This window comes from Narcine bancroftii, chromosome 11 (assembly GCF_036971445.1).
Source record: "Narcine bancroftii isolate sNarBan1 chromosome 11, sNarBan1.hap1, whole genome shotgun sequence".
Taxonomy (NCBI): domain Eukaryota; kingdom Metazoa; phylum Chordata; class Chondrichthyes; order Torpediniformes; family Narcinidae; genus Narcine; species Narcine bancroftii.
This window is the reverse complement of record NC_091479.1, coordinates 28,716,335-28,779,171: the sequence shown is the minus strand read 5'-3', so window position 1 is coordinate 28,779,171 and position 62,837 is coordinate 28,716,335. Positions and strand designations below refer to the sequence as shown.

The 62,837-nt window shown below is 44.9% G+C and overlaps 1 long non-coding RNA gene across 1 annotated transcript; it reads left to right on the top strand.

The window, feature by feature from the left end:
* Positions 1-18,992: 18,992 nt before the first annotated feature.
* On the top strand, positions 18,993-62,420 carry LOC138746349 (uncharacterized). The gene is made up of 3 exons (XR_011346888.1): positions 18,993-19,085; positions 54,958-55,099; positions 62,139-62,420. It is a non-coding gene; the product is annotated as an uncharacterized lncRNA (long non-coding RNA).
* Positions 62,421-62,837: the final 417 nt, after the last annotated feature.

The window sequence follows — 62,837 nt, the reverse complement described above, 5'->3', positions numbered from 1 at the left end:
TTTGGTGAACGTTTATCTCTATAGAGAAAGTATTTTTTTCATCTTTTTTTTCTCATGCTACAATTTTTTTTAAAGAATTGATTATTGTTTAAGAATTTTTGATAGACAATGTTACTAATTTTACTAAATGTTTATATTAAGTTTGAGTTAATTATATGTTTCATCTTAACTCTGTTAAATATAAGCATTTAAGTTTGATTTAAATATGTTTTTTAAGTCTGATATCTTAGTATTAATTACTTTTCTTTTTGTTAGTATTTTAATCGGTTATGTTTTTGTTTTTTTTTGTACGTGGGTTTTTTTCTCACATATATTATTAGCTTTATTAATTTTTCACTCTTTATTTTGGGGGGGAAGGGGGGGTTGGACTAATTTGAGTTGGGTTATTAATGTGTAATAATTATTGGGGAGGGTATAGTTTATTTAGATTACTGATACTGTATTGTAATTTTATTATTTTGTTCATAATTTTTTTTAATGTAATTCTATATGTTATTCATGTTATAAAATCTTAAATCAAGTTTAAAAATAAAAAAATAATGTCGGCCACTACCGGTATGAATCGGTGATAAAAATTAATCGTACCAGTGAATTCTTGCAGCCCCTTCATTATGTGGGGTTTGAGGAAGCACTTAACAAACTCTACCTTTTCAAGCAGGGTTTAGTTCCGTGCCTGTTGATTTGACCCCCAAGGAAGGCGAACGTTTCCAACCTGAACTAGCACTTAGCAAGGTTTATATAGTAAGTCCAAATTCCCGCAGGCAGGCGCACAGTCACATTAGATGGTCTCTGTTTAGCTTCATTGCCACCACTTTGACATCTTGTGGTTACTGCCACCCTCTGCTGTTGGAGAATATCCTCCTTGGTCTCAGCCCCTCAATGTAACTAAGAACCCCTAAAATGCCCCTAATGTTTTGGCCTTCATCACTACTCCTGGCAAGGCATTCCTGACACCCACAACTCTGGGTAAAAGAAAATACCCCTGATATCTCCCCTAAATCTTCCTCCCTTTGCTTTGGACAGATGTCTTCTAGTGTTTGCTACTCCCATCTGGGTTTCAGGCAAACTGAAGGGCATCTTTCACCGAGTTTCTGGTTTTCCAGCAGTTCTGGATGTCTATCTCTGGATGCTCTGCTCCGTGGACCACCCCGCAGTATCCCATCTAGTCCTAGAGTCTCTGTGTCAGACATTCTCTGCTGACCACTGCCTGATGGCTTTGTGGTCAAATGTGTTTGTCTATGAAACCATTCCCAGGAAGGTGAAGGGGCAAAGTCCTGCTGACTGGAACATTGTGCAGCACCAGGGCCAGGCCAATCTTTCGCAACACCTGAGCCAGGTAGAACCTCAGCACAGAGCAGCATTTGGTGCCCTTGCACTTTGGTTGCAAGCACAGCCACACACAATTATGGCCATGCTGGTTACACCCTTGTCCCCATTGATTGACGACGTACACGGTCCTTCTCCAGACTCTATCCAGTTTGGACACCCACATAAATAGGAAATTTGTTTTGGGAATTGACAGGGTGGTGTGTGGGGATGGGCCAAACCTGGCCCACGTGCAACAGGACCGAAAGCTCCTTGCACATTGCACCTGATAATCAGGTTTTACCCGAATGACAGAGATGGGCATCTCTGTGGTTCTCCCTGTCTCCTGGACCTAGGGGTCTTTGTACTGCTCCCCATCTCCTTAAGTTGGTGCTTTGTTCTCCACCACCCCCACAAGAAATACAAGACCCCTGGATGGAGGGCAGAGGCGCAGAGAGATCAGTGAGAACACGGGTAGTTTCAACAGGGTGGGGTCCATCCAGGCGCCTGATAACAGGAGGAACCAAGTGGGAAGGAGGATGCAGGGCATTCGATAGCAGGACATTGCGAGAGAGTGGATTCCTCGAACTCTTGAGGGAAGAAGGCGCTGGTCGATCCATCGGTTTAGGTGGGGCAGGGTATAGACATGGCAGCTGACTGGAATTGTCAGCGGGTTACTGAGACCTGGGAAAGGAGGGGAAGGAGGGTGCAGTAGTGTTCTGAGAGTGCTGAGGGAGAGGCAACATGGGTGCCACCTCAAGGCAACGGTCCCCTGATTGTTTGCAGGGATGGGCTCTGTAAATAGACTCATAGATATCCAGCACGGAGCATCTTTGTCCCCCTGCCATCAGGAAGGAGATATGGAGGAATAAAAGCAGAGCAGCCAGGGAGGGAAATAGCTTCTTCCCACAGGCTGTGCGATTGACAAGGCAACATGAACTGGATGGCAGCTAAGAATGAAAAGAGTGAGAGGAATATGGACTGATTACAACAGCTCAGCTAGCAGGGGAGAGGGGCTGAAGGGACTGTTTCTGTTTTGTCTATCTGGACCAGCCTTTTGAGTTCAAGCTTTAAAAAACGCAATCATTTTTAAATTTAATATCAACGGTACAGAATGAATCAAGAGACAAGATGTCTGTCCAGCAGCAAGCGTCAAAGGCACTTCCTGAAACGGAGGCTCTGAAACCACAGGGAGGTTCTGGACGGAAAGAGGCCCAGCTTCTTCTGGAAGGAGGAGAGGAGAGGCACGGGAAATGCGGGGGAAGGGAAGGGGAGGGGAGGGGCTAGGGATGCCGTCCACCATTCACCTCCCCTTTCCTCTACCCCGTTCCCCTCCCCTTACCACTGCCCGTTCCCCTCCCACATCCCCTCCCCCTTCCCTTCCCCAGTTCCCGTCCCCCGCTCGCCTCCCCCATTCCCCTCCCCCTTCCCTTCCTCCTACTCCTAACCCTAACCCCTAACAAAATCCTAAAACTAACCTTAACACTACCGATACCCCCTACCACCACTCCACGTCCCCTAACTCTACCCCCACCCCGTCCACTAACCCTAACTTTATCCCTACGCCTATGCCGCCCCCTAACCCCAACCCTAATGCTACCCACAATCCCCTAACCCCAAACCTCACTCCTCCTCTACCCCCCTGCTCCTACCCCCTTCCTATATACCTAACACAAGCCCACTTCCCCGAACTATAAACCTAACCATAAACCAAGATATAGCCCTACCCCATGTCTCCTAACCCTAATGCTACCTCTACAATGCTCCTAACCCTAACCCTAACTCTACCCAACTTCCCCAACCCAAAACTAAACCCTACCCCTATCCCTTACAACCTACCCCCTTTCCCTAACCCTACCTCCTACCCCTTCCCCATACCCGCACACCCTACAACTACCCCCTTCCCCTAACCCTACCTCCTACCCCTTCCCCATACCCACACCCACTACAACTAGCCCCTACCCTATCCCTTACAACCTACCCACTTCCCCTAACCCTACCTCCTACCCCTTCCCCATATCTGCACCCCATACCACTATCCCTACCCTATCCCTTACAACCTACCCACTTCCCCTAACCCTACCTCCTACCCCTTCCCCATCCCCGCAACCCCTACCACTACCCCCTACCCTACCCCTTACCACAACCCCTACCCTTACCCCCTTCCACTACCCCCTTTCTCCTACCCCCTTCCCCTCCCCCTCCTTCCCCTAGGTTAGGGGTAGGAAGGGGTAAGGGAAGGGGGAGGGGAAGGGGAGGAGGAGAAGGGGAGGGGAAGGGGGAGGGTTAGGGTAGGGGAAGGGGGAGGGGAAGGGGAGGGGGTAAGGGGAAGGGAAGGGGAGAGGGGAAGGGGGAGGTGAAGGGTGGAGGGCTGGGGTTAGGGCATAGGTGTGAGGGCAGGAGAAGGGGAAGGTGAGCGGGAGGGGGTTGGGATGGAGGAGGGGTAGAGGAGAAGAGGGGAAGTGGGTGAAAGGACATGGAAGAGGCAGGGAATGGGGTTGGCAGGGCCAGAGGGAGAAGAAGGGGAGGGGTTCAGGCCATGATGATGTTGTCCGTCCTCTGTTCAACTGGGATGTGAGGTTCTTCTGGACTTGTGTCTTGTCTCTGAGATCACTCCTTCTCCTGGGAAGAGAAATATGACTGATAGAGATACTGTCTCTGAGGCCTGATCACAATGACTTTGGAGGGTCCCAACTCTTCCCCCATCATCCCCCCTACCCCTGAACACTGGAGCCTTTCCCCTTCCTCTGCTTTACCTGAGGAAGTCTGTTTTTGTGAAAACCACAGTCTCTCTCTGCAGAGCTCAGAGCAACGTGTCTCCATCAGGCAACACCCTGGTTCTCCACGATATGGCAGCAAGATGCTAGACAAATCATGGATGGATCGGTCGAGACCGTTCAGCTGATCCATCTGAACCTACCCCACAACAATGTTACCCTCCGCTCCCTCACACCAGTACCCTCCATTTTTCTTTAATTCCTGTCCATATTGAAATCCTTTTCATGCCTTTTTTGGACCAGCCTCCGCTACTACCCCAGCAATGCATTCCAGCCACCCACTACATTCTGTGTGAATAAAATGTACCCCTCACGTCTTGCCTAAAGTTCCCTCAGCTCACCTTATTTAGACGTCCTCTGGTATTCTCGCCCTAGGAATGCACACAATATTCCAAGTGTGGTCTGACTAGAATTTTATACATCTGCAATGTTACTTCTCAGTTCTTGAACTCAATACCCTGACTCCTGAAGGCCAGCACACAATACACCATCTTCAACTCCCTCTCAATTTGCACAGCAACCTTGAGTGATTTATGGAGCAGGATCGAAATATTTCTCTGTCCTGCACACTGTTCATTATCCTGCCATTAACCAAGTGCTCTGCCCACAAATTCTTGTAATCCATATTCAATAAAGATATTGGTCTATAAGAAGCTAATTTTAATGGGTCTCTAACCTTCTTTGGAATAACTGTTATTCGTGCCCTTGAAAATGGCTCTGGAAATAAACCTGGACCAGTTGCTTATTTAAGTACATCTGTATTTACAGGATTGAACTCCATCTGTCATTTCTCTGCAAACTGGATGACCTATGACAACCTTCTGCACTGTCTACAACATCTCTACCTCTGTGTCATCCACTGACGTACCCACCCTTCCACTCCCATCATCATTAATAAAAATCACAAAGAGCAGGGGTCCCAGAGCAGATCCCTTTGGAGATCCACTAGTCATTAATCCATCTACTACTACCGACTGTTTTCTGCAGACAAGCCAATTCTGAATCCACACAGCCAAGGCGCCATGGATCCCATGCCTCCGGACATTCTGAATGAGGCCACTGTGGGGACCTTGTCAAGCATCTTACTAAAATCCTCGTGCAGCACATACAGTCCTTGACCTTCATCTATTTCCTTTGACACCTCCTCGAAAAACTCAATTTGACTCGTGAAGCAGGACCTGGTCCTCACTAAACTATCCATGAGTTTCCCCAGCATGTTTGGGCATTGCCCTCGGCCCCAGCATCTGCAGACTTCCTTACCAGTGCCTCCGTTACCCCTTCCCAGAGCTTCCACATCCATTACAACATCAAGCATTGCTGCCCAGTACAGGCCCTTTGGCCCATAAAGGCTATACTGACCTTTGTCAATGTTCTCCATACCTTTACCTATACCACACCCATAGGAACATAGGAAGTGGGAACAGGAGTAGGACAAAAATGGCCCATCGAGCCTGCTCCACCATTCAATACGATCATGGCTGATCTAATTTATGACCTAACTCCACCTACCTGCCTTCTCGCCATATCCCCAAATTCCTCTATCATGTAAAAATTCTGTTCCCTTACATCCACATGCCCATCTCAGAGACTTTTAAATGTACCTATTCTACCAGCCACTACCACTTTCTCCGGTGACGCATTCAAACCACTCACAACTCTCTGCATAAAAAAAAATCTCCCCTCACCTGAAGCGGATGCTCTCTGGGATTTGCACCTGATACTTTCGGAAAATTTGCTGGCTGTTCATTCCATCTAAGCCCCCCACAATCTTATTTAGAATAAGTTATTAAGCTGTGGAAGGGGCAAGTTGGGAGAGGGAGGAGGGGAGAGAACTGGTGTGGGAGGGGTGAGAGCTGGTGCGGAGGGGACAAGGCCGTGTTGGGGAGAGGGATCAGGACCGCGTTGAGGTGGTGAACGGGCAGACACTACCTGCCGAAATAAAGGAGCAATAAGAAGGCTATCTCGGGATCTGCCAGCATCTTCTGGGGCTTGATGTCTTAATGGCAAACCCCCTGAGGATGGATGTAGGCCAGGCTCTGCTACAGCTGGTACATGAACATCTGGCAACACAACGATATAACATGACCCTCTCTGCCTCCACACTGGCCGGGTCTGGATCCTAAGGGTAAGGGGAGGTGGGTGAAGGGCCCCTCCCTGCCAATCAACATCCATCCTCATCATCCTCTCCACCCCTCTCCCCTCACTACGCTTTCTTTCCTCACCAATACCCATTGAGACCCTCATGCACCCTTCATCGATATCCAGTCCCCAGTGAGACTCAGCCAGTAAACTCCTTCATATCCTCCAACCCCACCATCCAAGCTTGCCCCAGTGGACAACTTGACCACCCAGACCCACAACCACCTTGATGTAGATCATGGGAATGGGCTGCTTGGCCTTGTTGAAGTGCTGGGCCATGCAGTGAACCGTCTCAGGAACATAGTCCAGACCCAGATTCAAATAAACCTCCTCTTTCTCTTGGACACAATACAAACATGTCAGCTGGATTTACCCTCCAACACCCAGCGCCTCTCCCAACAGGAGTGCCAGCCCCTCCTGCTCTCTGTAGGCCTGATGCCCCCAGTGCTCAACATAACGTGGCATGAATCCAAGGGCTCAGCGAGCAGAGCGTCAACAGGCCGTAGTGGACCCGTCCGCTGCCCCATCATTCGGCTTCTGGTGAGACTGCAGAAAATGGGCAGCTCTGACCGCCCTCCCTCGTGAAGCAAGGATTCGCCGGGAGAGAAAAACCATTGACGTTTCGAGATGAGAAATGTTTGCAGCCGGGTGTTGGCTGGGGTCGAACATGTGGAGGCTGAGTTGTTGGGAAAATTCAGAGCAGGCGTTGATTTGGAAGGGCACCAAAAGGTTCTGGGGAAGTGAGTTATGGGGGAAAATACATTCGTGAAATGATTTGTGGAAACAGACTGGAGGGGCTAAGTGGCCGAATTTGGCGACCTTGTCTTGTGGTCTTGGCTGCTGCTGTCTGGAGTTGAAATGGCAAGAGGTCATGAGTTAATGGGTGAGGAGCAGGGCAGCCAGCGTCAAAGAGTCGGCACTGGTCAGAGGGGCAGGATGGAGGCAACAGAGAGGCTGCAGCAAGACAGATTGATTGAAGGAATGGGGAAGGTAGCAGCAAATGATATGCATCAGAGTGGGGGTAGGGTGGGTGCAGGTGGATCTTACCTTGACTACAGTGGAGTAGAAGTTGAGAAGAGGGACGATGATGGTGTGATCCAACTTTCGCACGATATGCAGTTTGCGGTTCTATGGCGAGAGAGGAACATCAGCAAGGCTGGGCGATGGGTCGGGGCCCTGAGGGGCGACTTGTCCAAGTTGAGGGGGGAGGCGGGGAGGAGATTCGTCAAGAGGTCAGAGGTGGGGAACTCCTAGGGAGGCCGAAGTGGGGGACTTTTCGAGAGTCAGTGGGGGGGACTTTTCGTGTCGCTGGAGTGGGGACTCGTCAGGGGGTTCAATGAAGTATCATTTCAGTTTTTATGATTGTTTTCCCAGCTTCTACTAAACAATGAATTTGCAGAAAATCTCTGATATTTGCCAGGTGTGTGTGTGTGTGTGTGTGTGTGCGTGTGTGTGGGGGGGGGGGGGGTGGGGGGTTGTGTGAGGGGATGGGGGGACTGTTGTTGGTTTGTGTGACTTTCTCTGTTTCCAAACCCCATGGCTGCCTTGGTCTCTGTCAGATGCTCCTCTTTCCACCCACCCTTCAAAAATGTGTTTGGGGTGTTGTTTGTCAATTGGGTGTAATTGTGTGAAACGGGCTCATGTGTCGCAAGGGCCTGTGAACGTGATGTAGGCCTAAAGTTAAATATCAGGGTGTTCAATTTCCACACAACTGCTCCTCCCCCTCACCTTGAATCTCTTATCCTGCAAGATCTTCTTGATGGCAGTCAGCTCTCCGGAGTCCACCAGCCTTGCCTGGTACACCACACCGAAAGATCCATTGTCGATGATTTTAACATCTGTGCAGGACACCACCTTGGGGACGTTGGGTCCATGACCCGGTGTGGCCACCTCTGTTGTGACCTTATTGCCATGTCCTCTGGGGCAGAAGCAGCAGCATTTACACACCCAGAGGGTACACAACAGGTCATTTATCCCAACCCAGCCTTGCTGTACAAGTTAGTCTCTACCCCTCCCTCTAACTCCCTTCTAAGGGTCACCTAAATGTCAGAATTGATCCTCTGGTGGTTCGTTCCAGCCTCTAAGTAGAAATATTGCCATCCCAGGTCCCTCTTTGATCACTCTCCTCAGACTGAGGCCAGTTCCGCAGACGTTCACTTTGTCTACAACCCTCCCTCCATGAGAGGATCGGGACATCCTTGACCTTCAGCACATCCCGGGGAGATGAACCACTCTGAACCCCACCACGGGTTTAGCAGAAGCCCTCCACATTCCCAGAAGCTCAGCAACACCGTGATCTTCCATGATGCAAGCGAGATCTCATCGCCTGAGGGAGCAGGTGGTGCGGAGAGAGCCTCACTCTTCACCGGTCAACTCTGCTAGGTCCGCCGCAGCAGAAACACTTTCTAGCACCTTGATCCAGGTCCACTGGGGGAAAGAATCCTATCCCGGTTGGGGGGGTGTGGGGGTGTATGCAAGGGTGGAAGGGATCTTATAACCCGGGGGGGGGGGGGGGGGGGGCGCGGGTAGAGGTGTGGTCCTGTCTCTCAGTGGACAGATCCCATTCCAGGTGGAGGGGGAGCTCTGTCCCATTTCTGTTGAAAGGTCTACCTTCCATCCCCCTCGCAACTTTTATTCTCAGACACCTCACACTCTCCCCTTCCCCAATTCCTCTACCACACTCTCATCCCCCACCCAACACCACCCCCATGGTTTCCCCAGTGCCTTCCATCCCCTCGCACCCCATCCCCCCAGCTCAACCCTATGTCCCCTACCTCTGATCCAATCTCCCTTGACATTAGCCTGTGGTGCAACCCCGTTCCTTCGTTCTCCCCTCCACTCCTACAGACCCCATCCCTGTATCCCCTCACATGCCATTGTTCTCCCCTCCCCAGTCCCCTCCAGCTGCCTCATAAAGTGCCCTGCACTCAGGATGGGGAGAGGGGATTAAATGCAGCCTCCATTCTCTCCGCCCACTCTGGGTGAAGGATGGTGCCAGAGGAGGGTCTGTCCCAGTAGGGGAGCCTGTAACAGGCTCTTTATCTCACCCATGGGCGCAGGGTGCTTCCAAACACAACCCTGTTGATCAGAGGGTCTCTGAGATGAGACAGTGTCCTACTCCGACATGCAGGCCAGAATCCCCTTCCAGGAGAGTCATCTTTCTCGTGTTGCTGTGCCATGGCACGACTCAGCTATGGCTGCCCCATGCAGTGACATCATCACCCCCTCTGTGTCATCATCTCCCCCCTCTGTGACACCTCCCCTCTCTGTGACACCACTAGTGTAATGGGCAGGGACATCCAACCATTTAAATCCTCCTCAATTTCCCCAAGCAAGGGGAGAATAATTCATCTGGTCTAAATTACTCGTTGTTATCTATTCTAACTCCTAGATATTTGATTCCATTTTGCCTCCACATTTGTTGACTATTTTCTTGACATTGGCTCTAATCCCCCTTCCTAAGTGACATGATTTTGCACATATCCCAAAAGAACTTATACCCAGAGATCTCCCCATAGTCCTCCAGGGTGGAGCACAACTTGGGCAATGAGTGTGTCAGGTCTGTCAGATTTATCAGAACAACTTCTGCAAATAAATTGATTTCATGCTCTTCCTGGCCTATACTGAAACCTTTAATGTCTGGATCCTGGCAAATGGCCGCGGCTAATCGCTCCATGGCCAGTACAAACTCACTCACTGGGGGTGTGGGGGAGGGGGTGTCTCACCTTGATTGGCATGCCTGTTGACTACCTCTGTCCCTCTCATCTCGACATCAGTGGCTCAGGTTGGGGGAGTCTGCGCTGCCTCCTGCAGTGCACAGCAGCACTGCTGGACCACCTTTATCTCCTTATTTTCCTGGGCCCTCTCTAAATCTTTCCTTTCTATGATCTCACATTGGTTTCTCAGGAGAAATACTGGCAGCCAAAAGGCACCCTCTGGTTCCCCTTAGATTTTGGGAACCCCGACTTCTTGAAGTGGGACAACACGTGGTGACCTATTTTCTAAAGATGTGGATCCAGGAGCTTGGACCAGTCTACCAGTTTGCCGTGGTCCGCCAGCATGCTTGCCAAGCTCCCCAACCCTGCACTCTCGTCAGTAGACACGCAGATCTTGTTCTCCCTGCCTGCACTTGATTTCCTGCCCCGATCCAAAGCATCTCCACTGCAGCTGTGTTCAGTCGGAGCTCGAAGGACCCTGCTCACTGCACCAATTATTATGTGTGTGAAACTGATTCAAGGAGTCCCAAGGGTGACGAATTTGAACACAGTTGTCTTTTATTGACACATGTAGTGCAGTCGCATGAGGAGTTAAAGACACACACAGAGAGAAACTCGCCGGGTTAATCGATACACTTGCAACCACTCGTGGATAGAAGACTTGACAATCAACTTGTCACATCTTTCTCTCTCTTTGGCTTGGCTTCACAGACGAAGATTTATGGAGGGGTAAATGTCCATGTCAGCTGCAGGCTCGTTTGTGGCTGACAAGTCCGATGCGGGACAGGCAGACACGGTTGCAGTGGTTGCAGGGGAAAATTGGTTGGTTGGGGTTGGGTGTTGGGTTTTTCCTCCTTTGTCTTTTGTCAGTGAGGTGGGCTCTGGTCTTCTTCAAAGGAGGTTGCTGCCCGCCGAACTGTGAGGCACCAAGATGCACGGTTTGAGGCGATATCAGCCCACTGGCGGTGGTCAATATGGCAGGCACCAAGAGATTTCTTTAGGCAGTCCTTGTACCTCTTCTTTGGTGCACCTCTGTAACGGTGGCCAGTGGAGAGCTCACCATATAACATGATCTTGGGAAGGCGATGGTCCTCCATTCTGGAGACGTGACCTACCCAGCGCAGTTGGATCTTCAGCAGAATGGATTCGATGCTGTCGGCCTCTGCCATCTCGAGTACTTCGATGTTAAGGATGAAGTCACTCCAATGAATGTTGAGGATGGAGCGGAGACAACACTGGTGAAAGCGTCCTAGGAGCCGTAGGTGATGCCGGTAGAGGACCCATGATTCAGAGCCGAACAGGAGTGTGGGTATGACAACGGCTCTCTATACGCTAATCTTTGTGAGGTTTTTCAGTTTGTTGTTTTTCCAGACTCTTTTGTGTAGTCTTCCAAAGGTGTTATTTGCCTTGGCGAGTCTGTTGTCTATCTCGTTGTCGATCCTTGCATCCGATGAAATGGTGCAGCCAAGATAGGTAAACTGGTTGACCGTTTTGAGTTTTGTGTGCCCGATGGAGATGTGGTAGTCATGGTGGGGAGCTGGCTGATGGAGGACCTCAGTTTTCTTCAGGCTGACTTCCAGGCCAAACATTTTGGCAGTTTCCGCAAAACAGGACATCAAGCGCTGAAGAGCTGGCTCTGAATGGGCAACTAAAGCGGCATCATTCCTCAACATGGTTATCCAACTGCACGAAAACCAACAAGGTCGGGTCAGAATCAGCAATGAGCTCTCTGAACACTTCTCCGTTAACAATGGCGTGAAGCAAGGCTGCGTTCTCGCACTAACCCTCTTTTCAATCTTCTTCAGCATGATGCTAAACCAAGCCATGAAAGACCTCAACAATGAAGACGCTGTTTACATCCGGTACTGCACGGACGGCAGTCTCTTCAATCTGAGACGCCTGCAAGCTCACAGCAAGACACAAGAGCAACTTGTCCATGAACTACTCTTTCCAGACGATGCCGAACTTGTCACATACGATACCTTGAACAGGTCATTCATTCACTCATTCATCTTGGATGCCTGTGGGTGGTAGGGGATATGCAGGTGGCCGCAAATACTTGGTACTACCTATCGGACGTTACCCGTTAGGGTATTCCACATATGGAGCACGCTTAAATGGTGCTTGGTCGGCCCGCTGGCAGGACATCCGAGTATGTGCTGAACATCATGAGAACATATCACTTTTTTTGGCAGGGGAGAGGCCTGATATAGTCAATTTATCAGACTTGGCCAGCACCCGAACCCCGGCGAATGCGGCCCTTGGTTTTACTTGCTGACAAATAGGGCATTTGGCCATCACAGTTCTTGCAACATCATGAGACCCCCAGATCCTCTGTCCATCATAGTGCCCCCATATGCCCACATTTATGATGCACCAATGCTGCCAAGGCTCCGGGGTCACTCTTCTTGGGGAAAATAGTGGCAGAGCATATTTGAGCAGCTCAGTCCACAGAGGCATCACGTCAGCTTCAGCGGTTTTCCTGGAGGTGTGTCCATCCACGTGGTGGACCCTGACTATTCTTTTGTTGTTCCACCTCTCAGAAGATCTGCCAGTGCTGTTGTCCTCAGAGCAGGCAGCCATGGATCTTCCTCCCTGTCTCCTGCCGCCGACCCAGCCCAGAAATCCTGTGGCACTGATTGGAAAAGAGGCTCCTGGGCCCGCCTGGTTGTCCCTTTTCAGATCAGTGCCACAGCTGCTACTTGGACAGTTGGCTCTCCCCTCCATTACATCCTCTTGTGTCAGTACTTTATCTGTGGTGGGCTGGAGCGCTGCCACCATACACCGCTGTTTTCCGCACCTCCACCAGCCGGAGCCGTCAGTAAACCAAGCTTTTTCCTGGTGTCCAGCATCGAGGGTGTTGAATGGTTTGTCCCAGGCCATGGTGCCAGGCTCTTCTCTGGGTCATTCAGGTGGGAGGCTGTCACTTTCGGGCAGGAATGATCTGTTCTTGCAAGTGGCTCAGCCCTTTGCCCCGGCCTCTGTGCGGTCTGCCTTGTACCACTTCTTCAGTCTGCTGTGAGTGGCATTCGCAGATTTAACCCATCATATGATGGTGAGGTGTGCCTGGAGTGTGACTGTCTCTGCTGCCATCTGGTTCTCTGTGGTGAGCAGGCGAGCATCTGACACTCAAATGGGGAGTCGTGGGAGGCAGCTTCCAGAAAGCAATTGAACCAGAAGCTATGTGGGACTCGGCGACCTTGCCTCTTTTGCTCGAGTCTCCACTAGGCCATTGTCTTCATGGCAGAGACGTCATTCAAAGGGTCTTCCAGTCTTGAGGGGTTGGGGGGTGCTTGTGGTCAGTGGCAGTGGTGTTCAACCGTGTTTTGCCATTAAGCCGTTTGTTGTTCAGGTCATCAATGAAACGTAGAGTTGTTTTTTCTGGGCCACAGATGGAGGGGCAGGGTGAGATGGGGAATATGTTGGCACCAGTAACCCAAAACACCCACAAAACTTTGTGCCTCAACTTGTTGGTGGGCACCGCAATGAGGATTTTGCTTTGAGCAACCATTGATATTTCTCTGCTGCCTGGATTCTCAGGAAAAGGACTGTTGGACTAGGACTCTGGACCTTTTCCAGGTGGTGCCTCCCTGGTGCCAGTGTCTAGGGTGTTGCTGCTGGTGTCCAAGACATCCTAAAGTGGGCCAGAGGTTGTGGTACATGGAGATAGCAATGAAATAGATAGGAAGAGGGAAGGGTTCCTGAAAAGTGGGTCCAGGGCGTTTGGTGAGAGCTGAAAAGAAATGCACAAAGGGAGTCATGTTGGGATGACTGTCTGGACCATGCGACAGTGAGAGCAGGAACAGAATGAGGTGGAGGATGAAGGTGTGGCCTGAAGGTGCGGGTTAAGAGCTCCTTGAGGGCATCCTATTTGCCTTGCTCGGGAGGCTGATGTCGGAAGTCGATGAGCCTTGCTGCCATGTCCTGATGAGCAAGATCATCATGGAGGAGTAATGGGTGTCATCAGCGGTGATCTCTTGGAGGTGAACTGGTCCTCGGCCTGTTTTCTGAAACCCACGTGTGGCTGCGACATCCAGAATGTTGACAGCTTCAACCAAACCATCTGAAGAGCCGCCTTGACCGTGATCTTCACGTCCAACTGAAGGGCTGGGTCCTGCTGAGGTCACCACTCTAGTAGGCGCGCTCCCGCAAACTCTGGAAAGAATGACATGCACCCAAGAAGTGGAAATGGAAGATAAGTTGCTTGAACAGGCAACTCCAGCCTCGGGTTGGAAGGCGATCCTCCCGTTGCTCATTGTTTCCCACCATGTGGGTTATCCCCTGGGATGAAGGGCATTGGCCCCAACGGGGTCTGCGCTGTCAGTGTGTTTGTCAGCTCTCTAGTGTAGTGGCTCGTGTCTCGGTTAACAGGCCACTCCAACTTGATATGTCAGAATAAAATGGAGCCCATATTTACCAAGGGTGGGTGTGGAAATTTACATGAAACCCTGACACTCCCTTTCACCTGAAGGCATCCGTTTATTCAATTTACTTTAAAGTAACAGACACTTCTGTTGAGGAGAGAAGGGGGAGGGGGTAGGATATTGGGGAAGGGGGTGGGGGGTGGTTTCTTTATTCTTTCTTTTATAGATGCCACACATTAGAAGAGCATTATTATTAATTGTGTGAATTTGTTGTGGTTTTAAGTTTATAAATATTTTTTTAAAATATTTTTTTGTGGGTGGCAGATAGGATCATGGGGACTCTCTCCCCCCCAACCCACCCACCCCAAATATCAATGGGATAAACCGGGTTCATTGTCAACGTCGTCGAGGATCCCTTCCACCTGCCCACAGCATCTGGCAGCTCTTCTCGTCAGGAAAGAGGTCGAGGAATATCGGAGCCAGTAGCACCAGGCCCAGAAACAGATTTTTCCTGCGAGCAGTGAGGATGGAGAATGATGGATGACCGGCTCAAAGACTCCATGACTCTGCTATTGATTAAACAGAATTTATTTCTTTTTTGGGAGGGACTGCACGTGTATCATTTGTCTCTCTGTGCGTAGGTCCGGTTGTGTGTTTGCAGAGGTTTCCACCATGAACACAGTTTCCTCGGGTTAAATTTGAACGGGTACAGAGGAGCTTTCCTGGATTGGAGAATGTATCTCATGAAACAAAGTTGACTGAGTTCGGGCTTTTCTCTTTTTCACCCCAAAATTAATTTTATTCTAAAATTATTGACCAAGAGGACAACTGTTCCATGTCTTTTCTCATCCTCGTGTTGCATGCCTATACTCCCTTCACTGCACACGTTCTCTCTTTAGCATCATTCCACCACTTTGACACCTTGTGGTTACTCCCTGCACTCTGTGGTTGAAGGGGTTCCCCTTAGTCTCCGCCCCTCAAGACCCGGAGGATTAGAGTCCTTCCCGACAGTGCCCTCGTGTTGGCTGCACAAAGCCTCAGTGCATCTCTCAGCAACCTGGAATAGGCCGGTGGGCAGCGTTCCCTCACCCACATCTCCATGTGCTAAAAGACCAGCAGGTTAATGTCGAACAGTTATGCCCTTTGGACCTCGATGTTGTGCTGACCTATCAATTCCAAGCAAAATAAAAACTGGACCCGTCCTCCTTCATATCCCTCCATTCTTGCAATGGAGGGAGTGCAGAGGCGATTCACCAGGCTGATACCTGGAATGGCAGGAATGACTTATGAGGAAAGATTGTGCAAATTGGGATTGTACTCCCTGGAGTTTAGAAGATTGAGAGTGGATCTCATAGAGACATATAAAATTCTGGCAGGACTGAACAGAATGGATGCAGATGGGATGTTTCCAAGGATGGGAAAATCCAGAACCCGGGGCCATGGTTTGAGGATAATAGGCAAACCATTTAGGACCGAGATGAGGAGGAATTTCTTTACACATCACCCATTCCCTCTTGTTCATGTGCCCAACCAAATGCCTCTTAAATCGTGGCGATTTCACCACTATCCTGGCAGCGTGGGCCAGACCCCCACCACACTGTGCAAAAACCTGCCTCACTTCTCTCCTTTTCCCCTCTCATGTTCAATATAGGCATCAAAGTATTTTTACATCTCCCACGGGGGTGGGGGGGGGTGTGGAAATAAGAAATCTACCTTCTCCAGGACTACAATAATTGGATAAATTTCAACCAGGTCATCACTCAGCTTCCAATGCTCCAGAGAAAACTATCCAAACTATCCTCTCCTCAGAGCCAATGCTCTAACCCAAGCAACCCCCGATAAACTCCTTTTGTCATGCAGCAACTAGAATTGCAGAAAACACTCGAAATGTGGCCAAAATAACACCAAAGTCCCTATATTTTTCAAGGCATTTGGACAAGTAACTGAGAAAAATTACATTTTAGACACATGGTTTGTCAAGATCAGAAGGATTGGAGCATTATTGTTCAAGTGACACAACTTTAAAAAATAACATCTAACTTTATGAAGAATGTGATACAACAACAGGAAAAACGGATGGAATCAGACACATTCTATGAGCATTGGGAAGCAAAGAAAAACGAATTGGTTTTCCATCTCTTCCAAAGCGACCCAATGACCCCGACAGGTCCTCACCGACCTGCGACCGTAGTACCACAATGGTCGCGTCCTGGGAGGGTGCCCACGATGGTCGCAAGTCGGGGTTCTGACCGCGTGTGAGGACCCCTGAAGTCTTAGAGCCTATTTTTAAAATCAAATGATTTGACAAACGAGAACAGAGACACAGGGCACAAAAGACCCAAAATGTACGGATTGACTTTGTGACTCAGGGTCCATTGGCTGGGTCAGCCATCTTAATTTCTGTACGCATGCGCCAGACGTCAGTTGGCCCTTGCGCAAACAGTTCGCTTCGTGGCCCTCAATCGGCACATGCGTATCTGCAAGATATGCGCGAACTCACCACGCATGCGCCAACTAGACTTGCCAATCACGTTCCCGCGCCCCCTCCCGCTGCAAGTAACCCCGCGGCCTCCAGCCTCGCCCAGCCGACGCCATTAGGCCTCGCACCGACGCCTCGGCTTCACCCAAACACCCCGCCGGTACCGGCCGCTCCCGGGTATGGCCCAGCGGGCTGCTGGTAGCCCGTTTTCCCTGGACCATGCGGCTGTGGATCCCGGCGCCGCCGCCAACTTTTCCCGTTGGGCCAGCGGGGACGCGACGGACCCTGAGCAGACGATGCCGCCGCAAACGTCCCGCCTCCCCACAGCACGAGCCAATCAGCCCGCGAATCCGCCCATCAATCCACCCCGACTTCAGCGTCCAATCAAATAGCGGTCTCACCGAATCAGCCCATTGGCTCGCAAAACTGAATCAACCAATCAGCGAGCGATCGAGCGAACACACAGGTGAACCCAATCTGCATCGCAAGACAGAAAACAAAGGCAGTGGAAGGAGCAGGAGACCTTTCGGCCCTTCCACTTTCAACTACCCCAACAACTCAATCAAATCTTTGGGAAACACAGGATCACTTTGTCTTGGCTCCAGGATTCCTCTGATCTTAAGAAATACATTGTACCCCAACTGCAAGGGAGACTATTTATTATCAAACTTTCCTTTATATTTATTACTGCTTCCAATTTAATGGAGGACACAAGTGGTTGTGTCAACCAGCTGGACGGCCTCGGGGAACCTCATGGAGCAGGTAATTATGCTGAGAAGGTAACTCATCCCTTGGGAGGCCGGTAGTGACCCTACAATGTCATTGTAGATGTGGCTGAACCTATGTGGTGCTGGCTCGAATGTCTGGGGTGGTGCCTTCATGTATGTCTGCATTTTGGTCATCTGGCAAAGTGTACAGGCCTTGGCCCACTGACAACCTGTTTCTGAAGGCTCAGCAAGACAAACCTATTGACCACCATTTTGACAGTACTGATGGCCGGGTGCGTCAGGTTGTGCACCTCATCATAAAACTGCCATCTCCATGCTGTCGGCAGGATGAGGTGGGGTTTGCCATTGGAATGTCTCAGAGGAGCGTCTACTTACCAGGGTCGATGTTAACATCCTCCAGCCTGAGCCTGGACACTGCTGTCTTGCTTGCAAGGATCTCAGGGTCGTACTGCTGTCCCCTGCCGAGGGCTAAGTAGTCTATTCACTGGGACAGGGCCTGGTCAGACTTGATTGCGGGGGTGGGGCAGTGCGTCACCCACGATGTGTTGAATGTCTGTAGTGAACTCAGACTCATATGAGAGGAGTCGCTGCTGCTTGGCCAACCACAGGTCCAACACTTTATGGAAGGCAAAAGTTAATGGCTTCTAGTCCATGAAGACACTGAATTGTTTACCTTCCAAAAATACTTTAAGTGCCTGACTGCCAGGTACAGCACCAATTGCTCTCAGTCAAAGGCACTGTATTTGAGTTCAGGTGGCCAGAGGTGTCTGCTAAAGAAGGACAGAGGCTGCCATTCCCCTTCGATGAATTGCTCCAGTGCACCCCCTACTGCTGTGCTGGAAGCATCTACTGTGAGAGTGGTGGGTGTCTCTGGCCTGGCGTGTACCACAAGGGTTGTGTTGGCCAGTGCGTCCTTGGCCTTCTGGAACGCCTCCAAATCCTCATTGTCCCAGGTAATGTCTTTACCTTTCTCCGAATGATCTGGGCCACTACCGGTATGAATCGGTGATAAAAATTAATGGTACCAGTGAATTCTTGCAGCCCCTTCATTATGCGGGGTTTGGGGAAGCACTGAACATCCTCTACCTTTTCAAGCAGGATTTAGTTCCGTGCCTGTTGATTTGACCCCCAAGGAAGTCGAACGTTTCCAACCTGCACTGGCACTTAGCAAGGTTTATATAGTATGTCCAAATACCTCCAGCCAGGTGCACAGTCACATTCAATAGGGTAGAGAATTCCAAGGATATTTAATTTTCATTGAAGACATTTCTTAAAGTCTAAGCAGCCGATCGGTTATTGGGAAATTGTGACACTTGGTGAGCCTTTTAAATGCCCCTAAGATTTCAGCCTTCACCACCACTCCAGTTCTTGGGCTCGTCCCATGTCCCTGACCTGGTACGCATACATTGCATCCCCTCCCCTTGTCACCCTCCTGTTGTTCCACCCCGAGCCAGTGGTGAAAGTGGTTTCTGTCCCAACAGGTGTTGGGGACCTCAACCAGGGAGCAGACCCGGGAGATGAACCTCAACTGCATCTAATTCACATTCCCGCAGATCAACGCACGACCGTGGGCCAAGGTGAGTGACCCATTGGTGAACCGGAGCTCCGGGGGTGGTCTCCATCCTCTGGGTTCATCCCCAATACTGTCCCCTGTCACCTACCAGGCCCATCTCCAAACCCCCATCTCCCACCAGGCCCATCTCACACACCTCTGCCCTGGCTGGAGCAGTTTCCCTCTTCATGTGGGGGTCCAAAATGGATGGAGTGGGAAGGAAGTCCATGTACGTCGTCAGACTATCATGTTATGATCCCAAAGGACCCCAAAACCCAGCAGCAATGGACATTCACCAGGACAAGTATTTGAGCGAGTCAAGGGTTGATTCGGTGAGGCCGCTATTGGAGGAGACGCTGGGGTCGGGTTGGATTGATGGGTGGGTTCGCGGGCTGATTGGCTCTTGCTGTGAGGAGGCGGGACGTTGGCGGCGACGTCGTCTGCTCGGGGTCCGTCGCGTCGCCGCGGGCGCGAATGGGAGGAAGTTGGCGGAGGCGCCGGAACCTTCCTCAGCCGCGCGGTCCAGGGAAAACGGGCGACGAGCAGCCAGCTGGGCCCCACCCGGGAGTGGCCGGTACCGGCGGGATGTTTGGGTGGAGCCGAGGCGTCGGTGCGAGGCCTGATGGCGCCGACAGGGCGAGGCCGGAGGCCGTGGGGTAACTGGCAGCGGGAAGGGGCGGGGGAGGGGCAAGAAGAAGTTTTGGAAGTCTGGTTGGCGCATGCGCGGTGGATTCGCGACTTGGAGTTGGGTTTGCGCATGTGCGGCTGATACGCACGTGCCGACTGACGGGCCACTCAGCAAAGCCACAAGTCGCGCATGCGCACTGAAATTAAGATGGCTTCCCCCAGCCGATGGACCCTGAGAAACTGAATCACAAAGTCAATCCGCACATTTTGGGTTTTACGTGTCCTGTGTCTCTGTTCACCTTTGAAAATCATTTGATTTTAAAAATAGGCTCTAAGACTTCAGGGTTCCTCGCACGGGGGCAAAACTCCGACTTGCGTCCATTGTGGTATCTGACTGAACTTTTGAGTTCCATTGCGGTCGCAAGTCGGGAAGGACTTGGGGTCATTGGGTCGCTTAGGAAGGGATGGAAAACCAATCCATTTTTTTTTGCTTCCAAATGTTCATAGAATGTGTCTGATTCCATCCGTTGTTCCTGTTGTAGTATCACATTCTTCATAAAGTTAGATGATATTATTTTAAAAGTTGTGTCTTTTGAACAATAATGCTCCAATCCTTCTGATCCTGGCATACCATGTGTTTAAAATGTAATGTTTCTCAGTTACCTGTCCGAATAGCTTAAAAATATAGGTACTTTGGTGTTAAAAATACAGGGTAAAGATTTCACCAATCCTTTTGAATTTATGATCTCTGGGATTTCTGGACATGTTTTCTATTTAGGTTAGTGTATCATGCAGACCTGTTTGGTTGCAGCAAGTTGCATCCGCTGTGGCAGCGCTACCAAATAAAGAGACATCCACCCAAGGTGAGAGTAAACCAAAGACTGGCTTTACTGTTTTAAATTCCCCATGTGTGCTCGCTGGCCCACCCACTTCTGGTGACGTACTCCCTGACTTCCAGCTTTACATCATTGTGTCATGGCGTCACTCTCCAGCTGTCTGCCTCTACGTGGAAGTGTAGGGCTCCTCAGCCCATACATGGTGCTAGGTGCGGGCTCCTTCTTGGCAGTGAAGGGGAGTCCGTGCCATCTTGGACTATCCGAGTGTTGCAGAGATTTGGCCTCTTTTTGCTCACCTGGTCTCTTGGCATGCTACAATCTCAGTGTTTATAAGCGGGAAATTCTTTCAATGTTTCATTCAACTTTATTACAAAATTCTTCCTAGATTATCTGTGTACCATTGAAGGTTATGGGTTTTCTTGAACAGGGATCATGATTTTACTCATAATTTGGTGAGCCAATGGATGGGACATTTTTTGCTCATGCCCCATGAGAATCGAAATAAAAATGTAGTGACAAAATTAGGAAGGTTTGTTGACCCTTCTTTTTAAGCAGGATGTCATGATGATGTTCATCTTGCATATGATGTGTCAGTTCTTAATGGCAGCTGCCATATTGGCATTGTAAGGAGAGATGGGAAATGGGTCAGGTCCTTGGTGGTCCCAGTAATGCAACGTAGAAAGATGTCATGGGGCTGAATGTGGTTTAGGGAGGGAGAGGGTAGAGTATTAATTTTTAAGAAACGTATGTTGCCAGCCACCTATCAATATTTTTTGTCAAATAGAAACTCCTGCTGGTAGAACCCATTTCCTACTTTGAACATTCCCAATGTCATTATCCAAGCAGATATTGTTCAATCTCACTTCTCCTTCTTCCAAGTTATCTGGATGCAGGCAATTCTTCTGCTGTGCACAGAATTGAACGTTTCTAAATTTCACCAGGTTTTGGTGCTCAAAAGGTAAATGTTTCCCGCTCAGAAGGTTCTTGTAGGGTTTTTAAAGATTTGTTGTTCCAGGATTTCCACAACTGAGGTACCTTCATTAGTCATCTCAATATCTGGATGATGAAACTTGCCCCATCAGGATTTTCCAGATGGTAACTTATTTTTGCAAGCTACTACATAGTTCTATTCCTCTTATTCCAAACAACAGGAGTTCTTTCTTCTGCTCAAGCTGTTGTTAGATAAACAAAACCCACGTGTGACTTTCCTCTAAGCACCCTGCAGAAAAGTACTTGTAGCCATCCTGGCTCCATTTCCAAACAATGGTCATTCATTTTATGACATCAGTTCGACTAACACCAACTTGTGAATGTGAATAACTTTCTCCAGAGATCTTCAATATTTCTTCAGTCTTTCAAATAAAATGTTTTATAATGTATGTTTGTGTATGTATGTAACCTACTCTAAATCTTACCAAAATCCCAAATATTACCAAATTCTCCAAATATATTTATCCATTACAATATCGCGTAAGGTGCATTTAAGAGACTCTAAGACAGGTTTACATGGGTGAAAGAAAAACAGGGTTGTAGCGGACGCAATGCCACCGTCAGTTCACAGACTTACCTGACACGTCACAGGCTAACAGTGCTGGGCACCAAACTACAGTGAGTGGATCAGATGAAGCCCCTGCCTAAAGGCACGGGGAACAAATGGCTGGTAGCTTTAACCTGCTGGTCCTCTGGACCAGGTGTTCACTAATGTTCTCTTTGAGAGGCAGGGAATAAAAGGTCTGTATGTCTGCAATAAACCACTCTTGAGTTGACTACCTTTGTATGTGTTTTCCTTTATTTAGTAGCATCTACCGCAGTAGCTGCTACAGGGTTTTTTTTTGTTAATAATATCAAGATCAACAAAACATCGTGGGCCAAAGGGCTTGTACTGGGCTGTAATATTCTGTTATTTCTGTTATTGCTTGATTTGAATATCTGTTGTAAACACTGTGAGACTTCAATAATGTAGCAAATTTGGACAGCAACATTGCAGTCAGAAATTTGTATCTCCTGGTTGACTTGAATTTTTTACCTTTTTACACAATGCTTTATAGTTCTGGTCAGTAAGAAAATAAATATTGTGCATGTTGAATATGTCATTATGTCTGAAAGTAACACTGGAAAAGAGTCATTAACACCAAGGTAAATAGCACCCTGTAGTGGGTGGTGCAGTTTCCTGATGGGCACAAGTTATCCCTCAGTGGCTACAGTGATGTGAAACTGTGGGTAAATTATTTTGATTTATACATGGCAAAATTAGCTGTTGTTTGTTCCAATTTCAGGTAGATGAGGCTGCAAAGAGGGTAAGGATAGAAAATAGTTGGGGAACAAAACTGGGGCTTGCATTTGATGGTGTGAAAGTCAAAATGGAAACTCAGAATAAGGCTAATCTGATTAAGCAATCCACTGGCTCTTATACTTCCACCAGAAGTGAATTGAATTTTGAGGCATTTACGGTGGGTAATTTCAAAGTCTGTTGATTGTAAGAATAAATTAAGAGACCTTTTGCCCCTGGCTGTGCTGAAAGATTGTTTTGTTTATTAACTAAATCTTTCTGAGAGGGAGAATAGACTGAAGCTACTTTACTACTCGTTGTTGATGAATCTTGCAGTAGGATCTTTCAACTAATTACAGACTCCTAATTCCTCCCCCTCCTCGGTCATTTTCTCCTGCAATCTACATCATTTACCACCATCGAGGGATTCTCATGCAGGGTAAAGTTTCAAAATCACCTCCTCCAACCATGTCTGTTCTCTCTGTGGCAGGAAACCCAATGCAGAGTAAATGACAGATTGGCTGAGCACCTCCAATTTGATCACAATGGCCATCTTGGCTCATGGTCACAAGCTGTTTTAAGTTCCATTCCATTCCCACACTGACCTTTGTCTTCTGCCTCCTCCATTGTCAGGGTTAGATCAAATCCAGAGGAACCATCTCTTATTGCATTTGTGACTCGATAGTATGCATATGGAATTTTCCAAAATCATGTAACCTGTCCACCACCTCCCCCCTCCACAGGTTTCACTCTCTCTCCTGCTGATTCGCCCACTTCCCCTCGTATTCTCCATTCCAAACCGATAACTTTTAAATGTGGGCAGAGAAATGGCAGATGGAGTTTAATCTGGACAAGTGCCTTGCTCTTCGAGAGGACTTGTCATACTGTTGCAAAGAGGGATCTTGGGGTACAAGCGTGAGCTCCTTGAAAGTGGCAACACAAGTGTAGGGTGTTAAAGAAAGTATTCTTCATTGAGCAGGGCATTAAGTATTAAATGTGATTACGCCACATTTTGAATGTTTTCTGCAATTCTAGTTGCTGCAGCTCAGACGGCAAAGTCCTCCTCAGCGACAAGATCTCCATCCTCAACCGATGGTCAGAACACTTCCAATCTCTTTTCAGTGCCAACCGCTCAGTCCAAGATTCCGCCCTGCTCCAGCTCCCTCAACAGCCCCTAAGGCTAGAGCTGGAAGAGGTCCTCACCCTGGATAAGACATATAAGGCAATCGAACAACTGAAAAGTGGCAAAGCAGCAGGTATGGATGGAATCCCCCCAGAGGTCTGGAAGGCTGGCGGCAAAACTCTGCATGCCAAACTGCATGAGTTTTTCAAGCTTTGTTGGGACCAAGGAAAACTGCCTCAGGATCTTCGTGATGCCACCATCATCACCCTGTACAAAAACAAAGGCGAGAAATCAGACTGCTCAAACTACAGGGGAATCACGTTGCTCTCCATTGCAGGCAAAATCTTCGCTAGGATTCTACTAAATAGAATAATACCTAGTGTCGCCGAGAATATTCTCCCAGAATCACAGTGCGGCTTTCGCACAAACAGAGGAACTACTGACATGGTCTTTGCCCTCAGACAGCTCCAAGAAAAGTGCAGAGAACAAAACAAAGGACTCTACATCACCTTTGTTGACCTCACCAAAGCCTTCGACACCGTGAGCAGGAAAGGGCTTTGGCAAATACTAGAGCGCAACGGATGTCCCCCAAAGTTCCTCAACATGATTATCCAACTGCACGAAAACCAACAAGGTCGGGTCAGATACAGCAATGAGCTCTCTGAACCCTTCTCCATTAACAATGGCGTGAAGCAAGGCTGTGTTCTCGCACCAACCCTCTTTTCAATCTTCTTCAGCATGATGCTGAATCAAGCAATGAAAGACCTCAACAATGAAGACGCTGTTTACATCCGGTACCGCACGGATGGCAGTCTCTTCAATCTGAGGCGCCTGCAAGCTCACACCAAGTCACAAGAGAAACTTGTCCGTGAACTACTCTTTGCAGACGATGCCGCTTTAGTTGCCCATTCAGAGCCAGCTCTTCAGCGCTTGACGTCCTGCTTTGCGGAAACTGCCAAAATGTTTGGCCTGGAAGTCAGCCTAAAGAAAACTGAGGTCCTCCATCAGCCAGCTCCCCACCATGACTACCAGCCCCCCCACATCCCCATCGGGCACACAAAACTCAAAACGGTCAACCAGTTTACCTATCTCGGCTGCACCATTTCATCAGATGCAAGGATCGACAATGAGATAGACAACAGACTCGCCAAGGCAAATAGCGCCTTTGGAAGACTACACAAAAGAGTCTGGAAAAACAACCAACTGAAAAACCTCACAAAGATAAGCGTATACAGAGCCGTTGTCATACCCACACTCCTGTTCGGCTCCGAATCATGGGTCCTCTACCGGCATCACCTACGGCTCCTAGAACGCTTCCACCAGCGTTGTCTCCGCACAATCCTCAACATCCATTGGAGCGCTTTCATCCCTAACGTCGAAGTACTCATGATGGCAGAGGTCGACAGCATCGAGTCCACGCTGCTGAAGATCCAGCTGCGCTGGATGGGTCGCGTCTCCAGAATGGAGGACCATCGCCTTCCCAAGATCGTGTTATATGGCGAGCTCTCCACTGGCCACTGTGACAGAGATGCACCAAAGAAAAGGTACAAGGACTGCCTAAAGAAATCTCTTGGTGCCTGCCACATTGACCACCGCCAGTGGGCTGATATCGCCTCAAACCGTGCATCTTGGCGCCTCACAGTTTGGCGGGCAGCAACCTCCTTTGAAGAAGACTGCAGAGCCCACCTCACTGACAAAAGGCAAAGGAGGAAAAACCCAACACCCAACCCCAACCAACCAATTTTCCCCTTCAGCCGCTGCAACCGTGTCTGGTTGTCCTGCATCGGATTTGTCAGCCACAAACGAGCCTGCAGCTGACCTGGACTTTTACCCCCTCCATAAATCTTCGTCCGCGAAGCCAAGCCAAAGAAAGAAGAAGTTGCTGCATGACAAAAGGAATTCATCTGGGGTTTGCTTGGGATAGAGCATTGGGTCTGAGGAGAAGTTGGACAAATTTGGATACTTTTCTTTGGAGCATTGGAGGCTGAGAGATGACCTGGTTGAAATTTATCCAATTATTGTAGTCCTGAAGAAGATAGATTTCTTTTTTCCCGGCCCCCGAGGGAGATGTAAAAATACTACGATCCCTATATTGAACATGAGAGGGGAAAAGGAGACAAGTAAGGCAGGGTTTTGCACAATGCGGTGGGGGTCTGGCCCACATGGCCAGGATAGTGGTGAAATCACCACGATTTAAGAGGCATGTAGTTGGGCACATGAACAAGAGGGAATGGATGATGTGTATGGACCATGTGCTGACACATGGGATTAATTTCAATGAGCATCATGGTCACCACAGACATTGTTCACCAAATGGCCTATTCCTGGGCTGCTCTGTTGGGTGATGATTCATCTCTTTTCAAGGATTGTTGCCGATGGGCAATATACTTTTCACAGAGGTCTATCTCCAATTCATGTATTTAGAACGTTTCCATGAGTTAATTCCCTGGAGAAACACCAGTTTGTCATTCAAGCCACAGCAAAAATGCAAAGTTTGAAGGCCATCATTACTGAATCCATTTTAATCAGCCTTCACCTTGTACAATGTTCAGTTGAGACAACAAAATCAAAATGCAACTTTTAACCTTTAGGAAAGATGAGTAATCCTCTGTACCACAGAATTATTGCTGAAAAAATATTTGGAAAATTTTGTGAATTCAGCTTCCAAAGAGGTGATGAAAAGGAACCACAACATGATTTAAAAAATTTAAACCCAGAATATTTATTAGAAGATGTTTATCACAATAAACATGTTCATGTTCAGTAATGATCGATTCTGGAATGGCATGTGGCAGTGATAAAAGGAATGCAGGATAGATATATTCCAAGGAAAAAGAAATTAATGATTTGGATTGTGGTTTAAATGGTTTTGTGGCCAAATTTGTGGAGGTCACCAAGATAGGGGACAGAGTAGGAAGTGTAGAAACCGTAAAGTTGCAGAAGAATATAAACAGATTAGGAAACTGGGCAAAATGATGGCAGATAAGATTTAACACCAAGAAATTTACTGTTGTACATTTTGGCAGTGAAAATAAACAGGAAGCATACTGTTTGGATGGGATGAAAATTCAGACCTTGGATGTGCAAAGGGACCTGGGTGTCCTTGTGCAAGGAAACCTAAAAGTTAATGACCAGGTGAAATTGGTCATGAAGAAAGCGAATGCTATGTTGGCATTCATTTCAAGAGAAATAGTGTACAAGAGTAAAGAGGTGTTGATGAGGCTCTATGGGGCACTGGTGAGACCTCATTTCGAGTAGTGTGTGTAGTTTTGGGCCCCCTATCTGAGAAAGGATGTGATGTTGTTGGAGAGGGTGCAGAGGAGAATGACTAGGATGATTCCCAAAATGCAAAGGATAACGTACAAGGAGTGTTCGACAGCTCTTGGGTTGTATTCATTGGAGTAGAGGAAGTTAAAGAAGAAATCTCATGGAGGGATTTTGTGCATTGAAAGGTTTAGATAGGGTGGATGCGGGTAAGATGGTTCCCTTGGTGGGTGAATCGAGGACAAGAAAATTAGAGGTTATCCTTTAAAACAGAGATTAGGAAGAACTTGTTTCGCCAGAAATTCGTGGATCTGTGGAACCGCTGCTACATACAGTAGTGGAAGCCAGATCACTGAGTATTAAAACAAGAAATAGTTTTGTGTCAGTTTACGGAGCAGATTCGATGGGCCTGGTGGCCTGGTTCTGTTCCTTTGTCTGTGATCTTGTTCTCATTTGGGAGAGATTATTGAAGGCAACGGAGAAAAATGGAACAATTCAGGCAGTTGTTAGAATAGGTTATTAGTTTGGCATCTCTGTGTAAAACTCCAAAACTATCTGTGACTCTGGAGCGGTGCCTGTCCCTCCAACACCTGAGGAACATAGATTTGCTAATATGTCATGTGTTCATTCAGCTACAAATGATTCTCTTATTCAAATATGCCCAGAGGTCACTCGCATTTCATTTCAGCTTCACATCGTTTTGGGTGGGTTTTCTGTTGTAAATGTGGCCAGTTCCACTTTGGGAGAGAATTTCTTGTCACATTTTTCAGTGATGTATTTGACAAAATGCCGTTGTGTGGACTGCAGCTCTTGAATGCAAGTGAGCTACATTTATTGTCCTTCCAATGCCATCTGCTGCCTGACAAGCCTTCAACCTGGCTCCTGCCCTTTCCAAGCCTTCCTCAAGTCTTTTCCTCGCCTCGTGTCCCCATCATAATGGTGTGCAGACATGCAATAAGCCACCATATAAAGGCAGGGTCTATGAGACGCAGGCTTATAATACCCCGGATTATCTTAAAATCTCAAAATTGGAATGGCAAGAATTGTGCCTAGCCCACAGATCTGACAGCTGCTGGGCTTCACGATTGTATGTGGTTCTGAACAAACTAGAGATTGGCAGCCTTGCAGAGATGATCGTCCCCTGAACAATTCCACCATGCCTGACTGATACAATATTCCAAATTTACAAGACTTCTCAGCAAACCTCCATGGCAAATCTGCATTTGCCAAAATAGATCTAGAACGTGCTTACTATTAGATTCCATTTGAGTCTTTGGATGTCACAAAGACAAAGATGCTCCCGTTCGGCATGTTTGTGTTTCTGAGAAAACCATTCGGTCTATGGAATGCAGCTCAGAAATTCCAGTGGTTCATGGACCACGAACTCACTGTCCATGGGTTTGTTTGGTGCTTGTGTTGATTGAGGAGATTCTGGTTGTAAGTGTGGATGAAGTGGAGCACAAGAGCCACCTTATCTCATTGTTTCTAAGGCTTGAGGAATGTGGTACCGTGATCAATCCCTGGAAAATGTTTCTGGTGTTTCTGATCTTGTATGTTTGGGAGCTAGAGTTATGCAACATGGTATTTTGCCTGATGAATGGAAAGTGCGTGAAATTTGAGAATTTCCTCCCTCTGTTACGTTTGGCCAGTTGTGATGGTTTTGAGGTATGAGGAATTTTTATTGCTGTTTCCTGCTGAATGCCACTACACCTCTTGCTGAACGACTCAAAGGATCTGATCTCTGCTTCAAAAAGACATTATCTTTGGGAGACCATCCTATTTATGCTTTCCATGATGTGAACACTGTTCTGACAAATGTCACTAAGGTTGTACATCAAATGCCCAAGATCTTGCTCTCTTACCACAGATGCATCTGTCAGTGCTGTGGGAGCAGTGTTCGAACAACGAGTCTGTGGGAAATTGGAACCTCCGGTGTTTTTTTTCAGCCAAGCGGTCACCGGCTCAGGCAAAGTATAGTACATTTGGGCAAGAACTCTTAGCTATCTATCGCGCAGTGAAACATTTCAGTTTTTTTTTAAATTTATAGTTTTGTATACAGTACAATATAATACCAGAATCGTATCCAAATGATACATTGATCAAAATAGAATAACAAATAAATGGTTGTACTGTCCATAAAAGTGAGAAGAGAAGAAAAGTATAATGAAAAAAAAAACAGATCTAGGTTCAAAGCTCCTGTGATAACTATTCCCTCCCAAAAGGAAAGGCAGGATATTTATAAAATATTAGAATTAAACCAACATGATAAGGTTCAACCATTAAGATTAATGAAAAGTGGTGGTGGGGTGGAGAAGTAAATACATTAGATATCCAAACCCATATCTATATATGGTTTCCATATTTTGAATAATGTATCATACCCAGTTAATATTATACGTCACCTTTGCTAAGGGAATACAATTTTGCATTTCCTCCCCACAATCAATTTTAAGATGGGATTCAGATTTCCATGGAATTGCTATACATCTCCTGGCCACTGTCAATGCAACTTATAAAAATAATTAATTTTTCTTTGAGAAATTGAATTAGGCTTCCAAATCATATACATTTCCCAAAAGTAAATGCTCAGGTGTTGATGGTAAACATTATTATAATTTGTTCCAAAAACTTGCCCACATCTTTCCAAAATGATGTCACCTTGAGACATGACCAGAAAGAATGTATAAACGTACCAATTTCTGTGCCACATCTAAGACATAAATTTGAAAAAATTGCAATAAATTAATTGATATGGCATTAAATATAATTGAGGAATAAATTTGTAATTAACTAATCTATTAAAAACATTAATTACTGTCTCAACAAATGTCAGACAAGCAAAAAGGGTCAATTTCAGTTCCCAAATGCAATTCCCATCTTTCTTTTGATTTATTCAAGTCTGGGTTTGGAGTTTCCTCTTGAAATATTAGATACAATTTTGAAACAAATTTATTTGTAATTCTCTCATGAATCCAAATTTCCAATTCAGTATTTCAGCTTTTTATTGGAAGGTCATTCTTACACAATTTGTACAGACCACCAGCCTCTTCTGCATACTGAAAGTAGAAGCACACATCTCTATTTGCGCAGAGAGATTTGGCACTTGGAGTTCATCCTACAATTTTCATCGGACACACAGCATATCTGAGGAAAAGCGAATGCTGTGGCTGGTGCCCTATCCAGGCGCGACATTACATCCAACAATTGCCATCGATTTTAGTGCCATGGCTCATGCACGGCACACTGATGCTGATTTCATCAGGTGAAACCAGATCAACTCTGGTCTCCATCTTCAAGATGTGACCCTGGATGAATCGGGTGAAAAGTTGGCCTGTGATTTTTTTTCCCCCAACAGGAAGGACTCTGCCGTTTGTGTGGCAGGTATGAGGCAGGAGATTTTCTCTTCACAATCTATCTCTTCCTGGTCGAAGAGCATCAATCAAACTGGTTAAGGAAGATTTTATCTGGTTTCATGTTGAACAGAATGTTGGATTATGGGCAAGGACTCGCTTGCTGGTTCAACGCCCTAAAGTCTCCAGGCACATGAAATTCAACCTGGGGGATTTTGTTGTTTTGGATTCCCATTTCCAGCACGTGCACCTTGTGCTTGGAAGGTCCACTTCCGCCATCTCGACAATGTACTTATCTGCTCACGGGTTAGGACTGGACGACCAGGTGGAAGGATGAAATTCCTAACATCGGCATCTCTGCAGAGACAATTGCTTGGGCTTTTGTGGATCATTGGATTCCATCTTTAGATGTTCTGGGCACTATTACAACAGATCAAAGGTTTCAGTTCGAGTCAGCATTGGTCCGAACTCTCATTGATCCTCTGGGCACGACCTGAATTATTGCTAAGCATTTCAGGGCCAACAGCTTCTTTGAGCATTTTCATTGACAATTGAAAGCAGTTGCCGATGCATCTACATGAAGCAAACGTTTGGCCATGGTTCTCCTTCGACTGCCTACTGCTGTTAAGGCAGATCATGGATGTTTAGTGGTAGAGCTTGTCAATGGCTGTATGCTGACCTTGCCAGGTGAGTTTGTGAATCTGTGTCCAGGCATAGTGCTCCATGAACAGGTTAGTTATCTTGATTGTCTTCAAGAAAATGATTTGGCAGAGAATGATTCCAACTGAAACGGTATCTTCTTATGAACCAAAGTAGCAACACCTCGAGCTTTCGAATTAAATGGAGATGAAAAACATGTCCGACCCAATCTCTTTTCAATTTCATATGTTCTTTCTCAGACAAATGAGTTTCTTGCAAAAAAGCAAGATCAACCGTCATTTTCTTTATATATGCCAATATTCACTTTCTTTCAATCGGATTATTGTCCTTTAACATTAAAGATCACAAAATTGAAATGAGCCAAAACTTAATTTCCTCCTGAGATTGACACTTAACACAGCAATTACAATTATCTATCTATAAAAAAACCCAAACCCTTCTTTTCAAAGAAGAAAATCCTGTAAAAAAACCTACGAGTATAAGAGTCGGATCCCCCTCTGTGGACCAGGTGCAGCTAATACCACAAGTGGCAGATGACTTTAGAAGTAGTCGAGTCAACCACCACCCCACCACCGAACATTAAAACCCATCAGTCATCCCAGTGATAACACCCACATTGAGCTTGAGCTTCATCTTCAACATCACTCACCAATTCTGATTCCAACTTCTTTTCCCCATACCCATCCCAATTTTATCCTCTGATATTTTCCCCATTGATTCCTTCAAATCTGGGAAGGAATTCACAAAAGTTAATGCACCATAAGGACTCTCAAAACATTGAGACAGATCTGGCCTATAAAGTAAAGTAAACTTATACCCTTTCTTCCACAGAACTGCTTTGGCCAGATTAATCTCTTTCCGTCACTTAATAATCTCCTGACTTAAATCAGCATAAAATAAAACCCTATTGCCTTGAACCATCATAGGGCTTTGATCAAGGCGAGCTTTCTGAACCGCAAGCCGCAAAATCATTTCTCTATCCTGATATCGCAAACATCTTAAAAGAACCGCTCTTGGCATTTGACCCGGAAAAGATTTTCTCCTTAATGCCCTCTAAGCCCGATCTAAAAAAACTCAACTCCCAACATCTCTGGAATCCATTTCCAAAAATAATTTTACAGGATCTGAATCTTCAATATCTTCCAGCAGACCAACTATCTTAATATTATTATGACAACTTTGATTTTCCAACAAATCAATGTTTTGTAACAAATCTCTCTTCTGGACATCCCAGCCTGTAAATAAATCCTCAATATGATCCATTCTCTCTGCATAATGGTCCACACGGTCCTTACAGTCATTAAAAACTTCTTCTATCCTCTTAAATTGATCTTGTCCAGTGTCCACTGCTGTTAAACTCTTATTAATATCAACTTCAATAGATGTAATTTCTTCACACATACCAGCCATTTTTTTCCTTCATACCAGCAAATTGATCATTAAAAGTTTCAAAACCTTAGTTCACAGAAGACATCATATTTTCATTTTGATGGATCAGTTCTGTAGAGGGGCCTTGAAGTCTGGGGAAGGTATCTGGTGAAACAACAGCTTTCATTGGAGAAGGAGATGTTCTTCAAGCCTTAGGCCTCCCTTCATTGAGTCCAACTGCAGCAAGTAGTAATTCTTGCTCTTCTTCTTCTTGAACCTCTAAGTTGTCCTCCTCCACCTCTTCTCTTCCACATCATACCTGGCAGCCGGACTGTAGATCGGATCCAGAATTTCCTGCAAGTGAGAACATCTCCAGATGCTCCGCTGCAAACAGGCAGTCCCCTTCCCGGTATCTAGAGCTCGCATTCGGGCATTCACCCCCCACTCTCCTTAGTCAAGCCCGGCTCATGTCGAATTCCTTACTTGCGCTCCTCCTGGCCTGGCCAAAAGTCTTGGCACCATCTTTCATCTCCGGATGGCAGAGGTTGCAGACATTTCTTCCAGCTGCTCCCGACTTGCATGTTGAGGATTCAGATCCATGTCTAACTTGTCCTGAGGTTCCTTCTGGAAGGTCGTCCTTGCTTCTTCTGCACTTTTCACAGGTTGACAACCTAGGTTTTTTCGAAGTTACTTGTAATGAAATGGTATTGTATGTACTGACCAGTACAGGCACGGGCTGGCACCACCCCCCCCCCCCCCCCCACCGATTACAAGCTCTCCTGGATCCTCCCTGGACTCCTCCCCTGTGATCCAGGCCTTCACTTCCCTCACTTGGACGCGGGCCTGCAGTCTTGTGTGTAATAAAGCCTATCGTTCCCCTCAGTCTTTGTCTCTGTGATAATTGGGGCAACTGATCGTGCCCAACACTGTTTTTTTTCTTTCTTCATTTCCAGAATTCTACAGTAGAAAATTATTGTTCAAAACATTGATAAAGTCAAACAAGACATAACAGTTCGAGTATTGAACAGTTCAGTCAGGGAGAGGTGTCTTCGAACTTCTTTTTCCTACGCCATCTTGCCACGAGACCCCCGCCCCCCCCCACCTCAGCTGACTCCTTGAACACCATCCAATCCATGGACTCTAGGCAGACCTACAGCTGTCTTCCCTCCCGTGACCACCTTCTGGTTGTCCTGCTCTCGTAAGGGTTGTGAGCAATTTTAGGCCCCATTTCTAAGAGAGGATGTGATGGTCCAGAGGTGGTTTACAAGAATGACCCTGGGGATGAGAGAAATAATGTTTGAGGAGCATTTGAAGGCTCTGGGCCCGTACTCGCCCGAGTTTATAAGGATGAGGCAGGACCTCATTGAAATCTGATGAATAGTGAAAGGGCTGGATAGAGAGGATTTTGCCAGTAGTGGGAGAGTTTAGGATCAGTGGGCACAACCTCAGAATAAAAGGATGTCTGCTTAAAATGGAGATGGAGAAATCTTTTCATCTAGAGCAGTGATTTTCAAACTCCTCCTCCACACCCCCACCCCCCTGGATCATATTCCACTTAATCCCTTTGCCAGAAGTGCTCTGTTAGTAAGGAATTACTTAATGAGCTATGTGATTGGGAAAAAAAGTTTGAAAACCACTGTTTTAATCGTATGACATTGACTTGTTCTGTGCGTGGTTTCATAACTCGAGAGGAAATGGGCCAATGACAATTTATCTCAAGCAAAATCTTTCCTTCACCATTGGCTCCACTGCAGTCTTTCTCAGCCTTTTTTCCCATTCATATAACACTTTAAGCAATCTCTTACTCAGTTTTCGACTCTCCAAGGAATAAAGCCCCAACCTGTTCAACCTTTCCCTGCAGCTCAACTCCTGAAGACCTGGCAGCGTCCAAGTAAATCTTCTCTGCACTCTATCAATCTTACTAATACCCTTCCTGTAGCTAGGTGACCAGAACTGCACACAATACTCCAAATTTGGCCTCACCAACATCTTATACAACCTCACCATAAGTTCCCAACTCCTATTTTTAACATTTTAATTAATGAAGGCCAAGATGACAAAAGCTGTCTTTAGAACCCTGTCTTCCTGTGACACCACTTTCATGGAATTATGTAACTGTGTTTTATCTCTTGCTACCAATTTCTATAACTTCGCTGTTCAATTTCATATCGTTGGCTTTTGGATTATTTTATTGTGTCCCTTGATCTAGAGAGTTCTGGCAGAGCAAAGGAATTTTGTTTTCTTTTGTCAGGTCAAATTTTGTCACATTGATCCAAAAACAAGTATTTTCTCCATTCCTTCATTTCAGATTCTCTTCAGCTGTCGTATTGAACCTCACAGTGACGGCATCATGTTTGTCTTGTTTATCCTTTATCCCTCCATCCAGACAGATGTGTTGATCAACGAGTCGACTTCACTCATCCAGCAGCCAATTCTGCTGCTTGGGCTTTTCATCCCACTTATTCAGTTTGTTATCTCTCCTCTTCTTTTTCTCAAAAAGAGAATCAGGTTTGTTTGATCATCTTCTTGAATCCCAGTGAAAGGTTATCAACCTGAAGGTTTTAAAGCCGATTATTTTTCCAGTAGATGGCTTGCCGAGTATTTCCAGCATTGAATTTTTATTTTACTGCCTTGGTGTATTACTGAGTGCTTTAAATAGTAGAAGAAATGTGGGTTGGGTTAAGTGGAGATGATTATGGAGTGGATTTAGAAAAATAGACATAAAAGGGAAGGGAGCATGGAAATAGTTAATTCATCTTTTCAAATTGTTTTTTGAGCTATGATTGTTTTCTGATGTACGCGCAGTGTTCAGAATTAAAAATTTATTGTGATGAACATGTCACAAAATTTGTCATTTTGTTGCAACAATATAGGTGCAAATATTGCTATAAATTACATTTTTAAAAAAGAAATCTATTTGTGCAAAATGAAGAGTAAGTGAGGGAGTGACTGTGGTTCCTTGTCCATTCAGAAATCTGATGGAAGAGGGGGAGAAGCTGTGTTTGTACCATTGGGTGTTCGTCTTCAGGCTCCTGGACCTGTTTCCCTGGTGATAGCAGGGTGAAGAAAGCCTGGCCTGGGTGGTGAGGGTCCTTGAGGATAGAGGTTGTTTTCTTCAGACTCCGCCTCTTGGAAAAGTCCTTAATACGTGGGCCAAGGATGAAAGAGGAAAAGTTTAGTTGAAACATGAGGGGGAACTTCTCCACACAAGGTGGTGGGAGAATGGAACAAGCTGCCAGCTGCATGAGGAAATATGAGCTCAATGTTAGCATTGAAGAATTTGGACAAGTTCAGGGATACGAGGGGAATGGAGGTCTCTGGACTGGATTCTCGTCACTGAGACAAGGCAGAATAAGAGTTGTTCAGTGGGCGCACGAAAACATAAGACAGACAGCTGTGTTCTCAACCATTTAATGGACTGCACTTGGTGCAGTGTGCCAAGGAATGGCACGTCGATCTGTGGAGACTCCTGCCGGAGAGTGTGGGATGCTCACGGGGCTTAATTTAAACCTGCCGGTAGCAAACACTTCATTATGTCCCACCTTGTCTCGTGGAGCCCGGCACATATAACCATATGACAATTTACAGCACGGAAACAGGCCATATCAGCCTTTCGAGTCCATGCCATTTCACATGAACCACTCCACTCCCTAACCATTCCCCAGCCCCATCCCACACTCTGCCCATATCCTCCAACCCCCTCATATCCATGTACACATCCAACAATCTCTTCAATGACAGAAAGGACCCTGCCACAACTATCTCTTCTGGAAGATCATTCCATTCTGCCACCACTCTCTGAGTGAAGAAACATCCTCTAACATTTCTCCTGAAGTTTTACCCCCTTACCCTTAAGTCATGCCCTCTTGTTCCAGCCTCCCCTGCCCTCAGTGGCAAGAGTCTACTCATGTCTTGCCTATCTATTCCCTTCATAATTTTAAATACCTCTATCATAACCCCCTTCAATTGTCCACATTCCAATGAATAAAGTCGCTGTCTCCTTCATCTTCCTCTGTACCCTAGGCAACATTTTTGTAAATCTTCTCTGCACATGGCTTCACCAATGCCTTAAACAGCTATACTCTAGTCTATGCTATGATTTATGAAGGCCAGCATGTCACATGCCTTCTTAACTACCGTGTCTACATGGGAAACCACCTTCAAGGAAATCTGTACCATAACTCAGGATCCCTCTGTTCCTCTGCCTTCCTCGATGCCCATCCCTGAACTGCATATGTCATATTAAGATTATTTTTTCTGGAATGCAGCACCTCATACTTGTCAACATTAAATTCCATCTGCCATCTTTCAGTCCACTTTTCCAAACAAACCAAATCCTGTAATCCAAGAAAACCTTCCTCACATTCCACCAGTCCCCCTATTTTTGTATCGTCTGCCTATTTGATTACCCAGTTAACCACCCCCTCATTCAAATCATGAAAATAAATGATAAACATCAGGGGACCTAGCACCAATCCCTGAGTCACACCGCTCGTCACAGGCTTCTATCCTCACAGACAGTTGTCCACCATGACTCTCTGCTGTCTGTTTTACAGCCACCTCTGAACCATCTCACTATCTATTAATCCCTAGTCACTGAACCTTCCTAACTAACTTTACATGCGGAACCTTATCAAAAGCCTTACTAAAATTCAAATAGATATCGTCAGCCGCCCTACCTTCAGCCACTTGCCTTGTCACCTCTTCAAAACATTCAACAAGATTCATTAAAATGATTTTCTCTTCATAAACCCATTCTGGATGCCCCTGATCATTCCCTGCCTATCCAGATATTTGTACATACTATCTCTGAGAATACCCTCCATAACTTTTACCACCACCAAAGTAAAACTTACTGGCCGATAATTATTTGGCCTGCACCTTCTGCTTTTTTTAAACAGTGGAACAACATTTGCAACCCTCCAATCCCGCGACACCACACCCTTCTCCAGTGATGTTTGAAACATCACTGTCAGAGCCCCGGCTATTTGCTCCCTGACCTCCCTTAATGTCCTGGGGAAAATCCCATCAGGACCAGGAGACATCCAACGCTATTGACCCGAGAAGCTCCAAATTCCTCTCTTTACTAATCCCTATCCTTTCCATAACTAAGCCATTCACCTCATTTATCTCACATAGTCCAGTGTCCCTTTTGCTCGTGAATACAGAAAAGAAAAAAAATTGTTCAATATCTCCCCCATCTCATACAGCTTCTCACTTACACATAGTCCACCGTTCCCATTTTCCAGTGGACGTACTCTATCCTTAACCCTCTTTGTACTGTTCTCGTATCTGTAAAAACCCGAAGGACTCACTTTCACCTTATTAGCTATGGATACTTCATACCTTCTTTTTCCCTTTCTAATTTCCCTCTTGAGGTTCTTTCTTCAATATAAGTAAGGATCATAAATCTCATCAATCTTTTGTTTCTTATATTGAGCATGGGACTCCCTCTTATCCCGAATCATTCATAATTTTTCTAGAAATCCACAGCTCCCTTGAACTTCTTACATTTCAGCCGATATGGAACAAAATGATCCTGTACTCTCAAAATCTCACCTTTAAATACCCTCCAATTTTCCTCTTCATCATTTCCGGCTAAAAGATCAGCCCACACAACTCTGCAAATCTCTTCTCATTTCTTCAAATCTGGCCTTCCCCCACTCGAAGACCTTCGACTTCAGACATGACCTATCCCTTTCCATAATTAAGCTAAATCTAATTAACCCATGATCACTGGATCTGAAGTTCTTCCCAATGCTCACCTCCGCCACCTGCCCCATTTCATTCCCTAACCACAGATCAAACACTGCCCCCCATCTCGTGGGCATCTCCACATACTGCTGCAAAAAGCAGTCCTGAACACGTTGTCTAAACTCTAAGCCATGCTGACCTCTCACTGACTGTGTTTCCCAATCGATGTTAGGACTTCACTTGCCTCCTTTCCAGACCAATCAACCAAGGATGAAACTTAGTTTTGTCTTGTGTCATAATGGCAGAGGACATGAAATTCTGGTACATAGTAGGTGCATTGGATGCTGCTAAAGCATGTCGTAGAAGAGAATTTGTTGCTAATCCCCTGGCAGAAAACCAGTACACGAGGCGTCGCGCAATTTGTCTGCACATGTACCTCATGCCAGACTGCCAAAATTCAACGGCACACTAAGGCACTTCTTCAACCTTTCCCGGTGGTACACACGCGGTTGGAACATGTGCATGTGGATCTGCTCGGACCATTGCCAAAATCTCAAAACATGAGATACATTCTAACAGTCGTAGAACGTTTCACACGCTGGCCAGAGGCCATCTCGTTTCCATCTAGTGACACTGAGACAAGGGCCATAGCATTCATCATTAATTGGATGGCTAGATTTGGTTTCCCGACCCACATTGCATCAGACCACGCACCACAATTCACCCACAGTCCAACGGCCTTGTGGAACGTTTCCATTGGCAACTGAAGGCCCTACTCACCGGACACAATATAATCGATGAATTGCCATGGGTTCTATTGGGAGTGTGCACGGCTCCAAAGGAAGATGTCTGCATTGTCCGCAGAGATGGTTTATGGTACGGTCCTTACAGTTTCATGGGACATTCATTTCACACCAACTCTGACCTGAACGTCCTTCAGCAGCTTCGACATGGTGTTGTGATCAGCAAATCTTTTCCTACCCACTTGCATGGTTCCCCTAAACAGAATGTGCCCCCAAAACTCCTGGACACTGATTATATTTTTGTGCACAGACAGGTCCCAGGAGCGCCATTACAATGACCGTATGAGAGCCCTTTCCGCGTGATGAAGAAGGATGGGGTTGTGTATACTTTGGACATTGGGGGGCATTCACAGCTGTTTAGTGTGGACAGATGCAAGCCTGCCCATGTGGATCCCACTTCACCCTTTCAGTTCCCCCAGCACAGATGATGAGGGGGTCCACCTAAGGTCGATGCAGCTGGGGCTTTAGTTTCTGGTGACAGTTCTGGTGGGGGGGGGGGGGTCGGGTAGCAGCTGTGTAGCGGGCTGAGTGGGGATGGTTCTTTGGTGGGCGCGTGAAAGCATAAGACAGACAGCTGTCTATTTAATGGACCACACGCACGTGGTGCTGCGTGTCAAGGAACGACACGTTGATCTGTGGATTCTCCTGACAGAAGGTGCGAGACACTCACAGGGCTTAATTTAAACCTGTGGTTCCGTGGATCAGTAGCAAACTCATAATGATGTCCCATCTCTCCCATGGAGCCCGGGACACACGGTAAATAAAAGAAGCCTGCAAAGACTGAATAAAGCAGTCTTGTGTTGACTACATATATAAATATTTAGGGTAACTATCCCATTTACAGGATACTTTTCATCCATCTCACAGCCTGTGGGAAGAAGCTATTCCCCAGCCTGGCAGTCCTGATTTTGATGATGGATGTGGTGAAAGATGCTGTGCACTGGATGGAAATGGTCTTTTTACAATTCCTTGAGCCCTATTTGAACAACACTCCCAGTAAATGTCATCTGCAGAAGAAAGTGAGACCCCAGTGATCCTCACAATTCTGCATCATTCCTGTCTGATGCTTTACAGCTACTGGAGCGTCCAATGACTTAGCCAGACAGGAGACTCAACTGCGCTCCTGTAAAATCTCAGGAAGCATAAATCCAAATGAGTAAATCCATATTTTTTTAACTTTTCTGGTGTTTAATACAACTGAAGTAGAAAATTATAGTTCACCAAATGTAGTCACACTATCTTCACACATAGTAGTCCATTCTTCTTGGGATAATTCTAAGGATAAATCTTTCTCCCATTTAATATTTTATTTATCTAAATCCAGTTTGCCCATTTTCTCTTGCAACAAAGAATACATTTCTGAAATAAATCCCTTTTTTCCCCATTTACAATTACTTTTTTAAATTTAGTTAACTTAGGTATCTTCAATTCCCACCCAAAATACTTCAGTACTGGAGCACGTACTTGAAAATATGCAAGCAAAGAATTTAACAGTACCACAATTTTTTTCCCCAAGCCTATCAAAAGAAAGAGTTGTCCCATTTCAAAACAATCTGCTAACACTTGAATACCTTTCATTTGGCAAATCTTTAAATACTAAAATTATTCATCGAGAAGAATATGAACTTGACATGGAATTTGAAATGAAACCTTATCTCCAGTTTCTGTTGCCAGATTTCTTTTATACCAAACATCACATAAATGTCATAATAGTGGGAAATTATAATAATGCAAAAGATGAGGAGTCCATCTAAATATACATTGATGTATAGTAGAATGAGAAATCTGTGCTAATTTCACTTTATCCAGGCGAGGAGGTTGATTAATTTTGAACATCATATTCATAAATTTTAACTGATAATTAATTAATAATTTAACAAATAATTCTGAAAATGAGGCCATTGTAGTCCCTAATGCATATTTCCATGTCAATTTTTGCAATAATACTCTAGCCAAAGTACCTTTCTATAAAAATATTCTGATGGCTGCATAACTCTTTAAAAAATATCTTTGGAAGCGAACATGGAATTGATTGAAAAAGATATTGAATACAAGGAAAAATGTTCACTTCAACACAATTCACACGTGCCATTCATGTCAAAGGAAGATTTTTCCATTTAATTAAATCAGCTTTAATTTTATCAATAGAGAAACATAGTTCAGCTTACACAAATGTTGATAATCCGCATCAACCATTACCTCTAAATATTAAATTTTCTTCGTCCATCTAAGCTGTGTAATCTGTTTACAAGCAGGATAATCTTCCTCTGTAATTGGTAATATGTTCCTCTTATCCCGATTAACCTGATAACCAGACATTTCTCCATATTGAACCAAACAGGTTTGCAGATGTCATAACAATTACTGAGGATTTGTTAAATATATTACTACGTCATCTGCAAACAAATGAATCTTATATTCTCTTCATTTATTTTAATCCCAATAATTTTATCATTTTGCCTTTTTGCTTGGGCTAGCAGTTCTATCACCAATGGTGACAAAGGACCACCTTGCTTAGTCATTGATTGATTCAAACAATATCTTTATCCATTAATCAAAGTCACAGTTGAACAATATTTTCAGAAGAAAATCTATTCTTAATAAAACCTGCTGGATCAACATGTATTAAACGTGATAAATACTTTGCAAGTCTATTAGCTACTATCTTATAATCTACATTTAATAAAGATATTGTTCGATATGAGGCAACTTTCAATGGGGCTCTTCCTTTTTTGCAATAACTAATTCTAGCTCTAGAAAAGAATTCTGGAAATGCTTTTGCTCTTCTGTAGATTGTTTAAGAACATCCATCAAAACAGGAGACAAGACTTCATAAAATTCTTTATAAAACCCTCCTGTAAACCCATCTTCTCCAGGTGATATTCAATATCGCTTCTTCAATTTCAAAATCATTGAAAAGAACTTCCAATTCTGTCCTATCTTTATCGTCCAAAACCGATAACTCCAAACTACCTAAAAAAGACTCAACACGTTCCTCATCCTGACTTACATCAAAAGAATATAAATTCTGGGAAAATGAGTGAAATTCATCATTCATTTCCTGAGGTTTATTATCTCATCGCATTTATTGTCCTTGATGCCTGTTCAGTCTTTAATTGCTGAGCGAAAACCTTATGCGCTCTTTCTCCTTACTCATAGTAACGCTATTTGGATCATTGTATTAATTTTTCATATTTATATGTTTGCATTATATTATAACAGTTTGAACTGAATCAAAAAACTATTTTTATCCACAGTCAAATTTCATTGGAATTGCTTTTCCAACATTGTTATATCCTTCTCCAAATGTTGGCTCTCCGCCAAATACTGTGTCTTAATTCTTGCAGTATAATTGATTATCACACCTCTTCAATAAGCGTTTGAAGCATCCCACAAAACAAATTTACTTTGGACTGAATATGTATTAATTGGCAAATAAGTCTGAATATGGTCTTTGATATAACTTACAAACTTTGGTTGCTTCAATAACATCCCATTAAACCTTCACCGATAAGGGTCTCTACATTATGCAAACCAGAACATGTGCAGGTGCACAATCCTTTATCCAGAACCCTTTGTGGGGGGGGTGGGTCACTGTGTTCTGTATTTCAGATTTTTCTGGATTTTGGAAAGCCAGATTTAAGCCCACCCAAATTATGCTGCTGTATCCACCCCCACTCCCTTTCAGTCACACTGCCATTTTCCCCCCACCCCTCGCCCGCCTGACTCGCGCTCCCATCTCTCTCCCCACTTGCTCATGTTTGGTAAAAGGATTGTGTACTTCTACTTAACAATGAGGAATGATCAGACAATTCCTACTCTTATACTCTGCATGTATAAATCTACCCTGTAATTGTGCTGACATTAAGCAAAAGTCGATTCTCAAAAAAGGATCATGTCTAGGTGAATAAAAATAAAAGACTTTTTCTGTCAGAATTAACTCCCTCCACATTTCCACCAAATTCAAATCTTTCATTGAGTCTTACATCCATTTAGCTATTTTGGTTCTTTGTACAGTTTTTGGAAATGTATCCAACACACAATTAAAATCCCCACCAACCAAAATATTTTCATTAGCTTGACCCAGATTCCAAAAAGTTTCAGAAATCGCGTCTTCATTATTTTCAATGGGTGGATAAACATTCATCAGTCCATGCTTCAGCAAAAATTTTACAATTCACCAACAGCTCTCTACCCAATGTGGCAGAGAATGATTCCAACTGAAACGGTATCTTCTTCTGAACCAAAGTTGCAACTCACCTCTAGCTTTCGAATTAAATGAAGATGCAAAAACATGTCCTACCCAATCTCTCATCAATTTCATATGTTCTTTCTCAGACAAACGAGTTTCTTGCAAAAAGGCAACATCAACCGTCATTTTCTTTATATATGCCAATATTCACTTCCTTTTCATCTGATTATTAAGTCCTTTAACATTGAAGGTCACAAAATTTAAGTGAGCCATAACTTAATTTCCTCTTGAGATTGGCACTTCACAGAGCAATTACATATTTTAAAAATCCTAACCCACCCCCCCCTTTCAAACAATAAGAAACCCCTGTAAACAATGTAAAAATCTACAAGTACAAAAGTCGGACCCCCCTCTGTGGTCCAGCTGCAGTTAATGCCACAAGTGGCAGTTGGCTTTAGAAGTAGCAGAGACGACCATCACCCCCCAACCGAACATTAAAACCCATCCGTCATCCCAATGGTAACACCCACATTGAGCATGAGCTTCATCTTCAACATCACTCACCAATTCTGATTCCAATTCTTTTCCCTGTTCCCTTCCCAATTTTAACCTCGGGCATTTTCTCCATCAATTCCTTCAAATCTGGGAAGGAATTTGCAAAAGATAATGCACCATAAGGACTCTCAAAACATTGAGACTGATCTGGCCCATAATTCACCTTAAATATCGTCGGACACCGAAAAGTAAACTTATACCCTTTCTTCCACAGCACTGCTTTGACCAGATTAAACTCTTTCTGTCACTTAATAATCTCCTGACTTAAATCAGCATAAAATAAAACCCTATTGCCTTGAACCATCATTGGGCTTTGATCAAGGCGAGCTTTCTGAACTGCAAGCCGCAATATAATTTCTCTATCCTGATATCACAAACATCTTAAAAGAACTGCTCTTGGCATTTGACCCAGAAAAGGTTTTCTCCTTCACACCCTATGAGCCCTATCTAAAAAGACTCGACTCCCAACATCTCTGGAATCCATTTCCAGAAATAATTTTACAGGATCTGAACCATCAATATCTTCCGGCAGACCAACTATCTTAATATTATTACGACAACTTTGATTTTCTAACGAATCAATGTTTTTTAACAAATCTCTCTTCTGGACATCCAAGCCTGTAAACAAATCCTCAATATGATCCATTCTCTCTGCATAATGGCCCACACGGTCCTTACAGTCAATAAAAATGTCTTCTATCTTCTTAAATTGATCTTGTCCAGTGTCCACTGCTGTTAAACTCTTATTAATATCAACTTGAATAAATGTAATTTCTTCACACATACCAGCCATTATTTCCTTTATAGCAGCAAATTGATCATTTAAAGTTTCAAAATTTAAGGTCATAGAAGACATAATCTTTTCATTTGGTTGGATCAGTTCTATAGACATGAAGTTGACTTCCATCCCTGTTGCGGGGCCTTGAAGACTGGGGAAGGTGTCTGTGGTTAAACAACAGCTTTCATTGGAGAAGGAGATGTTCTTAAAGCTTAAGGCCTTCCTTCAGTGAGTCCAACTGCAGCAAATAGTCATTCTTGCTCTTCTTCTTCTCGAATTTCTGAGTTGTCCTCCTCCACCTCATACCTGGCAGCCCTACTGCAGATTTCCTGCATGTGAGAACATCCATCCATGCTGAGAAGCTCAGTAGCACCAGAGGAGCATCTTCAGATGGGCCGCTGCATACAGTCAGTCGCCTTCCCGCGAACTCGCGCTCACATTCGAGCACCCACCCCCCTGCTCTCCTTAGTCAAGCCAGGCTTGGGTCGGATTCCACGCTCACTCTCCTGGCCCACCCCCAGGCCAAAGATCTTGGTGATATCTTGCGTCTCTGGAGGCGCAGAGGATGCAGACATTTCTTCCAGCTTCTCTTGGGTTCCACGTTGAGGATTTGGATCTATCTCTAACTGCTCCTGAGGTTCCTTCTGGAAGGTCGGCCTTGCTTCTTCTGCACTTTTCACAGGTTGAAAACCTAGGTTTTTTTCTAAGTTGCTGGTAATGAAATGGTATTGTATGAACTGACCAGTATAGGCATGGGCTGGCCCACCCTCCTGATGACATCCTCTCCGAGACTCCTCCCTGGACTCCTCCCCTGTGACCCAGGCCATAAAGGTCGAGCCACCTCTTCCATCCCTTCACTTACCTAGCTTGCACGCGGGCCTGCAGTCTTGTATGTAATAAAGCCTATCGCTCCCCTTAGTCTTTGTCTTTTTGATTTTTAGGGCAACTGTCAGTGCCCAACACTGCTGTTTTCCTTTCTTCATTTCCAGAATCCTACAGTAGTAAATTAATGTTCAAAACATTGATAAAGTCAAAAAATTCACTACAGTTCGAGTATTGAATAGTTCAGTCAGGGAGAGGTGTCTTCTCACGTCATTTTCTGATGCCATCTTTCCACGACCCCCCACCCCACCTCCCCTCAGCTGACTCCTTGAACACCATCCAATCCAGAAACTCTAGGCAGGCCTGCAGCTGTATTCCCTCACGTGACCACCTTCTGGTTGTCCTGATCTCGTAAGTGTTGTGAGCAATTTTAGGCCCCATTTCTAATAGAGGATGTGATGGGCCAGAGGTGGTTTACAAGAATGATCCTGGGGATGAGCGGAATAATGTTTGCGGAGCATTTGATGGTTCTGGGCCTATACTCGCCTGAGTTTAGAATAATGAGGCAGGACCTCATTGAAATCTGATGAATAGTGAAAGGGCTGGATAGAGAGGATTTGGCCAGTAGTGGGAGAGTTTAGGACCAGTGGGCACAACCTTAGAATAAAAGGATGTCTGCTTAAAACTGAAATGGAGAAACATTTTCATCTCGAGCAGTGATTTTCAAACTCCTCCTCCACACCCCCACCCCCCGGATCATATTCCACTTAATCCCTGTGCCAGAAGTGCTCTGTTAGTAAGGGATTACTTAAGGTGGAATGTAATTGGAAAGAAAAAGTTTGAAAACCACTCTTTTAATTGTACGTCATTGACTTGTTCTGTGCGCGGTTTCATATCTCCAGAGGAAATGGGCCAATGACAATTTTTCTCAGGCAAAATATTTCCTTCACAATTGGGTCCACTGCAGTCTTTCTCAGCCTTTTTTCTCATTCATATTCCACTTTAAGCAATCTCTTACACATTTTTCGACACTCCAAGGAATAAAGTCCCAACCTGTTCAACCTTTCCCTGTAGCTCAACTCCTGAAGATCTGGCAGCTTCTTAGTAAATCTTCTCTGCACTCTTTCAATCTAACTAATACCCTTCCTGTAGCTAGGAATTATTTTTTTTATATAAAGAAAAATCCGATTATTTTTCCAGTAGATGACCCGCTGAGTATTTCCAGCATTGAGTTTTTATTTTACTGCCTTGGTGTATTACTGAGTGATTTGAATGGGAGAAGAAATGTGGGTTGGGTTAAGTAAAGATGTCTAGATTATGGAATGGATTTAGAAAAATAGACGTAAAAGTGGAGGGTTCATGGAAATAGTTAATTCATCTTTTCGAATTTTGGAGTCTCCTGCCGAAAAGCATGGGATAATCGCGGGGCTTAATTCAAACCTGCCGGCAGCAAATTCTTAATGATGTCCCACCTTGTCCCGTGGAGCCCAGCACATATAACCATAGAACAGTTTACAGCACGGAAACAGGCCACGTCGGCCCTTCGAGTCTGTGCCAGTTCACATGAACAACTCCACTATTTTTCCCCTCAACACTCTGGCCATATCCCTCCAACCCCCTCATATCCATGTACACATCCAACCTTCACTTAAATGACAGAAAGGACCCTGCCGCAATGATCCCTTCTGGAAGATCATTCCATTCTGCCACCACTCTCTGAGTGAAGAAACATCCTCTAACATTCCTCCTAAAGTTTTGCACCCTTACCTTGAACTCATGCCCTCTTGTTCCAACCTCCCCTGCCCTCAGGGGAAAGAGTCTACTCTCGTCTAGTCTATCTATTCCTTTCATAATTTTGACTACCTCTATCATAACTTCCTTCATCCATCTACGTTCCAATGAATAAAGTCACTGTCTCCTTAATCTTTATCTGTACTCGAGATGTTGTAAGCCACGTAACATTTTTGTAAATCCTTTCTGCACCCTCTCCACCTTATCTATTTCATTCCTATATTTGGAGACCGGAACTGAAAACAATTCTCTAAACCTGGCCTCACCAATGCCTTAAACAGTTGCAGCATCACTTTCCAGCTATACTCTAGTCTATGCTATGATTTATGAAGCCCAGCGGACCATATCTCTGGTTAAGACCCACTGTCTTAACGTCCCTCATATGCAAGATTTTGCCTCCCATCTGCACAATTTCTGTGCTTTCTCCAAGGTTGATCTTGTCATGAGATACCATTAGATCCCATCCACAAGGAAGACATTCCTAAAACGGTGATTATTACCCCTTCTGGTCTTTTTGAATGTCTTAGGATGCCACTTGAGTTGAAGAATGGTGTTCAAACCTGCCAGCGGGTTATAGACAGTTTGGGCAGAGATTTAGAGTTCCCTACGATCTACTTGGATAACATCTGGTAAAAACAATGGCATCACGAATATGCTGTCCAGACCGACTATATATCATATTCAGGGTGACATTGATATTTCTGAATTAGCCAGTGTCCAGGCAATGGACCCCGATGTTCAGGCATACAGTACGGCCATTACTAACCTGGACATACAGCAGAGGGCAGCACAACTGGGTGGCCAACCTTACGTTGTGACATGTCTTTGGGCTACATTAGACCAATGTTTCCTGCATCTTGGAGGAAACACCTTATTGACCAGATACACAGCTTATCTCATCCATCCATCAGAACATCTGTCAAGCTCATGTCAAATAAATATGTATAGCATGGACTGAGAAAATGCGTTGTGCAATGGGTTTGCACATGTACCTCCTGCCAGACTGCCAAAATTCAGTGCCACACTAAGGCACCTCTTCAACATTTCCCGACGGAATGCAGACAGTTGGAACACGTGCATGTAGACCTGCTTGGACCATTGCCAGAATCTGAAAACATGAGATACATTCTAACAGTTGTAGAACATTTCACGTGCTGGCCAGAGGCCGTCCCGTTGCCATCCAGTGACACTGAGACAAGGGCCAGAGCATTCATCGTCAACTGGATGGCTAGATTTGGTTTTCCCACATTAATTCCGTCCGCGGAAAACAATTCACCCACGTTCCCACTGGCAACTGAAGTCCACTTTTAAGGCCTGACTCACTGGTCCCAATTAGGTTGATGAGTTGCCATGCGTTCTTTTGGAGTGCACACAGCTCAAAAGTAAGATATGTCTGTGTTGTCCGCAGAGATGGTTTATGGTCTGGTCCTAACAGTTTCATGGGACATTCATTTCACAACCAACTCTGATCTGAATATCCTTCGGCAGCTTCGACATGGTATCACGATCAGCAAAGCTTTTCCTACCCACTGGCTTTGATCCCCTTAACAGAATGTGCCCCACAACTCCTGGACGCTGATTTTGTTTTTGTGCACAGACAGTACACAGGAGTGTTGTTACAACGACCGTATGAGAGCCTTTTCTGCGTGGTGAAGAAGGATGGATTTGAGTATACTTTTGACATTGGGGGACATTCGCAGCTGTTTAGTTTGGACAGACATAAGCCTGCCCATGTGGAATCCGCTTCACCCATTCAGTGCCCCCATCCCAAAAGATGAGGGTGTCCACCTAAGTTGCATGCAGCTGGTGTTTTTCTTTCTGGCGACGGTTCTGGGGGTGTAGCAGCTGTGAAGCGGGCCGACTGGGCAAGGTTCTTTGGTGGGCACATGAAATCATAAGGCAGACAGCTGGGTACTCATCCATTTAATTGACCGCATGCACGTGGTGCTGTGTGCCGTTCGAACGGCACGTTGATCTGTGATTTCCCCTGCTGGAAGGTGCGGGACACTCAAAGGGCTTACTTTAAACCTGTGGTCCCGTGGATCTGCAGCTAACTCATAATGATGTCCCATCTTGACCCATAGAGCCCGGGACATGCTGTAAATAGAAGAAGCCTGTAAAGACTGAATAAAGCAGTCTTGTGTTGACTAACCTGGTATGTGTGTGTGTGTGTGTGTGTGTGTGTGTGTGTGTGTGTGTGTGTGTGTGTGTGTGTGTGTGTGTGTGTGTGTGTGTGTGTGTGTGTTGCTTTTCATAGCTCTATCGAAGTAGCCGCTACATATATTAATATTTGGGAGGATTATCACACTTACAGGATACTTTTCATCCATCTAACAGCCTGTGGGAAGAAGCTATTCCCCAGCCTGTAAGACCTCTTTTTGATGATGTACGTGGTTAAAGATGCTGTTCACTAGATCAAAATGGTCTTTGCACTATTCCTTGAGCGCAATTTGAACAACACTCCCAGTAAATGTCATCTACAGAAAAAGGGAGAGCCCAGTGATCCTCACAACTCTGCATCATTCCTGTCTGATGCTTAACAGCAACTAGATCATCCAATGGTGCAACCAGACAGGAGACTCAACTGCGCTCCTGTAAAATCTCAGGATGAGAGCCGTTGGCCTTGACCTCCTCAGCCTCCTTGGGAAGTGTAGGCACTTCATGACCAATGAGGAGGTGTGATTGTTTTGTGTATTAATACGTGTGCTGTATGGATGGGAATTTTATGTGATTGTATTGTCTATTCTTGCTCTTTAACAATCTTTAGTGGATAGAAGTAGTCATTGTACTTTAGGATGTACAATCATGTACAGATTGTCCTTAAATAGCCATTTGGCCCAGATGTCTATTCAGTCCAAGAATACTTTCGATCACAGGCAGATTTTGAACAATAACACCATTCATTCTAAAACAAACATTGGTTTTAATTTTCTTTAAACAGAAAAACAAACAGGATCAAACTTTAACTTATCACTATTAATTTAACAGCCTTCCATTACCGCCTTCTAATTTTAAGTGCAGGTGTATTTAATGTGCATAAAGTTCTTTGACACAACTCCAAGTTCACCGGCATCTATCAATTCTTATACTGTGCACAGAATTCAACATTTATGAATTTTCACCAAGCTCTGGTGCTAAGAAGTAAATGTGTACCCTCCAGGAAGGTTTTTGTTGGTTTCAGAGAGGGATTTCATGCACATTGGACACACATAAAGTGATTCCCTCTGATCAGCCACTTTGGTGTCTTGCCAAAGAAACTTGACCCATCAGGGTTTTCCAAATGATAACCTCTTCTGCAGGTCACAATTGATTTCCTTTTGTTTCCCTTATTTCAGGTGAAACATCATTTCTAGCCAGCCATTTCCTCTTGTATGGACAACAAAGTTTTTCAACAGGCTGAACTGAGAACTCACAACCAGTCTTCAAAACAAGATGCCAGCTTGCCATCTCTCTCTCTCTCTCTCTCTCTCTCTCTCTCTCTCTCTCTCTCTCTCTCTTTTTTAGAAAAAGCCTATTTGGTCTCTCCTCTCTGCTTGCAAAACCACATGACCTTCTTAGAACAGCAAACTGGAACCAGCCAGATACTGCACCAGACCCAAATTACTGAGTCCATTCATCTGTTGCTTTAAAAACAATAATCTATTTACACCTGCTTTTGAAATTCTTTAGCAAAACAGCCTCCTTGTTTTATCTTTGCAAAGGCTATCGGCGCCTGAATGACTCACTCTCAGCAAAGCTCTTGCGTTTTAAATAAGATCTGTTTTGTGAAGTGTATGTGTTTGTTTGTGACCTAAACGACTCCTCCAATCCATCTCTTTCAAAAACATCTCTATATACAATGTAAAATATATAATCTGTCACAGGACAGAAGCAGCAGAAGAGCTGTGATAAAATCAATGGTGTCCTTGCAAAAAAAAAAGTGGGAAGAGGTATAATCCAGTTGGCTCTGGTGAGTGTAGTTTGTAATAGTTTGAAACTTGAACCTCTCTCTCTATTTCAGGAGACAATTTACTGTCATGTAATTAAAAAGTGTCATATCACACAAAATTGCTTTTTTCCTGCTGTCAGACAGACAGACTCACGTCTGGCAGAAATTGACTGAAATGCCTCTTACGGTCAGAGAAAGACTGAGTGCTACCCACCACCCCCACCACCCCAAACCCTGGGCCAAGTCACTGAGGGTCTGTGGATTGTCTTTCAATGCTCACAGACCAATCCAAGTCATTGGCAATGTGAGCTCCAGTTTTGAACATCTGACATAATTAGGAACCATTTAGCACTCACTCGTATCCCAGGTCTGATACCTGACACCCTTTTAGCCAGTTTTGACCCAGTCTCTAGCAATCTACAGCCTGTTGTGAGTTCCTTGACTGCTTTGTCCAGAAGCCCGCAGCCTGCGTGGGTTCCTCTCCTCAAGTCACCAACAGCCTGCCACCTATGTGGGTTCTTCAGCTGCAAAACCCCTCACTGGTCTGCTTCCTTGGACACTGACCCGTGGATTGAATCCTCTGCTTCTGAGATGTTGGTGGGGTGTGGTCTTTATGTTTTCTGGTGCTCTGCATTAGTCGTCCGCTTCCCCAGAGTTCACGGTGGTGAGGAAATCTAACAAATCTAAATTTAAAAAATGTAACTAAGAGGAGAATCTCACATGTCTAGAGGGATGGAAAGGGAATTATTACAAATTGAAGCCTGATATTTGAATATTCAGGTGCCAAATTTGCAAAAGCATATTTCTCAAGCTATATGTAATTTTTTCCAAAGGAATACAAGTTTGAATTTTTGCATGTCATCTTGCCATCCCTAAAAATATATATATATCTGATTTCCAAGTAAGTGCAATACATGTCCTCATCACTGCTAATGTTAATTTAACAAATTTCCATTGATATATTAATAGATTTAATTTGGGCCTTGTTCCTTCAATATTTTGTAATAAAGATAAGGTCAGATTCTGCTGGAAAACATCTCCTGTAACTTGTTCCAAAAAATTTGTAATTCTCCCCAAAAAGATCTCACATTAGGACAAAGCTAAGTTGAATGCAAGAAAGTTGCGACATCTTCACCACACCTAAAACATTGATCTGATAATTCTGATTTTATTCTAATTAATTTCATTGGTGTAAGAAGTCACTGTAGAAGAAAAACTAGTTGTGAATTCCTTCCTCACTGCTGCAGTGTGGAACTCTGGTCAATAGTTCCAGACTGCTGAGTTGAAGTGAATTAATACAACTCCCCTGGATCATGTGATCTCTTTTGCCAAATCAGCTTCCTGAGGAGCTTTTCAAATCCAACAGCCTGAGTCACCTGACTCCAGGTGCAGCTTTCAGATAAAATCCTTGCTGACATCTGCTACATGACTGATGTAAAAACAATTATACTGAATTAATTTATGGATCTCCCCATATTTGCCAATCAATTAAATTATTCAGATCCATTTCCCACCTTTGTCTCAACTTATGAACTCCTCATTTAAAAGTTCCTACTTGTAATAAAGAGGATATCATCAAATAATTTATTTTTAACAATTCCTCTTATAAGGAATTTCTATTTCAGTACAACATGGTTGGTCCTAACTTATCCTTCAAATATGCTCTTAGTTGGAAAGAGCAAAAAAGATTGTGATGAGTTATACGATATTTATTTCTCAGTTGCTCAAATGACATTAATTGTCCCCTTTCATAACAATCTTCAACATTTATAATCCCCTTACGAAACCCGCTATCCAGAAATTGATGATCCTTTAAAAAAGATATGAGGATTTTGAATCAAAGCCATTCTGGGTGATGTACATCCACTTACACCAATTTCATCATTTATTTTATTCCATATATTAATCAAATGTTTCAACAATTGTGTATCTTTATCACCAACCATTAATTTCGATTCCCACTTGTATATAAATTCTTCTGCTTTTCCCTCTCCTATTTTATTTGATTCTATTTTAACCCTTTCAAAAAAAGAAGCAAGAAATCTCATTTGAGCTGCTCCATAACAATTTTTAAAATGAATAAGCTGCAGTCCTCTCAATGCAGAATTTGCATTGGGTTACTTGTAACATGGGATTCAATTGGAAATGGGTTCACGTGACATAAACCCACAATGCAGAATGCTTTCTAAGAAGGGAATACAAGAGGAGGGTTGTCTAGGTCTCCAGCAGGATATAGATCACAAGATATAGGAGCAGAAGTAGGCCCGTCGAGTCTGTTCCACCATTCTTCCACTCACCCCCACTCCCCAGCTTTCTCCCCATAACCCTTGATTCCTTGACTAATCAAATACCTGTCAATCTCTGCCTTAAATACACCCAATGATCTCACATGGGTTTCACGACCACTGACAAAATCAATTTTTCCACATTTGTTTTAAATTGACACCCTTTTATCCTGAAATTATGCTCTCCTGTCCTAGAATCCCCTACCATGGGAAACATCTTTGCCATATGTAATCTGCCCAAGCCTTCCAGCATTTGAAATGCCTCTGAGGACCCTCTTATCCTTCTGTACTCCAACTAGTACAGTCGAAGAGTCGACAATTGTTCCTCATATACTCACCCTTTCATTCCTGATATCATTCCAGTAAATCATCTCTGACCTTCTCCAACTCCAGCACATCTTTTCTCAAATACGGTACCCAAAACTCTAATTCTGATTGAATGGAAAGCGAATTCTCCAACGACACAAACACAACAGTTAAATGATATTATGTCTTGTTAATATTTACAAAAATTATAGAAGAGTCAATTAATAACTTTCAACAGATGCTGGGACCCATTTATGGACCATTGTCATAACCTAAAGCATTAGGGTTGTTCTGAAGCTTGGTGCTGTGTTACGAGTCCAGAGGATCCCAAAACCCAGCAGCAATAGATATTCACCAAGACAAATGGTGACTTAAACAAAAGCTGATTTTAATTATCTTTCAAGATGAAAATGGAATAACACTTTAACTTATCACTATTTTATTACTTTAACTGACTTTACCCAACTTTCCCCCCATCTAATTCTAAGTGCACGTGTGTGTAAGTTCAGAAAAGTTCTTTGGTTCACAGTCCAATCTCACTTCTCATTAATCCAAGTTCACTGGTTGCAGGCCATTCTTCTACTGTGCACAGAATTTATCAAATATAATGTTCACAGGTTTGGTGCTCGAAAGGTAAATAATTACTGTTCAGGAAGGTTCTTGTTGGTTTTCAGAGAGAGGTGTGTTGTTCAGGGAAGTATTAGGGTGTTTGTGACTCAACGTATCAGCATCTGAAGTCTGTTATCTCTTCGGAAAAGCTCTGATCGCTTTAGCGTGGAGCAGAGCTGAACCAGGACTTTGCAGGTATTTAAGGGAGTGTGTGGGCAGGGTTTGTTCTGGACCAACAATCTCACCAAATGACTCTGCTTGAAATCAAGATTCAAATCATTTTGAGGAATACAACAGGAATTGTTCAACAAGAGCCTGGTGTTCCCTGAGGAGTTTTCTTTCAATAGTGGAAATGATTTATTTAAAAACCCCATTAATCTTCCTGATGCAGATCTTTGTATTTAACTTTCAGGTTGCTATCTGTTGTTAACTTGGAGGCCTTTAATCAGGTGACTGGGTGGAATCTTTGCTTTAACCAAGCAGTTCGCTTGCAATTTTCCAGCTGTAGGATGCAGTGCAGTTGCTTGCAAGTTTAGCAAGTGGGATTATGATGTGAAACAGCAAATCACAGCGTCATTTTTGTGTTTGAAAATGCCAATGTGAAAATTTTAACTTTGGTCTCCTTGGTTTGCTTAAGTTAACAGAGGAGACGTTGGGTCAAGCTGAGAAGACAGAGGTTGGATGCCCATTTGGAGAATCAACTGGGGAAAGAAGAAAGCACAAAACGAGGGTCTGAAAAAATAATGAAGCAGACTGAAGTGCTGTTGAACCAAACCCAGGTAAAGAATTTAATTTTGTACAGCATACTTAAGAGACCAAATGATTTGGGTTTTTAATCATGGGTCCTCTACCGGCACCACCTACGGCTCCTAGAACGCTTCCACCAGCGTTGTCTCCGCTCCATCCTCAACATCCATTGGAGCGCTTACATCCCTAATGTCGAAGTACTCGAGATGGCAGAGGTCGACAGCATCGAGTCCATGCTGCTGAAGATCCAGCTGCGCTGGATGGGTCACGTCTCCAGAATGGAGGACCATCGCCTTCCCAAGATCGTGTTATATGGCGAGCTCTCCACTGGCCACCGTGACAGAGGTGCACCAAAGAAAAGGTACAAGGACTGCCTAAAGAAATCTCTTGGTGCCTGCCACATTGACCACCGCCAGTGGGCTGATAACGCCTCAAACCGTGCATCTTGGCGCCTCACAGTTTGGCGGGCAGCAACCTCCTTTGAAGAAGACCGCAGAGCCCACCTCACTGACAAAAGGCAAAGGAGGAAAAACCCAACACCCAACCCCAACCAACCAATTTTCCCTTGCAACCGCTGCAGTCGTGTCTGCCTGTCCCGCATCGGACTTGTCAGCCACAAACGAGCCTGCAGCTGACGTGGACTTTTTACCCCCTCCATAAATCTTCGTCCGCGAAGCCAAGCCAAAGAAGAAGAAATGAACAAAATCTGATTAGAATAGAAGTTTATGGAATGTTTGGAAGTTGCCACAAAAAAATGGAGATATAAATTAAATGTTGTAATTAAGATAAATGAACAATACAATGAGCCTGGTGTCTCAGTATCTGCCTCCCTTGACTGAACATCACCGTTAAACCTTCTCCCCAATATGAACCTGATGTCAAAGTATCTGACACAGTTAATCGTACATCAATATTAAACCTTCGCACGAATTTGAATCCTGTCTCAAAGTTTCTGCCTCAGTCTATCGTACATCAACGAAAAACTTTCTCCCCCCCCCACCCGTGATCCTGGTGTAATAGAATCTGCCTCAGTCTACCGTCCATCACCGTTAAACCTTCTCCCCACTGTGAACCTGGTGTCATGGTAGATATCTCAATATACAGTATATCACCGTTAAACCTTCTCCCCAATGTGAACCTGGTGTCACAGTATCTGCCTCAGTCTACCGGACATCACCGTTACACCTTCTCACTACTATGAACTTGGTGTCACAGCATTGGACTCAGTCTAACATACATCACTGATAAACCTCCTCCCCACTGTGCACCCTGTGACACAGTATCTGATGCAGTTCATGGGTATATCACTGTTAAACCTTCTCACAAATGTGAATCCTACTATAAAATAATACTCCCCTTCTAAGTCTCTCTGTATTCTAATCCCCACCTATTTTAAAATTCCAAAAAAAAGAGAAAAATCAATCCCAAAACAAGCTACTCAAAAGTAGTAGCCCCCTAAAAATCTGGGTGTGGTGAAGTGCACAAGTGGCAGGTGACTAAAGGACTCAGTGTCACCCACCCCCAGTCAGACTTTCACAAAGTCCTGAAACAAAAACATTCAACCCAGTGATTCCAGTCCCACTGATTGTTCCGGATCTTCAATATCGAGAAGACTGCGTCAATTCAACTTTTTTCCCATTCTTTCCATATTTTCCAATCTTCCCATTTCCATTCCCATTGACCCTTCCCTTCGGTGACAATGGTGACGATCGCCCATTTCCTCGTCCATCTGGCAATGAATTAGCAAATAATAAAGCATCGTGGTCATTCTCAAAAAACTGAGATTGAAAATTCCCATAAAAATCTTTCAATACTGCCGCATGACGAAAAGCAAATTTATATCCCTTTCGCCACAATACTTCTTAGGCTGAATTAAATTCTTGGTCTCTTCTGATAATTTCTTGACTCAGATCTGCATTAAAAAAACCCTATTATTTTGAACCATCAGTGGAGCCTGATTTTGCCGTGTTTTCTGCACCACCAATCGGAGGATCATCTCTCTGTCTTGATATTTAAAACAGCGAATCAAAACTGCTCGTGGTAATTGGCCTGGAAACGGTTTCTTCCTTAACGCTCTGTTCGCTCGATCTAATTCCAGTTCATCTGGAACGAATTACCTGCCCTACACTTCTGGGATCCATTTCTTCAAAACCTTCACCAGATCCGAACCTTGCATATCTTCCGGAAGACCTACTATCTTAACATTATTTCTACGACTTTGGTTTTCTAATGAGCCAAACTTCTTCAATAATTCCTTCTTCTGAATCCCCCAATCTACAAAAGGATCTTACACTATTTCCATTTTTTCTCTATTACACTCCATTTGACTCTTGCATTCAAGAAAGCCTCCTCAATCTTTTTAAAATGATCTTGCACAGTATCCACTGATCGTGTCCATCTCGTAACATCACTCTTAACTACATTAATATTTTGCTTCATAAAAGTTATTTCTTCACACACAGTGTTCATTTTAGATTTCATTTCTGAAAATCCTTGAGTCATCTGATGAGTCATCTGCATTGATATATTTGACATATCTTCCATGAGCTGAGCAATCCTTTCCAGAATAGGAAACACAGAATCCAGTCCAGGATCCATCACCTCCATTTGAGGCTGACGGCTCTCTTCTTCCTCCAAAGCAGTAAGTCCTCTTCCAGTATGGTTGCGGGTCTGGTCACCCGACAACAGCGTGCCGACCTCATCAGCTCACTGTCGCTCAGGCTCCCCCACAGCCCACATCGTCTCCAAAGGTTCGTGGACCCTCAACACACTTTGCATGCTTAGTAGGGCACCGACTGCGCAGGTGCATCTTCTGATGCTACATTGCACTCCCCCGGACCACCAGGCAATGCTGCAGGATCACGGGCCTGTCCTCGCTCAGCTGGCCCACACTCACGCCTGTGTTCATGAGCGCACGAGTCGAAACTGCCAAAATCATCGCTGAGCTGGTGCCATCTTGCGATTGCAGAAGCCGGGCAGGAGTCCTCTGAGACTTGGGGACTCCAGTCGATGACTCCGTTGCTTCAACTTGAACTCGGCCTCAATTCTTCAACACATTTGTAAGGTAATTTCTTCTGAAACTGAGTTTTCGATTTTTTCACATTTGCAGCCATTTCAATCCTCCACTATTTCAGTTTTTTTTATCAGTATTTTAAATCACTTTTACAACTTTTAAAATCGAGCATTTAATAGTCTAACTGGGGAAGGGTGGAACCACCCATCTACCCTCTGTGCCATCTTGTCACAGTATCTGACACAGTTTATAGTAAATCACTGTTAAACCTTCACATTACTGTGAATGCTGTCTCTCAGTTTCTGCCTCAGTCTACCATTCATCAATGTTAAACCTTCTCCCCCTGTTAACCTAGTGTTAAAGTATCAGCCTAAGTTTACCACACATCACCATTAAACTTTATCCCCATTGTGAGACTGGTTTTACTGTATCTGCCAAAGTTTACCGTACATCACCAGTAAACCTTCTCCTCAATGTGAGCCTGGTGTTACTCTATCTGCCACAGTTTAGTGTACATCACCATTAACCTCCTCCCCACTGTGAACCAGGTTTCACAGAATCTGCCACATTTATTGTACATCATTTTTAAACCTTCTCACTACTGTAAACCTGGAGTCACAGAATCTGCCTTATTCTTCCATACATCTCTGTTAAACTTTCTCAGTTCTGTGAACACGGTGTCACAGTATCTGCCAAAGTCGACTGTACATCACCATTAAAATTCTCCCCACATTGACCCATTTTTCACTGTTTTTGCCACCATTTATTGTACATCACAGTATATTCCACAGTTTATTGTACATCAGTGATATACCTTCTCCTCATTGTGAATGTAGTGTCACCATATCTGCATCAGTCTTCTGTACATCACCATAAACTTCTCCCCAATGTGAACCTGGTGTCACTTGATATGCCACAGTTAAGATTACATCACCGTAAAACCTTCTTCCAACTGTGTACCTGGTATCACAGTATCTACCACAGCTTATCGTGCATTACTGTTAAACCTTCTCGCTACTGTGAACTCGGTGTCACAGTATCTGCCAATGTCTACCGTATATCACCGTTAAATATTCTCCTAACTGTGAACCTTTTGTCACAGTGTCTGCTCAGTTTATCGTACATTACTGTTAAACCCGCTGGATAAGCTCCAGAGAGCGAAAGAGGAGTTCTCACATCTGCAGGAACTGGGGATCATTCATCGCTCCGACAGTCCTTGGGCTCGCCACTCCACCTGGTCCCAAAAGCCTCCAGTGGCTAGTGCCGCTGCAGAGATTTTCGACGGCTTAATGACACGACAGTACCTGACCGTTACCCCATCCCTCACTTTCAGGACTTTACGGCCAATCTGCATGGCATGAGAGTATTCTCCAAGGTCGATCTGGTGCAAATCCTGTTGCACCCCGAGGATATCCCCAAAGCAGCTATCATCAACCCCTTCGTCTTGTTCGAATTTTTATGCATGCCTTTCAGGCTCAAGAACACCACCCAGACCTTCCAGCACCTCATGGATACGGTGCACAGTGATTTGAATTTCGCGTTCATTTATCTGGATGACATTCTTGTCACCAGCAGAGACTGGGCACAACACAAGTCTCAACTGCACACCCTCTACTCCCGACTGGCCGAATTCGGCCTAATGGTCAGGCCGGCCAAATACCAGTTTTGTGCAGAAGAAAATTTGGATGGGATGAAACTAATCCAGAATCCATCGCACAAGATTGGAGAAATTGGATTGAGCATCTTCAAATACTTGGAAGTTTTGAAGTTAACAGACTTTGGAGTGGCCACATTTGCTCAGTTACACCATTTTTCTGATGTAAGTGAAGATGGTTTTGATCCTGTCAGTTACTGAGTCCTGTGAAATAACCAAGTGCGAGGACATGGTGGATTTATAATGGGAAAAGCCAGAGTGGCTCCATTAAAGTCAGTCACCAGACCTTGAATGGAATTGACTACTGCTACTATGGCGAGCAAAATGGACGCTATGTTAAGAAGTGAATTACAGATGGAGTTAGCAGATCCTGTGTTTTGGACTGATAGAACATCAGTGCTTAAATACATTAATAATGAAATCATGAGGTTTCATTTCTTTGTGACTGACAAAGAGAATGAAAACCTGGACAACAACAAATGGCAGATTTACCACAGGACAGAGTTTCACCTGATGAATTCCCATTTACATCCGTGGAAGTTGATTATTTTGGTCCTTTGCAAGTAAAGTGAGGACGAAGTGTTGAAAAATGATATGAAGTTATTTTCACATGTTTGACTATGAGAGCAATTCATATTGAAGTAGCGTCATTGCTTGATACAGACTCTTTTATTAATGTTCTTTGGCGTTTTATTCCTAGACGTGGTCAAGTAAAAGAATTATGTTCTGATAATGGATCTAACTTTAAAGGAGCTTATCGAGAATTATGAAAAGTTATTCAAAATTGGAATCAACATCAAATTCATGATACATTACTTCAGAAAGAAGTTAATTGGATATTTAATCCACCCATAGTTATGGGTGTGGTACGGGTAAGGGTTAGTTGGTTGTGGAGAACGTTTACAAAGGTCTGTTCTGGGCAGTACTGGGCAGCAATGCTTAATGTTGTAATGGATGCGGAAGCTCTGGGAAGGGGTAAGGGAGGGACTGGCCAGGAAGTCTGCTGATGCTGGGGCCGAGGGCAATGCACAAACATGCTGGGGAAACTCATGGATAGTTTTGTGAGGAGCAGGTCCTGCTTCACGAGTCAAATTGAGTATTTCGAGGAGGTGTCAAAGGAAATAGATGAAGGTCAAGGTCTGTATGCACTGCATGTGGATTTTAGTAAGGTGCTTGACAAGGTCGTCACAGTGGCCTCATTCAGAATGTCAGGAGGCATGGGATCCATGGAGCCTTGGCTGTGTGGATTCAGAATTGGCTTGTCTGCAGAAAACAGAGGGTAGTAGTCGATGGAACAATGTCTAGTGGCTCTCCAAATGGATCTGCTCTGGGACCCCTGCTCTTTGTGATTTTTATGAATGATGATGGGAGTGGAAGGGTAGGTACGTCAGGGGCTGACACAGAGGTAGAGATGTTGTAGACAGTGTAGAAGGTTGTCATAGGTCATCTAGTTTGGAGAGAAGTGACTCCAGGATGGAGTTCAATCCTGTAAATCCAGATATACTTAAACAAGCAACTGGTACAGGTTAATTTCCAGAGTCATTTTCAAGGGCACGAATAACAGTTATTCCAAAGAAGATTGGAGACCCATTAAAAGTAGCTTCATATAGACCAATTTCTTTATTGAATGCGGATTACAAGAACGTGAGGGCAGAGAACTTGGTTAGTGACAGGATTATGAACAGTGTGCAGGACAGAGAAATATTTAGATCCTGCTACATAAATCGCTCAATGTTGCTGTGAAAATTGAGAAGGAGTTTAAGATGGTGTATTGTGTGCTGGCCTTCAGGAGTCAGGGGATTGAGTTCAAGAACTGAGAGGTAATGTTGCAGATGTATAAAATTCGAGTCAGACCACACTTGGAATATTGTGTGCGAGAATACCAGAGGGCGTCTAAATAAGGTGAGAGGAGGGAACTTTAGGCAAGATGTGAGGGGTACATTTTATTCACACAGAAAGTAGTGGGTGCCTGGAATGCATTGCCAGGGGTAGTAGCAGAGGCTGGTCCATAAAAGGCATGAAAATGATTTTAATATGGGGACAGGTATAAAAGAAAAACAGAAGGTACTGGTGTGAGGGAGGGAAGGGTAATATCGTTGTGGGGTAGGTTCATATGGGTTAGCTGAAGGGATTCGACCAATCCATCCATGATTTGTCCAGCATCTTGCTGTCATGTCGTGGTGAACCAGGGTGTTGCCTGATGGAGACACGGTGCTCTGAGTTCTGCAGAGATAGATCGTGCTTTTCTCCAAAACACACTTCCTCAGGTAAAGCAGAGGAAGGGGAAAGGCCCTAATATGCAGGGGTAGGGAGGGGGGTGATGGGGGAAGAGTTGGGACCCTCCAAAGTCATCGTGATCAGGCATCGCAGACAGCATCTCTATCACCCATAGTTCTCTTCCCAGGTGAAGGAGCGATCTCAGAGACAAGACACGAGTCCAGAAGAACCTCGCATCCCATCTGAACAGAGGTCGGACAACATCATGATGTCCTGAATCCCTCCCCTTCTTCTCCCCCTGGCCCTGCCAACCCCATTCCCTGCACCTCCCATGTCCCTTCACCCACTTCCCCCCACTTCTCCTCTACCCCTCCTCAATCCCAACCCCCTCCCGCTCACCTTGCCCTTCCCTCACACCTATGCCCTAACCCCAGCCCTCCTCCACCTCCCTTTCACCCTCCCCTTTCCCCTTCCAACCTTAACCTAGGGGAAGGAGGGGTAGGAGAAGAGGGTAGGAGAAAGGGGGTAATGGAAGGGGGTAAGGGTAGGAGTAAGGGGTAGGGTTGCGGGTGTGGGTATGGGTGAGGGGTATGGTTAGGGGAAGGGGATAGGTGTAGGGGATAGGTGTAGGGGATAGGTGTAGGGGATAGGGGTAGTGTTTAGGTTTGGGTTGGGGAAGGTGGGTAGAGTTAGAGTTAGAGAGGGCTGGGATAGAGGTAGCATTATGGTTAGGGTTAGGAGACATGGGCTCAGATTAGGTCTAGGTTTAGGGTGAGGTTTAGAGTTCGGGGATGTGGGTTTGTGTTGGGTTTAGGGGAAGGGGGTAGGAGTAGGAGGTAGAGGTGGGGTTAGGGTTAGGGTTAGGAGAAGGTGGGTTGGATTAGGG